Here is a 71,049-nt window from a genome sequence, read left to right as displayed (position 1 = left end):
AGGCATTGAGGGTCACAGGCCCCGAGGATTTCCCTGCAACGGTGGAGTGTCTGACACAGGGGACAGCTGGGAACAGCTGCTCGGTGCAGGCAGGGACAACAGGCATCCGGCCCGGCAGGCTGGGCCATGCTGCACTCTCAGGGGTGGGAGCCCTGCTGCTCTGTGCCTGCTTCTCTTCTCGCCAGAGTGGCCGTGGCCACGGAGGGCAGATCAGAGGACAGGTTGTGACCGACAGCTGCCGGCCACCGCCCTGTGCTTACCAGGAGTGAAAGGCCTCGACGCTCCGGGCTCGGGCACAGCCAGGCCCAGAACCAGGCTCTAGCTGCTCCTTCTGCCCTCAGGGAGCCCTAAGAATACTGCTCCACCTGGCGAAGCTGCGTCTGCAGGTGTCTCTCCTCATCATGGGTCACATAAAATCTCGTGGCAACAGCACCTCTGGCCGGGGCTGCTCGTGGGCCCTGTGGCACGTGAGGCCTCCCTGCAGCCGTGGCACCTCAGCCACCCTGGCTCCTGAAGGTGGGCGGGGCCTGGACTGTCACCCCCGCAGCAGAACTGCGCATGGAACAGGAAGGTGAGCTTGATACAGGATCTGAGTCAGCACGGCACCGGTTCACCCCACCTCTGCCCAGGTGTGTGACCGCTGGCTGAGTCCGCTGCGATACTTGTCCTCAGCATTCTGATCACGGGCAGTGGGGTCCCGACCACGCCCTGTACCTAAGTCCCAACACAGATGACATCATGCGCTGCGGGGTCCCACGTTGGTTGAATGAATAAGGAACAACTTCTGTTAGGCCTTCAGCTGCTGCTTGATATCAGGCCAGGAAGGGCTTGGCATTTTTATTTCACATGGGCCGGCAGCTATGGAAAGAGGCGTGGGCGCTGCTCTCAGCTTGTGGGATCGGGAGAAACCCGTGGGGATTGTGTGCTGCGCACACCGAGGCGGACTAAACGGAGGGGTTTGGGATCATTTCTGGAAGCCCTGTCCTTGGTGGGCCCCTCCCCATGTGCATGGATGTGAACCTCATTTGGCCCCAGGTCGTGCAGGCCTCTGTCAGGACACAGCCAGGTTTCAGAGGCTCCAGTCGGAGCAGTCTGCAGGGACACAGGCCTGGCTCCTGCGCCTCCTCTCTCACCTTGTCCTTGGTGGTCTGTGGTGTCCATTTCCGGTATCTTGGCTGTCCTTGTTCCTGCGTTCCTGGGAAGTGGATACATGGAAGCGTTTTCAGAGAAGCGGCTGGAATCTTGGGGCTCAGGGCCTCCTGGGGACAGGTCTCGCCCTCAGAGCTCACAGCTGATCCACTCCGGAGAGCTGTCTGCCCCTGGCCCTTCTTCCTGTGGAGAAGGGCCTTCTTGTGCTTGGATTTGCTGGTGTGTAAGGCGATGAACTGCGAATGAGGGGAAAGAGGAAGGAGAAGCAAGTGTTTGTTACTGTCCATCATTTTCCTGTCCGAAGGGTTTCTGGAATCCCAGCTGTTCAGCTCTGGGGCCCCGAGGCCTCTAACCAGTTTGCTTTTTCATTTTTTTCAGACGGGGTCTTGCTCTATAGTCCAGGCTGGCCTTAAACTCACTCTATAGCCCACACTGGCCTTCTAATCATGGTGATCCTCCTGCCTCAGCCTCCTGTGTGGTGGGATTAGAGGTGTGCACCACCACGCCCAGCTCCCCCAACTGTGCTTGCTTGGGAGACTGGTAGAGGCAGTGGGGGGATGGGAGGGAGCTGCCTCACTGGCCTCTTGGAGACCAAGTCCAGTGACCAGGATCGAGGAGTCGGGCAGCAGCTACCCCACCCCAGCTGTTTCTCCTGCTGGGCTGAGCCTGGAAAGGGGCCATTGCCTTGACAACGGGAGCATCCCCAAACCACCCAGTGCCTACCACCGGGAGGGCGGGACCAGGCGTAGCCTGGGACGAAGTCTCCGGCACAGAGTCCAGCACAGAGGCTCTGTACTTCTGCAGGCCTGGGCAGTGCTGCTGTGAGAAGGAAGGCCCGAGCTCCAGGAAGGACGGAGGCCCTGGGCCAGGGCTGTGTGGGTCAGGAGCGGCAGCTACGCGTGTGGCTCTGTGTCCCTTCCTCGTTCTCCAGACTGTCTGCCTCAGAAGCTCTCGTTCTCCAGACTGTCTGCCTCAGAAGCTCTTGGATTGCTTCCTTTGAATAGCAGTTTTTCCTTCAAGCAATGCATGTTCTCAGACTAAAATCTCAAAACCCAAAAGCAAACAGAAACCACAGAGGAGCAGAAATCTCCACCCTTGGGCTTGATCCCCAAACCTGGAGATAAATGTAGCTGCTATCTCCCCTTTTCTTTGTCTATTTTCTTTCTCTTCTTCCTTCTTCCTCCCATCCTTCCTTTCCTTTTCTCACTATTCACATAGCTGAAGACACTTGTGAGCTTTGGAATCAACTTTATGGTTTGCTTTTTGCACTGGAGGGTGTGGCCTCGACACTGAGTCCTGTCATGTCGTATTTTCCATTTGGTCCTGTCTGAGGGCAGCCGTGGTGCACAATATCAACTATGTTTTGCATTGACCCGCCAGTGCCGATGATTGGTCTCATTCCAATTTTCCTTCACATAAACATCGCTTCAGTGAACGTACTCAAAGTGCTGAACATTAGCCTCTATCCACATCTGTGAGCAGAGCCAGGAGGCAAGGGATTGCTGGGCCTGGGTGGGACAGCTTTCACTGTTTGTGTTGTCAGTTTACTTTCTTACTGCTTCAGGGTCAGGTCTGAGTTCTTTCCTAAAGAGCATTTTCATCCTGAATCAAAATATTCCCTTGGTTTTCAGTCTGAAAACTGCCTCCTGGTTTCAGTGACTTATTCAGTGGAATAAGATCACCTACCCATCCTTACTGCACAAAAAACAGAAATGGCAAATGCAAGATAAACAAAAGAAATAAACAAGAGAAACACAAGAAGAAAAGATCAAACCCTGAAGTGCGGAGGTAAAGGTTACAAATGGGGGATTGGGTGACGATGGTGACCTAGCAACTGTCCTCATTTGCCCCCAATTCTCGTGTGTGTGTGTGTGTGTGTGTGTGTGTGTGTGCACGCGTGCGTGCACTGGAGGTTGAGCCCAGGGCCTTTGCACTAAGATACCTCCCTAGCCATTTTTTATTTTGAAACTTGCTAAGTCACTGAGATAGCCAGGCTGGGGTCAAATTTGCAATCCTCCTGCCTCAGCCTCCCAGAGTGCTAGGATTACAGGCATAGGCCACTTCACTGGGCCAAAAATCATGTTTCTCATCTCAAATGTCACCAGTTGGACACTTTTCTGTTGGCGGTGATTATATTTGGGGTATGGTTTAAAGTTAGCTGTGAACTCTTCTTAATTAGGTCAGAAGACCCTGCTGTTTCACCTTTATTTTGTCAAGCACTGGGCAGAAGGCTCCCACATTGAAGGCACTACAATACTTTAGGAATAAAGTAACTTTGTTACCTTGACTCAGACCATTGCTCAAAATGTTACTTCTAAGCTGGGCCTAGTGGCACAAGCCTGTAACATAAAGGGCAGGCTCTTCCCTGCTTCCCCCAAATGCTTTCCTCTGCAGATTGAGTGGTGCTAAGGAGACAGCTCTGGGAAATTGCAATACTTCTCAAATAACACATTACCGGTGGGCTTTTTAAAGAACACCATTGACGATGATTTATTATGAAAAATATGGCAGTGTAGAATGAAGTCGATTTCAGACAACTGAATGCATAAAACATATCCTTAAATCAGGCCTGTTGTGAACACAGCCCTTGTTTAAGGAAATTGTCAGAATTTATTTTAAAAATCGCACAGTGAAATGCTTTCTGTGAGTTTTTAAAGGCACGGTGAAGTTTTGACAAGTTCCTGGCTAGCTCCCATGGTTCTCCATCTGGGTACAAGACTCCACTTAGCATTTATCTCAGATTCCTTCCCTGCGGAGCCCTGGGGCTGAGAGGGCCGAAAAGCACTTTTTCTGTGCTGTCAGAAGCATTGTGAGTGCAAGTTTTCAGTCTTCCTGTGTGTGTAGTTAGGGACTCTGGTGACTGTAAGGTGTATCTCTCCGCAATCTTTACCTATGTTTGCCTGAGTTCTTTCTATGTGCCCTCTTGAGATGGATGGGCAGGTAGACATCAGCGGGCCTGAGGGACAAAGGGAAGGGGTCCACATAATATGGTTTACAACTTATTGTTAAGGAAAGAAACAAAAACCTCAGCACACAGCGCTCTGGTAACCCCGACCCACAGAGTACTGGCATCCTGAGGTCACACACGGTGTGCAGTCCTCCGACACCTGGCCACCTGGCCATCTAACTCCAGAGCAAGGCCCGGCCTTCCTGCAGCCTGAGGCTACCAGGGAAGGAAGTCCTCTTTGAAACCCTCCTGCCTTGGGCTGAGACCCAGTTAAATTAAGAATTCAACTTTATCAAATGTTCTTTGGAAAGTTCCTTCCATGATCAAAACCCCTGAGGAAACACTGCCCATCTAAAGAGGACAGGAAGATGTTTTGCAATTCTAAATCAACTTGGAAGTAAAATGACCATAAATATCACAATTGTCCCAGTTCCCCGGGCCCAGGGAGAACTCTCGGGAGCATGAAAAGGCATCCAGACTCGCACTTGGGGCAGATGCCTTTGTGGCGCTGCCCGCCTTCTCGCCGGAAGGCATCACCCTCTCTGACAATAAATTCGGCCTGTGCCTCTGCATGGACATGTGTCCTGACTAAATTCTGTCATCAAGGACCAAGGAGGCGAGGGGCTGGCTCCCTACTTCCTCGAACCCAACTTTGCAGTAATAGGATCCTGATGTATTTTGATTAAGAGAACATTCTGGTGCATCCAGCAGATTTTTTTTTTTTTGGTACTGGGGATCGAACTTGGGTCCTTGTGCTTGCGCAGAAAGTGGCAAAACCACCGAGCTAAATCCCCAGCCCCCCGGCAGCTTTTATTCAATGCTTAAAGGCTAGAATACATGCATAGCATTCCATTTTTATAACAATTCTTTGAGGTAGGTTGTGTTATGAGTCTTCTTATCAGCAGGGAAAACTGGGGCTCAGGAGCATGGGATTTCAGGTAACTTACCTAAACTTTCCAAGTCTTAGATTATACACTCAAGGTAATGACACCTCCTGAGAAGTTGGGGTGACATTTAGTGAAATATCAGATGAGCAGTGTACAGCAGGCTGGCAGGTGTGATTATTTAGAATGCAGTAATTCCCGATCTGTCCCCCAGAATATCAGTCTGCACACCCCCCATTCTGCTGGCCAGGTCTGGCCTCCTGGGGACGATGGAGGGCATGGCATCCACACCTTGACCTCAGCTCACGTTGCCTCCTAAGACTCCAGCACACCTGAGTTTTAGACTTTAGGGACCTTGTCACTGGAGTGGTGATAGTCCCTGTCATTGGAGTGGTGATGCAACCAAACTGGAAACACTGCCAAGTTTAATAACAACTTGTTCAAAGGGAATAATTCTGGGGTGATTTCCTCACAAGCAGAGCACAGTAATATGATTTCAGGTGCAAGTTGTCCTTCGATTAAGGATGATCCCATGTAATGAACAGTTGTCCTGAGGTCTCTTACTAGGTGAGGCGTTGCTTTCTTCCCTCCGAGATGTATCCTTCACACCGTCCACAGTGGCAATTGACCGGCACTTCCTGCTCACACCAGGGTGCCCTCCCCAGGTGTGGATTCTGACTCAACAAAATGCTCCCCCTTTTAACAGGCATGGAGCTTGGGAACATGGCTAGGCCCTGCAGTTCTGGAGCCTGCGCCTCCAAAGGAAGACAGTGGCGAAGCCCAAGAGTGTGGCCAGAGCTCAGAAGACTTTCCTCCTCTGACATGTGCCAGGGTTTGTGAGTCCGGGTCCAGGCCTTGTGGGTCTGAACCACACAGATCTATGAGTACTGAGAACAAAATTGTGCACTGGGTCTGGCCATTGTCATTTCCATGAAATTTCTGGACCTCAGATGCTGGCGGGAGAGGAACTGGAACTTGAATGTCTGTTGGTTGGGGACCTGGTCACAGGCTGAGGTCCTCTCCTCCTTGGCGGCTCTGTGTAAACCTTGGGCAACAGCACCAGACCTTCAGCAGCAGGATTCCAGAACAGCGAGACCAGTGTGGTCCCGGCACCCGGCCCTTGGGGTCAGCCTCAAACATGACACAGCTCAGGGTTACACACAGGGACCTCCCTAATGTCCTTAGGGAAACTCGGGCTGCATGTGTGCCTGACCCATGAAGGTGCCTACCTGTCTGGAAATTGAGTCAGCTTCACATCGACTCTCAGACCAAACATGTTACAGTGATTCACAGGAACACTCCTTTCTCTCCTGGATTTAGAATTCCACCACTGAGTTCCAAAGGCTGACTTTTTTAATTTTTGAGGAACTTCTTTAGTTCTTATTTCAGAATTTTTTAAAAAAAATTAAAAATAAAATCTTTTGTTTCAAATGAGATATGATAACTCCAACATAGGGGGCACGATTGAAAAACACAGTGAACATTTACATTTTAAAAAGTTACAGTAAAAGATGCATTGCCAACAATCCCCCTCCAAATCCTCTTCCTCACTTCAAGCACACTTATCTATCATTCTTGCTGCTTCCCGCAGCAGCTTAGAGTCCTCCTTCCTGAGTGTCTTTAGTTGTACTGTCCTGGCTGCCTCGATGTTGCTGTCATGAATCAATTAAAATGTTTCCCTTTCCTGGTCATTTTGACTTTGGGAAGAGCCAGCAGTCACACAGTGCCAGATCCGCTGAATAAGGTGGACGAGGACACAGCATCAGTTATCACAAGCCTGCCTTTCTATTGGACAGCGCTCAGCAGCAGCAGTCACGGTATTTTTTAAAATCACACCTGGTAAAGACACTCAGGAAAGAGGACTCCAGAGCTGTTGCAGAAATGCCAAGAATGGGAAAAGCCTGTTCCAAGCAAGGGGGAGGATTCTGAGGAAATTCATGGCAATGTGTTTCCCACTATGATACTCTTTTTCTAACTTAAACTTTCCTCTCACTGTGCATCTGAATTTCAGTGGAGAGTTCTGGATGGCTGCATGGCTAGTGACATGAATACATTAACTTTGTACATTAAAATATTTTCAGTGTAAAGGTTCACTTTTCAAATTTTGCTTTCAAAGTAAATATAAACCTCAATTTCTCAGTGCCATGAGCCTCCTGGGGCTCTGGGCCAGCTGGGCACCCTGTGGCCTGGTCCTCGCATGTAGGCAATCACCTGTCACACTGGAAGCCCGGGTGGAAGGGGGGTGACATGAGAGAGCATGGCATTCAGGGGCCAAGCTCACTTACATGTGGATCACTTACAGAGGATGCTGTCTGTGATCTGGGAAGGAGGAAAGAATTAAGTTGTGTCATGGACATGCATTGTATTACTGCAAGAGAGCTAATAAAAATAAATTAGAAGAAAGCACTGAGGGGCTGTGCTCAGGCCCCAGGGGGAAGGTGAGTGAGCCCCCTTCCTGGAGGGACCATATGAGCTGGCGTGGGGGCATCACAGGACGCTGAGCCGTTGGCCCTGTGTGTGCAAGGCACGTGTGGCTGCCGGGAACACACCTCCCCTCTTCTGTCTCACCCCCTGGCTGCAGGCGCAGCGTCGGTGCCTGGGTCCCCCACTGTCAGCAGCTGGAGTGGCCCCTGGAGGGAGAACCGCCCCTCCTGCCACCCACGCATTTATCCTGGTGTCTGTTTATCTGCAGTACCGGGGCTTGAATGCAAGGTGCCGTGTGTGCCAGGCAAGCACACTGCCACCGAGCTGCACCCCGGTGCCCCATTAGGTTTCTAATCAGATCTGCATGGACTCGGGAGACACTTTGTGCTCATCTACTCCCAAGGGGTCCCTTGGGCTGTGGGCTCGGAGGGAAACTGAGGGTCCCCACGGGGAGGGAGCCTTTGCCTGCTTGGCTTCTAGGCCTGTGCCTTTTTGTTTGTTTTGTTTCTTTTTGAGATGGGGTCTTGATATGTGGTTTGGGCTGGCCTTGGACTCAGTGTGATCCTCCTGCCTCTGCCTCCTTAGCGGTTGGATAACAGGGGTGCAGCACCAAGCCTGGCCCTGTCTTTTTTAAAGGAAGCATTTTCTTCATGTCTCCTCCACACAGTGATCCCAGAAGTGCTCCTGAAATCTGGTCTCCCATGCCCCAAGACTTTGTGCTATACTCAAAGAGATGAGAACCCATTTCCCATTAAGGACAAGGAGCTTGAGGAGGAAGCTTTGAGGCTGGCAGCATCACTTTCTTAGAGCCTGGGGGATTATGGGAGGGGCATAAAGCAAAGCTAACTCACTTTGCGGGATTGCTTACCCTGGGGTGCCACTGCGTTCCCGCACCCCCAAACCCCCAAACCCACGCATTAAAGTTCCGGGCTCCAGGACATCAGAATGAGGCCTCCAGAGGGGTGTTGAGCTGTCTCCCCCCGGGTCTTGACTCACAGGGGGCGCTGTGTGATGGCGGAGCAGAGACGGAGAAGTGTCCCTGCTGGTCCAGAAACCCCAGAGCCCGCAGTACCCAAGGGAGCAGGGCGGGGATCTGAGCTGAGGACCTGTCCCTCGGAGGACCCACCCTCAGTGCTCGGCACATTCAGCGGTCGTGCCCACTCCGGCCGTATTCCCCAGGCGAACACAGACACGGAGCATGTTGGCGTGCCCTCTGGGCTTGAGTTTGGACTGAGAGGTGCGGCCTGTAGCTGTGGAGGATGAAGAAGTCAGAGTTTTGATTTAGAAGTGCTCAGCGCGCTCTGCTCTGCCAAACAGTCACACGAGGCTGCCGGACCGGATTGTGCTGGCCACACCTGGGCTCTGATTCCCGTTCTGCCCGAAGCCGGTGGCGGGGCTCACGCAGGCTGCCTTACGGGGAGGGTGGAAAGTCACGGGACGGAGGGGACAGAGCACTGAGACCCCAGGGCCCCGGCCGCTCCCAGTCATCAGACGCGGATCTCAGCTCCTCCGCTCGGATGTCATGGCAGCGATCTGCCCTGGGCTCTAACTTCAGCCCAGCGGACTCCAGTGAACGCTGCTGCCCCCTTTGCACCTTGCGAGCTCCCGGAGGTGGGGTGTGAGTCACACTCCGAAAGACTTCCTGACTTCCTCTCCCCATCTTTATATTTTTAGACTGTTTTGTTAAATTAGACTCGGAACTCGTCCCCTCCTCCCTCTCGTCTAAGGCCTAGGAGAAAGAAAAACAAGTGCGCTTCACTTTTACTGAAAGTACTGCCGGCAGGGCTGCCGAGAAAGCGCTCGGGAGCCCAGGGCACCTCCGTCCTGGTCCGCTGGGCCCCTCTCGCCCACCCCACCTCGCCCAGGAACCGGTTTGCTGATTCTCTGCTTCGCTTTTTTTGAAAGTGAGGGCATGTGTGTTTACGTAGGAATTGCTGTGGAGCGCCTGCATTCGCTCACTGCATCTCGATCATTTTTACTCCCTTCCCCTGGCCTCTCCCGTTTTGCTCTTAGGCCACTCTGCGATTGATTCCCTCTTCCTACAGGAGGAATGGCTGCCAGGACGGTGCGCCGCGGCGTCCACCCGAGGGCGGGTCGCTGCAGGACAACTCTGGGTGGGGGTGAGGGACTTACTGAAGACCAAGCCCCGCCCCGGAAGCGGTGGCACCAACCAGTGGGGCTGCAGCCTGGGTGGAATAAAGAGCGGAAGAAGAAGGAAATCTCACTTCTGCTTCTGCCGAGGAGCTCAGGTCTTCGCCTACACCGCTGGGTTTCTGTCTCCAGCGCTGACTTCCAACACAGACGCGCACGGTCTCTGCAGTGGGCTCCAGGCCTCTGACTTTCAACTGGGTCCTCTGGTTCCCAGTGCACAGACCGCCACTTTGCCTTCTTCCACACGGGACTCTGCGGGTGGCCATGGTAAGCCTGCCTTGTGAATCCGTTATGTGTCATACACATCATATCATATCATCAACACATCACATCTGTTCCTCTAGTGAACCCTCACTGATCTAGCTGGCGAGGCGGCTGAGTAAAAGGCACCTTTCTACATTGTTGGTGGGAACATTAACCAGTACAACCACTATGAAATGAGTATGGAGACCCCTCAAAAAGCCAGAAATTCCACGGACCCAGCTCTATCTCTTCTGGATACCTTCCTGAGAGAGTAACCATCATTACATTATAGCGATGGACCCACACCCATGCTTCTAGCAGCACAACTCACAATAGCTAAATATGTGCCCCTCAGTGGATGAATGGATATAGAAAATTTGTTATTTCACAAATGGAGTACTACTCTGCCATAAAGAAGGATGAATTGGAGTCATTTCTAGGAAAATGCATGGGTCTTAAGAGTTTAATACTAAGTGTAATAGATCAACACAGAAGGTTAAATATCACATGGTCTCACTTCTATGAGAACCCCAAAACATAAACTGCTGGGTTATTTATTTATTTATTTATTTGGTTCCGGGAATCAAACTTGGGTCCTTGCGCTTGCACTGCAGGCGGCAAAACCACTGAGCTAAATCCCTAGGCTGCCAGCTTATTTTTGCAACTTCTAGGCCAGTGTTGCTCCTGGGCTGTTTCCCTGTGTCCCCGAGGATGTCTGCACTGTTCCTGTCCTGTTTGCTGGGATGCCGGCTGAAGGCCTCTCCCATTCTGCCTAGAAGGAAAGCTAAGGAGACAGAAGTTTTAAAGTGAGTGGATTTGGGGAGAGAGATGAGGAGATGGGGGAATCCTGCAGGGTCTCAGACACCCAGAGGGGACTGGGGTGCTGGTGGGGAGCGTGAGCCACACCAGGGAGGGCACAGTGGAAAGAACATGGAATCTAAGAATGTGGATTCTGGGGCTGACCTAGCTGGGTTCAAATCCCACCTCTACTAGGTCCCAGCTCTGTGAGAATTTTAAGCTGCCCAGCCTGTTTCTCAGTCTCTCTGTCAAATAGGAGCTGCAAGTACGTCCACTTAAATCTGAAACGTCCCCCAAAGTCTCATGCGTTCCAAGGTCGGCCTTCGGAAGGTGACTAGATCATGGGGCGCAGTCGCCTTCACTGGATGAGTTCACTGGAGAATTCACGGCCTCATGTGTCAGTAGGAGACAGGGCTCGGCTGGGGTGGGTCCCTAGGAGCTCGACTTGCAAAGCCTTTCTTGTCCCCAGCTCCTCTCTCTCTCTCTGTTTCCTGGCCTCCATCAGGTGAGCAGCTCTCCTCCACCAGGAACTTTCACCTTGGAGCCAGCTGATTTCGGACTAAATCCTCTGAAACCATGAGCTTCTCTTCCTCGAAGTTGAGGGTGCTGACTTTTGTGTCCCAGAGATGGAACCTGACCAATACAGAAAATCGGTACCAGAAATAGGGTTGCTGTTGGGACTTGCCTGATCTTGAGGTACAGAAGCCTTTGAAACTGGTTTGCAAGAGGAATTTGGAAGGCTTTGGAGATACTGGCTAGAGAAACCCTGGCATGCAATAATCAGATCTGGCCAGTGCCGAGGAGACCAGGATGCTTCTAGAATAAAAGGAGTAAGGCTCAGGAGCTTTCAGTTGGGCTCTCCTCTGGGTGAGGCTTCCTGGCACGAGGAGCAAGTAGATCAAGCCACTACGTCGCCCCCCCGCTGGTGCGGCTCTTGTTCTTCTTTTGGATGCTGCAGGTCTGTGAGCCCTGGGGAGATGGATCCCCATTTCCTCCTGCCTATCTGTCACCCTCCGCATTGTGGCGATTGTCCCATTTCTCTCTGAGAAGGTTCTCATTCTCCTGATTAAATCCATCGGGCATTCTGAGGTCTTCCGGTTCTTTCTGTTTCCTCCTGTTGATCATGGTCCTTGTCAGTGATGCTGCTGTCAGCGGAGTTGCCGTCCTGTGTGCCTTTCAGTCACTTGCCAGGAGCGTGCAGGGCTCAGCATGGGGAGGTGGAGCCCATCAGGAGGCAGGGTGCAGGGGCTGGCTGGGCACTGGCCCCCTTATTGTCCTGGATGTCATCGGGGCATATGCACTCTGGGGTCCTTACCCCAGATGTGGGGTGCGGGACCCTTTCTGCCTGGCTCTGGCACCCCTTCCTCGAGGTCCCCGCCATGTCCCAGGGCCCAACATGATGGTGCAAGGCTGGACTCCAGCTTGGCTCGGTGCTTCCTTTCTTTGGACTCTCCCAACATTCTGCGGCTCCCTCCGTGGTCCCCCAGCCCCATCTCTACATCTGGCACTGGCAGCTTGGGTGCTCTGCAGGGCCTCCCTCTGCCTACACCCGTGGGAGGGAGGGGTCCGGGCTCTCTGGCTCCTCGTCCATGGCCAGGTCAGGAGCAAACCCACCTGGGTGGAAGCCTCCCTTGGGTGACACATCCTGAAGCCCTTGACCAGAGACCTCCTGCGTCAGCTCCTCCAGCTGTCCTGCCCAGGACCATGCTGCAGGCCTCCCTTTGTCCTCTCCCAGGCAGGGTGGCCCCAGTCTCTGCTCCCCAAAGGCCACCCCGTGCCAGGACAGGGACCCTGGCCGCGGTCCTCATCACTGCCCTCCTCTGGGGACCTCCCTGCCCCACCACATTTCTTTCTGCACAGCTCGGCTGCTCCTGGGCCGCCTTCCTCACCCGCGTCTGGTGAGAACAGGAGCCGAACCGGATGCCTTCCTTCCCTTCTCGGTCGGTCGTGAGCTGTGTGTCTTCCACCGCGACATTTTAAAATTCAAACATCGCATTTTCAGATCACACCGCACAGAAGAGACATGTTCTCTGTGAGCTGTCGTCTTGCAGTCTCTGGTAGGCAAAGGACCCTTCATTACTTTAGCTTCACACATCGGCTGGGCCCAGAAATGGGCCCCTGCAGGCACCCCTGCCGCCGCCGCCCGTGACAGATGCTCACTGACACTGAGCGCGACGCCAGCCCAGTGAGCGCCTGCTCCCAAGGCCCCTCTGGGAGCAAGGTGCAGGCCCAGACCCCATGCTGGGTTTCCCTTAGGCTGCTGGGTCAGGGCTGTCAGCCTGCTGATTGTATTTGACCGGCAGGTTCTCCTGAGGCCAGCACCCAGGATCAAAGTGTGGCTCTGTGGCCCTGGGCTTCTCTGTTCTGAGCCCAGGGGATGGGGGAGAGTTTCTGCGTGGGCTCCGGAGCTGCTGAGCTGGGAGGCTTGGGGATGGCCCCGTATGGCCTGGGGGCTTCGGAGACTGAGGACCAGGGGGAGGGGGTGGAGTGTCCTTGGTGGTCGGATGACAAAATCGGTGAAGAAGCCACAGTCTGCAATGTGACACCAAGGACAGGGCACGGAGGTGGCCTCCACTCGGAATGGCCCCCAGGTGGCCAGGACCGCTGTGCTGCTCAGTCAGGGAAAGCAGCGCGCCTTCCCCAGGACATACCCTTTGAAGAGTGGCAGGTGCCAGCGGCACACAGTGGAGGAGCCCAGCGATGCCGCCAGATGCCTCACAAAGTGCGGGCGCCCTCCTCAGGCTGAGGGGCACAGGCAGACGTCAGGCGCCCAGAGTCCTCCCTGTTCCCTCCCCCTGACACAGCCGGAAAACATTAATGTTTTATCTTGTAAATGTACTGATTTGCATCTGAAGGAAAAAAGAAAAAACTGCGTTTTGGTTGCGTCCCGGTCCCATCCCAATCACACAAACAGACCCAGGCTTCCAAACTCTGTGTTGCCATCTTGAGACATTGATCTTACAGTCGCAGCAGGGGAAGCTGCTCCGTTCCTTCTAAGTACTCCCTGGAGAAACTCAGATGCGAACTTTAGGGCCAAGAAGCGGCCCAGATTAGCGACACAGTAGCGCTGAGTTACTTCCCATACTGGCGACTGAGTTCCAGTCTCCAGAATGACTGCAAACCCCAGGACTCCGACGGGGTCTCACAGGTAAAGAAATGAAAGGGAAAGCAGGAACTGTACAGGAAGCCCAGCACGGGCGGACGTTTTCTAACTTCCCCTCAGGCACGTGTTTGAAAAATCTACAGTTGTTTCCACTGCTCTTTGGGCCTGGTCCCCCGCGCCCGCCCGACGCCCTGGGGTGCGGGAAGGGTTGCAGCTCTGGAACCAGCGCTGTCATCAGGGCCAGCTTCCCAGGCCTGGGCCCACTCTCCGTTCCTCTGGGCAAGACGCTTCCCTCGCTGGGCCCGTCCTTCCCTTGTCTCCCCTGCCGCCTTCACCTGGCTGCAAACAGATGCTTGAACGCGCTCCGGTTTCAGCCGTGCTTCATCTCTGAGTGGATCAGGCCCATGTGGGGGCACAGCTCTGCAGCTGCTGACTCAGCACAGCGAAGGGGCTGCGGGTGGCACAGCCCGGGGCTGGGACGAGGGGAACTGCAGTGTTGGGTGACCGCGGGTGCTCCCCGGGTTGCTCCGGACCCTTCGCCTGGAGGCCTGCACGTCCCCTGCGCTCTGGAAGGAGACTGGCCAGAGAACAAGCCGTGGGGGCTTTCAGGCGCACCCCGTGAAGTGTAGTAGGAAGATATGGTGATTGTCTAAAGTTTAAAAAGCTTCAGAGACACTGCCACGAATCCCCCTCCAAACCCTCCCGACACTTCAGTCTTACTGCACAGTCCTCTCCATGTCCTGCAGCCGCTCTGGAGCCCTCTCTCCTGAGGGTCTTTAGTTGCGCTGTCCTGGCTGCCTCAATGTCCTGAGTGGATTCAACACAGTTCCCTTTTGTGGTCATTTTGACCTTGGGAAGAGCCGGAAGTCACCCGGTGCCAGATCCGATGACGAAGGTGGACAAGGACACAGTGTCATGTTTTTATGAGCTGCCTTTCTGTTGGGTGGCGCTCGGCAGCATCAGTCACTGTATTTTTGATCACACCTGGTGAAGACACTCAGGGAAGAGGACTCCAGAGCTGCTGCAGGAAGTGGCAGGAACCATGGGATGAGTGTGTTCGAAGCGAGGGTAGGGTTTTGGGGGGACTCATGCAGACGTGTACTTCACTGCAGTAAGGATCTTATGATCTACACACTCACTGTGTTTTGATCACCCTGAGTGCCCCAGCAGCATCGCAGCTCCCAACCCCTGCATGTGTCTGACCTGCCACTGTCTGGGAAGAGGGGCAAAGAGCAACGGGCAGTGTCCTGAGCAGCGCCGGGCCGGTGGGTGCTGTGCACAGTGGCCCCGGTCCTCACTCATGTCTCAGGAGGACGAATTCCTGTTCTCAGCACCACCCCTGCCCCAGTGCCTTCCTAACGCTTCCTCTTGGTTTCCCCTCCCCTGGGGTCCGCACCCCGGGGTTTCGGAGCATCAAGGTGAGGAGAACCCTACCCAGGGTGGGAATCCCACCCCGTCCCCCACTCCCAGTGCCACAGACAGATTCATAGTGGTCCCAGGGTGGCTGAGTCTACACGAGACAGACGGGGACCCAGAGTAACAAGCCAGGGACAGGCCCGTTACTGTGACCACCCGGCACAGTGCTCTGCCTGAAGCGGTCAGTGGGCCAACTATGAAACCGATTTACAGTCAGACGCTTCCCGGGACTTTCCCTAAATCCAGGGGCTGTGTTCGGCTGCGGTCAGTGATCTCTTTCTTTTCAGTGCTGGAGGATGAACCCAGGCCCCTTGCATTGACCTCTACTCCCAGCCCTTTATTGCTTTTATTTTTTAGACAGGGTCTCACTGAGTCGCTAAGTTGCAGTCCTCCTGCCTCAGCCTCCCAGAGTGCTGGGGTTACAGCTGTGCGCCACCATACCCGGCTGTGACGTCATTTTAATACCATTTTGTGGAAGGTATTATTTGTAGTGAGGGTGATAGGGCTTTAAGGAAAAACAGCTGAAAAAATTAAAAAGAACTCCAGCAGTGCTTGAGGCCTTGTGCGGTGAGAGCAGCTTTATGCCACGCAGAGCGCTTGATTCTCGGAGGAAACCTTGGCTGGGAGGGAGCTCTGTGCCTCAGCTGCGAGGCAGCGTCTCGGAAGGGAAAGATGCTACCGACGAGGGACAGACAGCTGGACTGTCAGCACATCGCTGGTCCACTTTGCAAGGCCGCAGGAGATGTCGCCCTCTGCCCAGGCTCCTTTGCCTGCATTTGCCGTGTTCTGACTTGGGATGAATCACTGACTGCGGACCCAGCCTGTCCTACTGTCCTGCCTGGAGGGCAGGAGGAGGAGGGCTTGCTCCCAGCCTTTCCCTCAGCCTGGGACCTGGCCGCTGGGGGCTGGGCTGGCGCTACTGTTCTGTCTGGATGCGATGAGGGCCCCATGTGGCTTCCCTCGCCAGGAGTTTAGCCTCTGCTGTTGGTTTCAGGCCCCAGAGATTTGAAAGAAACCTCAGCACTCATGAAAACCTCCAGGTAAAGGCTATTTTACCTGCAAATCTGTTTCCTTAGAGCCGGGAGAGAAGCCAGCTTCATTTCCGAGGCTACTTTAAGGCCTGTCTCGATCGCCTTTCCTCCTCTTCAGCCCGTAACGAGATCTGCACAGCAGTCTGGGGATTCTCCCGGGTTCTGAGCCCATGGCCTCACACACCAGAGCTGCACTGGAAGGACGGAGTGCCTGCTTTCTGTGCAGCCGCTAGAGTGCATTGTGATGTCCAAGGAGCAGAGCGCTCTGTCCACTTAGAGCCAGTGCTGGAAGGACGGCTCAGGCCGGAAGCACTGCCTGTGTCCTGCTCCGGGAGGCTCAGCGGCTGGGCTTCAGTGCGGCTTTCTCCTCTGACGCCCTTTGTACTCTTTCAGGCCCCCGTGATTCCTTCACTATTGCTTAACCCTCTGGTCATCCAGGGCATGAGCAGAGGCATCGCTGCTTTAAGTGCCTGGAGCTGCGGGAGGCACGGGATTTGGGAATCGCATCCTGGAGTTGAGTGTGAGAGCCTGTTTCCCCAGTGGCAGTGGTCTCCAACCTCTTTGGAGTCAGGGACCGATTCTGCAAAAGACAGTTTTTCCATGGATTTGGGTGGGGATGGTTTTGGGGATGATTCATGCATATTTCGTTTATTGTGCACTTTATTTCTATTACTATCACATTATAATAGATAATGAAATAATTATGTAACTCACCACCATGTAAAGTCAGTGGGAGCCCTGAGCTTGTTTTCTTACAACTAGACAGTCCCATCTGGGGGAGGTGGGAGACAGTGACACCTGGAATATGTTGCTTATGTCTAGTCCCTGCCAAAAACTCTGCTTCACAAAGAGAGGATTTTTGCGGGGGGTGGGGTGGCTGTACTGGGCCTTGAACGCAGGGCCTCATGCTTACAAGGCAAGCGCTGTGCTGCTGAGCCACATCCTGGCCCACAAAGAGAGTATCTGAAAATGGAAATTTTCAGTGCTTTTTAGCAATGTTGTGACAATCTCAGGATATTGTCTTGACTTTAATCCAGAATGTACGGAAATGTGAAGTCGTCTCAAACGCACTTTTAAAGCCAACACCATCTGAGAACTCAAGCTTTTGACCCTCTTTTGGCATAGGTAAAGTTGATTTACCCACTTATTCACAAATGGGTTACAGAGCGATTCCTTCCCAGTTCAGAGGGGTCTTCCGTGGTAGGAAGTTATGTTCAGACTCTTTTGAAGGCTGAGGTAATTGATCATGCACCGGCTGAGAGAAAGGAAGCCCTGACTCAGTTGCTTCCAAAATCTCAGCTAATGTTTGAAACATTAAAAACCCCAACAATGTTCACGCATTGCCACCAGAATTTTAGTTTGGCTTTGAATGCAGCCACTTTATCCACCGATTTGAACACAGCTGTGATTCTTCCTGAAGTGATAGACTGAGTTCATTGAGCAGGTAGAATATATCACATAAGTGAGCAAGTTTTGTGACCCATTCTGTATGGCTGAAATGTGGTGCCAGTGGTGACTGCTTTTCTAAAAGAAATCTACGGAGCTGCTCTTATTACTCAAAACTTGGCCAGTGCTCTACCTTTAGAAAGCCATCTTGCTCCTGTGTATAAGAGAAAACATGTGTACTCTGTGTCTATCTCCTCACAGAGCTTCATGAGCAGACATGAGTTAAAGGCATGTACTTCAATGTGGTCAGTAATTTTAATCAGATCCTGCAAAATGTTGTTAAGTTTAGATGACATTTTTTGACCAGCCTGCATTTCTCTACGTATGACACAGCTCACAGAGTCACATTCAGAAGCGTCCTCTTTCACCCAAGTAGTAAAACCAGAAAGCCGTCCAGTCAGGGCAGCTGCTCCAGCTGTGCATATATTGACACAAAATGACCCATTCAGTTTTCCTGATATGTAATCATTTAAAGACTTGACTAGGTCTGCAGCTGTGGTGTTGGCTGGCAACAAGTATGTACATAAAGTATCCTGCTGAAAAATGTCACCAGAAACCGACATTCTTCCCTTGTCACCAGCATTCAGACTCATCAGCCTGGATCGCCCTCCATGGTAACTCACCGTTCCTAACAGTTGTGCCTCAGTATCCCTGCTATTTCATTAATCCATCTTGTATGGCACCAACTGAAAGAGGATCAGGTGCCACTTTTGAATGGGAACCTCTCCTAGGGGCTCCCAGCAGACATCCTCAGCAGCAGACAGGATCAGCTCTTCACCAACACTAAAGGGCTTCTTAGCTTTGGCAATGTGCTCAGCCACTAAGAATGGTGCTCTTGATGCTAACACATTTGATGAAGTGGTGGCCTTCAACAGTTGGTTGCTTTTCCTGTTTATATTTTTTTTCCTTTTAAAAAACATCAAAAGCTTGTCTTTTAGTGCAGGTTGCTTGGTCTGCATGTGGCAAAGCATTTCTGAAGGCTTCATGGGTTCCTTGGGTTGCAACAACTTATACAAAGCAGGCTTGGAGAATGATGAACCCATAACTCAAGGAGGACTCTTACATGCGGTTTTCTTTCTGTTGGCAGTCCTAGAGTCTTCTGGCGTCTCATCATTGGTATTCCCTTCTTTTCAAAGTAGCTCTCCTGTGATGTTTGTTTTATACTTAGTTTGGCCAGGCTTAGCCGTGGGCTTGTGGGAGACAAGTGCACAATGTCTGAGACAAGTGCACAATTCAAGAAAAAGTCACCGACAGAAGTGGTAAATAAAATAATGGGCAGCCATGCATGGACTAAAATCAGTGTCAGAGTCCAATTTAAAGCTGCCATCAGATGCAGCTGTACAAGTCAAGTACATCAGCTACTTGCCACTACAAAGCCTGCCACCAGATGTGGCTTCATTGCCATGTACTGCTCACTGAGAGGGTTTCAATATGAGAATGCAGGTAACTGATTTGTTAATGGTCTCTGTGCAGTCAGACCTCTCTGCCAGGGTTCATCTGTGTTTGGAGCTGCTCCCCAGTGATAGCATCATTGCCTCAGCTCCACCTTGGATCACCAGGCTTTACATTCCTACAAGGAACCACAATCCAGATTCCTCTTGTGCAGTCAACAGTAGAGCATGAGCTCCTGTGAAAATCAAATGCCACTGCTAGTCTGACAGGAGGAGAAGCTCAGGTGGGACGCAAGGGGTTGGCAGTGATGATAAATGCAGATGAAGCCTTGCTGGGCTTTAGCACTTGCTGCATAGCCTGGATCCCAACAGGCCACCAACCAGTACCTCAAGGTTGGGGTCCCTGCTCTGTGAATGTGGATGAGAGAGACTGTTTGCAGCATCAGGGGATCTTGTGTTTTCAGTCTTCAGAGCAGATGACCAAGGAGATTGAGTGAGATTCCTTGACACAGACCCTGGAGACTGAGTGCGAGACACGTCCCTGGCCATGTCCTCTCCAGTGTATGATGGGGACAGTATCACAGGGAAGCCTCTGGGGAGCAGACCCTGCAGAGAAAGAAGACCATCGGTGTGCAGGATGTGCAGCAGGAGCCAGGCCATGAGCAGCAGAGGAGGAGATCGTGAGTCCTCACCGGGCCCAGGGGTGCTGGCAGCAGGAGGGAAGTGGCCCTGGGAGGGGAGGGCTGTGTCATCTCTGCCAGGACACCCTGGATACTCTGGGCACATGGCCCTTGTCCTGGATCTCACATGTCCCTGTGTTCGCCGACCCAGCAGTAGATTACAAAAGGGACCCCAGTTGTCCACCTGCCATCTCTGGAGACTTTTCCACCCGGCTCTGTGCTTCTCTCCTGGCTGACTGTGTAACTCATCAGCTGATGGGATGTCAGTGACCATGATGCAAGCAGAGGCCAGACAAGCATTCTCACAGTGGGGCTGCCTGGACCCTGGCTGTGCTGAGCTGGCCTTGCAGAGGTCAGCAGAATCCTGGCTGAGGCCACCCTAACTGAGCCAGCTCCAGGAAACCCAGGTCAGTGGGGCCATATGGACATAGGACCCATGGTGAGCTCAGCCCCAGCCAGCCTGGGCTCATCAGAGCCTTGTGGAACCGTGAGCTAGGTGTGAGCTAGGTGTGCTTCCTAATTTCTTGGATTTGCTTATTATGCAGCACTGAGATGATGGGTAGCTGACCTACTGGCTTAGTTCTCTCAGCTGAGAGCTCATCAAAGGCAGGGCCAAGGGCACCACCAACGTGCAGCTGGTGGAAATGGATGGGTACCTCCCTTGTAGCCCTGGATGTCTGGTCCTAGGCCTGTTGCACAGCCTGAAGCCATCATCTGCAAATAAGTCAATCCCATCAGTCCTGCTATGAGCGATGCACATGGAGGATTGGCTAAAGCAAACTTGAACACTGACTCACCAGACTGCAAGCTGGAAGTGACGAGGTTCAAGGTGAGTCCATCTTTGATTTTGTTTCATGAATTCCAAGCATTGGGTGTCAAGTCTCAATTTGATTAGAGGTGAACTTTTTCACAAAGCCAAGAGAAGAATGTGCAGAAAGGGGGTAAAATTTTTGAAGTATAAGGGCCTCTTTCCCGTTACAAATGCACATGTATTTATGTTCACTGTAAGACTTATTGGGTTTGCCAAGTTTGCTACGTGCCTCTCGATTAAAAAGGTCCACGAAAGGTGGTTTTAATAAAGCCTTTCTAATTTAATAGAACATGCAGTAATAACATCCTGTTTGAAATCTCTGGGAAGAGAGTTTCTTTTGGAAATATTTTTCTCAAGAACTATATGCAACTATTTCAGGCGGAAGAGGAGGAGCAGAGGGAGAGGCCAGTGCTCCATGGGGCCATGCTTGTCCCTGTGGCCATGGGTGACATTTCTGGGAGCTACACTGATGAACTGTCCCAGGAGCCAGCAGCAAAAGCTGGCTTTGACTGGTGACCAGGATGGAGGGCTCCCACCTCCTCACGGGCCACAGTGGCCAGCACATGCAGCTGACATCTACATGCATGAATGACATGGGACTGGTGCACAAGGAGATGGGCGTGGCTGGTCCTCGCATGAGTACAAATGATCCTTTAAGCCAAAACAGTTACATAACTGCAAAGAAATTCAATGCCAATCTCTCTGCTCCCACAAAAGCAGGCCTGGCAGAGGGTCCGCCATGACCTCAGTCACACATCGTAAGGCTGTGCGTCACCCGTGGAGCTCTGTACCTGCATTGTGATGCTTGTTTAGGGTGCTGCGGCAGCTGGATTTTATTTCGTGTTCGTTTTATGGATTCTGCTGCTTGTGTTCACAGCAGGCAGGACCGGTGGAATAGGAACTGCTTTGCAGACCTTGGTGCTAGAACAACACTGTATCCATTGGCTGCTGCCTGCTGCTAGAAAGGAACAGAGTTTGAACAAAACAGGGTGCTTTTGTGCTGGGCGCACGGTATGGAGGGAGAGGACCAGAGGGAGGCTGTGTGTGAGTCAGGACAGAGAACATGGCCCAGGATGTCCTGAACCACTGAGGGGACAGGAGCCACTGGCACGGGCTCAGCTGCTTGCAGAATTGGGACCAAGTAGGGCAGGTCTCCAGGGAGCCCCACCTTGCAGACTGGGCTGTGCCGCCAGCCAGGAGGTGTGAGGCAGAGGACTCCGTCCAGGGCTGGCGCCATCCTGGGCTCTCCCAGAGTCCTCCCCTTCACGCCGGCCTCGCCAACCGTGTGCTCAGAGGGGTGTGACACCACCCCACTTCCTGAGCGGGTACTGAATCTTCACCTCTGGCGTCCTGAGTGACTCAGTGGAGATGAGACAGTCTGGGCTGAGCGAGGTGAATCCCTGCTATGAGAACCAGGCTCCAGGTCGACCTGGGATGGTCCTGCAGCGAGGTCGCCTGTGCAAAGCCAGTTCCCTGTGGCATCCCCTTGGCTGGACTGAGGTGCCCGGGCTGGGGTTGTGAGGTCTTCTCTGTGGGTGCAGTTTGTGCCCACAGTCAGGACACCTTGAATCGAACCGGTGACCTCCGTGAGGGCCAGCTGATGCCCCTCTTGAGGACAGGGACAGGGAACCAGGGGAAGAGGGGATTGGGCTCCAGGACGGACACGTAGGAGCCCTGCCTGAGTCTCCTCCGGTCCCGGATTCCGACCCCTGGCTGCAGCAGGAGCTCCTGTCGGGGCTCAGCCTGTTGGGGCCGGGCCTGGACGTGGCTCTCCCTCTCCTCTCTGCCTCTCGGCGTGTGCTGAGGTGTCGGGATCTCTTCAGTTCTGTGCTGCTGGGAAGCCTCAGGCTGCACATGTCCCGCGGTGAGGACAGTCGCAGCCACTGCCAGAGCACCGGGCCGCAGGAAGAACACAGCCGGCTTTCAGGACGGGCCGGGCCATGCCTCCTCCCTGCTGCGGGCTCTGAGCGGTGAGCAGCCACCCAGGCCTGCCCTGCTCGAGTCCCGCAGTCCCAGCCTGGGGGGCGCCTGCCCCAGGACCCGGGACCTCCGTGAGGCCAGCTCATCTGACCCAGGCTGCGCTGAGTCTCTTCTCAGATCCCCCCAAGAGTAGGGCTTCTGGGGGTGATGTGGGGTCCCCAGGCTCTGTGCTGATTCTCCACGGAAACGGCCTGATGGGAGACAGATGTGGATGCTGAGACGGAGATGTGTAGACAGAGGGGTGCGACATGCTGACAGGAAAGTGGGACAGGCCACAGGCAGACACAGAGGCTTATTTCAAACAGCTGGGCACCCAACCGTGAGGCTGGTGATTCTAAGACTGAGCCCAAAGCCAGGCCGCCATGCAGGTGGGGTTAAAGCTCGCGCCTTATGCAGAGCTCTTGCCCCCTGAGAACTGGTCTCTGCTCTTCGGGTGGCCCGCGGTCCCCCACATTGCGGGGTCCCTTACGCTACCTGAAGTCACGGGATCACAGGTGCTGAGCACCCCATCCAGTCGCTCCAACATCCCTGAGATGGGTGCAGGAGCGTGGCACGTGGCCACACAGGCGGGGGCTGTCAGAGCTGAGTGCGCCCCACAGGGGTGCAGACCTGTGTGGCACCCTAAGTCCCCGTCTCTCTGGGGAGCGCGGGGTGCCTCTCCTGCGCAGGCGGCCCCTTCCCTACTGCTGCCGGCCTGGCTGACTGTCTCCGTCCATGTCCATCTGCACTGGGGGACGTGAGGGGCTCCTGGCTGCGCCGAGCCCGTGGAGGGCAGGGTGTGGGCTGAGGTGCCCATGTCTTCCTCTCGCAGCTCGATCCGTTCTTCCTGGCTCCTTTCCCTGAGATTATCTTCCAGGCTCTTCTATCACAACCTCTGTCTCAGAAGACAGCAGCTGTTTATATCACCTCTGGCACACTTCACAGTAACATTTCCATCCTTGCTGGAGTGGACTCAGGCGTTCTCTACTGTGTTCTGGTTCATTTTTAAAAGGTTGTTTTCATTGCCAGGTTTCTGGCACATAAGGGTCCCAGGTCACATTCACTGGGGAGCTGCTGTGAGTGCAGCACACACCTTAGTTCTTTTTGCCCTCCCTCCCCTTCCCTGGAGCCCTTGGTGCCCTTCTCTTCTGCAGAGATTTAGCTCCCTGCTTCATTTAAAAACAGGTTTTATGGGCCCCGAAAATGTTGTCTTGATCCAGTGATGAATTGTAAACTGCAGTTTGAAAATGATCGCTCTACTCCCTGGCCACAGTAAGCGGCCACCCTGACCATCCGGCCTGACTCTGGAGAACAATTTCACCTTCTTGTCTCTGTTCACCAGCAGAGCACTGCCCCTTGTCCAGGTCCCTGTGTCCCCTGAGCGTGGACCGCTTTGCCAGCTGGCCGTCTGCCTACGGGACTGGTGTGGCATGACCCCAAAACCATGCTGTTGGTTTCCTTAGTGAAGGAGATTTCAGGTGTGAGATGATCACTGTGGGAAGCTCGGACAGTACAGAGAGGACCAGACGTGTGGCCCAGGCCTGGACCTCGGTGGAGAGTGTCCTCCCCCGTCACTGCCTCCCCTGTGACCTGGAAGGGACGAGATGCAGAACCTCAGCGCAGGCACACAGGGTGTTCTGTCTGTCCCATACCCTCTGAAGGGGGCAACACCCAGGGAGGCTGCTGGCCTGGAGTAGGAGGTGCTGAGCAGGGCCCCAGGTCAGTGTCAGGCAGCTAAGCCCTTGGCCCGTGGCCGGTCCCCCGGGACAGAGCGACCTCTGCTCTGAGGAGCCCACTCACAGGCTGAGAGAAGACTGATGCCAGGTGGACTGGTGACGTGGGGCTTTGGCGTGGCTTCTTACATGGCCTCATTGCCCCAGAAGGCAAGGAACACACCAGAAAAGAATGCACACATGTCTTCAGGTCCCAAATCATTCAAAACGTTTCCCTTTCAAGGCCATTTTCACGTTGGGGGAGAGCCAGGAGTCACACAGTGCCAGATCCGGTGACTAAGGTGGACGGGGACACAGTGTCGTGTTTTTATGAGCTGCCTTTCTGTTGGACGGTGCCTGGCAGTAGCAGTCACCATATTTTTTTTTTTAATCACACCTGGTGAAGACACCCAGGAGAGGACTCCAGAGCTGCTGCAGAAAGTGGCAAGAACCATGGGATGAGTGTATGTGAAGTGACGGGAAAGATATTGAGGGGGATTCATGGCAGTGTGTCTTTTATTGTAAGGATTTTAAAAACGGAAACATTCACCATAAATTTTGATCATCCATTGTATATCTGCATTTCAAACAAGCGTTCAGCTGGTTCTAACACAAGTGCTATGTAGGCAGAAGTCTGGGAGGGCTTCCAGGATGGTGCGGTATTCGAGAATTAGGTTTTGGATCCTGGTATCCTCAGGAAGTTTTTTTGAAGTTCTCTTTTCCCTCAACCTAAGTACAGATATTATGGGTTTTTAAATTTTTCGTACGCTGTTTTATGGACATCATCTTAGTTGATAGGGGTTTCCCATTGGTCTCTTCATGGGTGATATTATATTAAAACATCCTCCTGCCTCATAAATCATTTTACTCAATCATGAACTATCGTCATTTAATACAGACTTGGTCTGAAATTGCTAGTGTCTGTTTAGGGTTTTAATTCTGCTCTTTACAGCCTACCATTTTCATCTTTGCTCCATTTCTCTCAGGTTTTGAGATTGGAGCTGGGCTGGCTTTGTGGAGTAACCAGGAAGGTCCCTGCAGTTCCTTTGGGGCTGGCAACACCGATGCCTCAGGCTCACAATCTGCTCCCTGAACACTGGGAGGAACTGAACCCCACAACTGCAGGCGTGGCCCCCCCTTTTAGGGGGCAATAATTTCATTTTTTCGGTGATCATTCTAAATGTTGATGGTATACTCAGTCTTCAGTAGGTTTAGGAAAATTATCATTTCCTACCCCCCAAATCCATTTCTGCAAGATTTTCCAATGGGGAATCATAGAGCTAACCACATTTATTATGAGAGGATTTAGCATATTATTAATTTAATCTCCCATCTAGCTATGTTCTCAGTCCTTATTTTGTGTATATGTAATCTCTCATTTTTCTTGAAGAGCTTGCCAGATGTTTGGCATTTTAATTAGCTTTTTTCCCTGTCTTACATGAGTATATCAAATCTGCTTTTATTCTATTTTTGCCATCAGTTTTCTTTTTTTAAAAAATGCCTTCCTTCCTCCTGATCTGTTTTCTTTATATTAACTTCCTGGAGTGAATGCTGCTTTCATTTGTTTTCGTTTCTTCCTTCTAATAATAAAAGCTTTTATGGATATGAATCTGTCTTTGAACACAGCTTACTTTTATTTCCCTGCGGTCAGAGTCCTTGGCCTGTACGCTTTCTGCCTTTTGAAATTCAGGGAGGTTTTATATGTGGTCTGAGGCAGAATTAATTTTTGTAAATATTCTGTGGGCTGCTATGAAGAATACATGTTTTTCTACAGAGAACAAGATTAGAACTACATTATTTTAATTACCTTCACAATGACATCATTCAGGTGTGCTGAAGATTTCTTTTATTTTTTAATCCCATTAAAGACTAAGGGAGTTTTCTAGCAGCAAAAGTATTTACTTTACCAAAAACGCTACATTTAAGTTCAATGTACAGAAAGGTGTGTCTGTGAAAATTTCCTTCTGTCCTTTCTCCGTCTCCTCAGTCTTCCTACCAAAGCTAAAATAAGCTGAACACATCACCAGAGGTGAGCACCATGTTAGCTTCTACATATCCTTCCAGAATTTACTTATGGAAGTCAAGTAAATACCAATATCCACGCTTATTTCCATGTCTGAGCTTCACATGTGAGATGAAATCCTGTAGATTACGAGCGCCATGGTATTACACTGCGAAGCATTTCAGAGTCCATGGAAGGATCCGCAAGTCCTTGGCCTGAGTCTCCTCGTGGTCCCTCAGCTCACCGGTGCCGGCTCCTCCAGTCTGTGTCCTCCCCCGCTCCCTTAACATCTGCTTATTTTATCTCTAATGTCTCTTGATTTGTGTTTTTTACTTTTTATGCTATTTTTGGAATATTCAGCGAAACAAAAGCAGCGCTATCAACACTGAAGACTGCAGACCTGAGTCAGGCCAGAGCGTGGTCCCTGCAGGGACAGACCAAGGCCAGAGGCAGCCAGGATGCCGCTCGCTCGCATGGCTCCTTGAGGCCGTTTGTCTGTGACTCCTGCTGCTCAGTGTTGCTCCTGACTTGCCCAGAGGGAGAGATCCCTCCAGTCTGACTGCTGCTGTCCTCGCCTGGCTGCTCTGTGGCTCCGTGGGCTGGACTGTGAGCCAGGAGGTGCTTAGAGGTCATGGAATACGGCTTGGCTATCTATAAAGGAGCACAAACTTGGGGCACTTGTAGGAAAGTGGATGCACCTGGAAAATATAACACTGAGTGAAATAAATCAGACACACAAGCTTACATACTGTATGGTGTCTCTCATTTGAGTGGGGCAAAGGACAAACACAGTAAAGGATAAAGGATGAATAGAAAGGGACTAGGGAATAGGAAGTGGTCCAGGGAGTGAGGAGGAAGGGAGGGGAAATGTGAGGAATAGAGATGTGCCATGTGCAGCGTTCTAGTAACTCCGCTCAGTGTGGACACTAAATGCCATAACACAAGCTAAGACACATGACAACCAGTGTGGAGAAGGGGATGGGGAACCAGAGGAGGGGATTGAAAAAAAGCTGCAATGTGTGCATGCAGCCATTCCCCGAGATGACTGCATACTGCATGAATTGCAAACATGTGCTAATAAAATAAAAATTTAAAAAAACAGTGGTATAAAAAACTTTCAAGGAACACATCAAATAATTCACTGTTTAATAGACAAAAAAGAAAAAAGATCCAGGCCGGGAGCTCCTTGTCACTGGATGCCAGCGCTTCCAGGCGCTCCCAGAAAGAGTGCTAGGAAACGCGTGATGTTTTGTTAAAAGATGAGTTGAGATTGCCGTTTGCTGAATAATGCTTACACTTAAGCAATTTCCCACTTTATGAACTTCTCCCTTTTTCCTAACACTGAAATTTTTCACCCTTCACATCATTCACGATTGCAACTTTGATTTATTGTGACAATATGAAATTTTCTTTCCAAAATAACAGTACTATCACTAACTGTAAGTGCTACTAACTGGAGATAATATTTCCTCCTAGTTCCTTTTGACCTCTGATTTTCCCGACAGCGGGGTCCACGTGTTCAGAAGAAATCTGTTCCCTGTATTAATGTTTGATTGGGTCCATTAATTTCAGTTTGTTAACAATTTTAGGAATCGATTTTTTTAAAGTTAAAGTTTATCTTTAAACTGTTGCTAGATTTTCAGGACTCACAAGTGGTAACCAAGCAACAGTCCTGCTCCTATTCTTGCTTTGTAAAAGCAACCGCATTCGCTTGGTCCTTGTTTATTCCTCTCTTTCTGCAGGTTGACCTCCTTATCTGAGGTGCCCGTGTCCTTGGACATCATGGCAGACAATGGTGACCCAAAGCTGTGCCTTGGCTTCCAAGCAGATGAGGGCTGGTCCCTGCGAGCTTCTGTTCCCTCATCTATTCACCAGCTTGTTTTATGTGTGAATCCATCTAACGACACTGTACCCGATACAAACTATTGATTCCCTCACATTGAGTTCACAGCCTGAGTACCCAGCCTGAACAGCACTTGGGCATGCCATGTTCTTCCTAAACTTGGGAGCACTAGACACACTTCAGCCCTATGCTTTTGTGTTGACCACTTGCTTGGTAAACACAAAGTGGAAAAATGCCCTCCAGAAGGACACTTATTCACAGCATGACCAGCAAGACAGGAAGGCATGGCGTGGCCCCGTTCTGCCTCAGGTGGGAATAAAATCCTTTTGTTCTCTAGCCATGCCTGTGACTATTGCCAGTATTGATTTCTGGATCATTGGTAAATTTTAGCAAATAGAAAAATTTCCAAATACGAAATCCACTAATGATACAGATCAGCCATGTATCTATTTCTATCTATATGTCTTTGGGTATAGACTTTAAGTATTTTAGGATATGTTAATTATGTGTTTTAGTGTTTAAAATATACCTACGTGATCTGTGCAGATTTGTATAATCCCCAATTTTCTTACACGTAAAAGTGGAGTAGATGAATTTTGCATTACTGTTTGGAGACAACTCCAGCTCGAACCTGCAGTTCTCTTGATTCTCTTTCCAGTCTAAGGAGGGGTCCCCTAGGCATGGTCCCCAGGTTCCAATGTTGGGTGGCTCTGCTGCCCTCAAACAGCAACAATAAGCTTGTGCCTGTGTGATTTGATGTTGGGGCTGCAGGAAGGGGACTTTCTAGACCAACAGCAGCACGCACTGTAATCGTGCTGGCTACTGACAAAGTTCCTCCTGCAGAAGTTGCTCCTTGCTTTGGGCTCAGCAGGAACAGGCGAGCACTTATTTCCCCACAGCCTCACCAGCAGAAGTGGTCACAGGTCTGCTTTGTCTCCTTTGGGTCATCAGTTTTATTGACCTTGTCAGACAACCAATTTCTGTTTTCAATGCTTTTCTCTATTATTCTCAGGTTTCTGATTGCAATTATTTCTGCACTTTGCCTTATTATTACTTTCTTCTTCTTCTGTCTTTGGGTTTAAGTTGGTCTCTTCTTTCTTATTTCCTAATGTAAAAGCATAAATAGTTGGCTTGGGACTTTAATTTTTCCAATGTGAGCATTTCACAGTTTACATTTGTTTCTCAGCTCCGGTTTAGCTGTATCTCACAAATGTTGGTAGCTTGTATTTTCATTTTGATTCTTTTCACTATATTTTCTAGTTTCTCTTGTGACTTCTTTCATAATTTAAGGGCTTTAGAATGTAATGCTAAATTTCCAGATATCTGGGCATTTGCAAAGTGGCTGTCTGCTATAGATCTATAGTTTCATTAATATGGGCAGAAAACTTCCTTTGTATGAATTAAATTCTTCTATTACTGTTAGGCCTAGAAAAGGGTCTATTTTGATGAGTGTTTTATGTGCACTTGCAAGGAACATATCTTCTGTTGGTGGAATGGAATCTACAAAATGCCAGTGAGATGAAGTTGTTCAGTGGTAATGTACAGGCCCCTGATTTTCTGTCTACTTGTATTTCAACCACAAGAGAAGCGTTAGCATCTCAAAGTAGAATTATGGATTTCCCCATTTTTCACTGTTTAGTCTTTTGCTCCAAGTATTCAGAAGCTTTGTTGTTAGAAGCATGCACATTTAGTATTATTTATTTTTGATTACTTTCCCTTTTGTGATTATAGAGTGTGTTTCTCTAACCTTAGTAAGTTTCCTTGCTCTGAAGTTTGCCTTCTTGGTATTAATGTGGATCTCTTGGTTTTAGGGTTTAGGGTTTGCTTGGTAATCATTCTGCAATCTTTTCACTTGCAGTTTATCTATAGCCTCACATTTGAAGTAGGTTTCTTGTTCATAGTATATAACCAGCCATTTTAAATCTAATCTGACAGTCATCTCTTTTAATATGCACTTTAAGCCATTTGTATTTAATATACAATTATTAAAATATTTGGATTTAGGTCTCTAGCCTTATTTAAAAAATTGGTCCAGAATTGACATTTCAGAACTTTCAAATTGTGTTCTTTGACCCATTTCCCTCATTTTGGGGGCCGTGTTCTACTCCTCGCACCCTCAGCTGCTCCAGTCTCACCCCACATTGTCCTTGTCCTGATCCTGGAGCAGCTACTTCTCTAAAGAGCTCTGGTTGACCCTGGAAACCATGACACATGTCTATGTGTCCTCATGCCGCCTTAGGGTCTTCTTTGTTTTCTGGACAGAGCAAAAAGATCTTTAATGTAAAACAGTGCACACATGCACACCCATATCCATTTCCTCACCTATCTGTGCTTCTATGCACCCGTTTGTAAGTGTGTGTGATGTAAGGGACCCAGGCCTCCACCCCAGTTCAACATGACGCTGCTCAGTTCTGTACGCCCTACCTCTTCCTGTGTAACTCCTTTCTCTGCTGCATCCTGGCTGTCACAACTTTCATGAACTCTCTTATTTTTGTCTGGGACACATGCAAACGAGGTTCACTATGAAAAACGGACTCGCCAGAGCAAAAGCCCCGGCAGCGTTGACCCACACTTATGCACAGCTTTCGGCTGAGGCACCTCCCTGCCCCCACAGTGCTGAGGCTGCTGCCCTGCTGCTGCAGTCGGAGAATGGTGTCTGGATGACTGGAAGTGGTGTTGGGATGACAGGAAGTGGACCCTGGCTAGACGGGAGGAGCCAAGGTGGCACAGGCTCCAGCAGGCTTCACTCCGCTGCCCTGCAGACCCAGCCCCACACCTGCCCGCCTCATGCTCCCCCTGGAAATGGGCTTCCAGGAGCTGGTGCTGCCTACAAGGGAGAAATGGAGCAGGGTAGGTATAGGGGAGGACGGGGCCAGGCTGTGCCCACACCTTAGAAAGGAGCTTGGTGGCGGACTGTTCTTCCCGCGAGAGATGCAGGGGTCAATGAGGAATTTCCTTCCTTTCTTTCTGTATGACCACGTTCTTGTGGCTCAGTCCTTGTTTAACTCTTTCTTTCTGCTTCCTTCTTTCTTCCACTTTTTGTTTTTGAGACGGGGCTTTGCTGTGTAGCCCAGCTGACTTGCACCGCAGTCCCCTCACTGCAGCCTCCCGGGTTGTCACCATGCCTGGCCTCATTTAGCTCTTGATGCCTAGAAATCCCATCTCTGGGCAGCAGAACGTGGCAGATCTGCACCCCATTCTTTCTGAAATGTTTTATTTGTTTCTTTCTCAGCTTGCATTGAAAACAATCCAAGGAAGTTTCTTACACAAACATTCAGGAGTCCTTGTTCTTAGAAGCCATCATCTGACTCTGGAGCTAAAAACTTCCCACCCAGTTTCTGATCTGGGTGGTTCTTAAGAGTCCAGAATATGCACAACCTTATATTTTTCACCTCTGTTGAAAGGAGAAAGTTATTTTGCTACAGAAATGATCTGTGTTTGGTGAGGTTTAGAGCTATGTCATTTTGCATGACTGTAAGACCAGCCCGCATTGTTGAAGTCACCTCTTGGTCCTGTCACATGTAAGGTACTAGTAGGATATCCAAGAATGGGGGATTTGACTTGCTGCTGACTTACAGATATTATCAACATTCTCTTGACATTGAATACTTTGTGTTGCTGTCTTATAGGTGCTTCCCATGGAATTAGAATACCTTTCTACCTACTGCACAGATAATGGGCCATTTCTAATCTAAATATCTGTGTATCATCCACACCCACACCCATATTTAACTGAGAGAAACATTAGCGTATTTTTACCTTAATGTGACTTGGGTCCTTACGCTTGTGCAGCAGTCCAGCAGTCGACAAAACCACTGAGCTAAATCCCCGGCCCTTAATGTGCTATTTTAAGACAAAAAGTAAACTGAGTGCACACAGTATTTTAAGTTATAGCTTTATGAAATAGGATTTAAATTAGCAAACACTAGTGCAGATTGGTAAACTTTAGTAATTATTTTTAATGAGCATTAATTATGACTTGTTCTAACCTGAAATCTATTTCTAAGCTTGAGAAAAATACATCCTTCTAACTTGTTATTTTAACACATTCTTGGAACATTTTATTATGAATGCTTTAAATATTCAGGCAAGTTGACTTGATTTTACAGTGACCACCTGTTACCTGGTACCTAAAGTGTACCATTCACATTTTAGGGCATCTGTGTATCCATGAATACCTTTTCATTTTAATTAATGTCTTAACACAGAATCAGTCTCTACTTTTTGAATGATCCCTCGAGTTTAATTAAATTTCATAGCAATATCCCTCGAAGAACGTTTGTCCTTAGACTCTGCTATGGTTCGTACCTAGATGTCCCCCAAAGCATCATGTGCTCATAGGAGAGACTTTGGAAAGGTGACTGGATCATGGGTGTGTGATGCTCATCAGTGGATTAGTCCACTCATGAGTTTAAAGCTGAAGGAGATGTTGGGAGGTGGAGCCTGGTGGAGGAGGTGATCACTGGAATGTGGCCTGGAGGGTCTATCTCCCTTCTCCTCCCTTGATCTCTCACTGCTTCCTGCTGGCCTGCCGTGGACTGTTTCTTTTCTGCCATGTTGCCCTGCTTTGGAGCCCATCAACTATGGACTGAAACCTCTACAGGCTGAGAGCCAAAATAAACTTCCCCTTTTGAGCATTGTGGGCCTCAGGTATTTTGTCTGTGATGAGAAAGTAATTAAGACAGGCTCCAACAGGGTTAGCCTGCCTCCATGTGCCTTGTTTGAGCTGTCAGAACGAACTGAAAACCAGTCCCACTATTTACGTCCCAGGCTTCTGTCTCTTCCAGCAGAACAGCCTCCTTGGCCTCTGGCTCATAGGGCTCCCTGCCCTTCTGTCTTGTGCTTGGTTTCTTCTTTCTTTGCAGCGCACAGCATCATGCCACACTGTTATACCTTTGCACCCCCATTCCAGAAACAGGCAAGTGACAGTTTTTAGTTTTCATTTTGAAGTTTGCTTGGCACAGACCGAGGACCTGATTTTTAAGCCTGTGCTCTGAACAACATGTCTATAAACTTCCACAAGGCCTTACTGTCTCTGTCAGGGTTATTTACACTGTCAACATCCATGACAAAAAAGTCTATAATACTAATCCTTTCAGAAAGTGATTTATATACTTTTATTATGACAAAGTGGCCTTAGGCTTTGTTTTCAAAATCTCCTAGGACAACAGCATTTTGGCCTCAGGACCACAGAGAAACCTCTGCTCACAGTATGCCAGCATGGTGGCTTCGTGCTGGGACTCTTCCTTGCACGTCAGAGAGTGTCTCACTGCAGCTAAATCTTCAGAAAATGTTCTCTCCTTGAGCAGTGTCCTTGTTTGCACAAGGTGGACGACTGTATCTCAAAACCTTGTTTTCCTGTGAGTTGCAGGAAATGATTAATACAAGGGATAAACTGCTTCAGGGACTTGGCTCCAGCATTAGAAAGACCATGGTCCTTTGTGCAAGGGCACATGGAACTCTTGGGCACGTTCTTCCTCTGGCCAGGATGACAACTCTTCACTAAACCTGGTTCCTCCTCCAGGAGCTGGGATTCACTTTCCTGGCAGCCTCTGGGGTGGGGAGAGGCAGTTGAAGAACAGTGGGTCCCAAACCCAGCAGGGGACCTGAGACTCAACTGGGTGCATCTCAAGAGGAGAAAATGAAAGTCAACTTCTCAGGGAAGCGCTGAAAAGAAAATAGAAGCTAGGTATGCCTGTAATCCCAGCACTTTGAGAGGCTGAGGCAGGTCAATTGCTTGTTTGAGTCCAGCCTGGGCAACTTTAACAACAAAATTGAAAATAAAAAGGCTGAGGATATAGCTCAGTGGGAAGGCCCTGGGTTTAATTCCCCATATGGAAAAAAAAAAAAAAAAAGAAGAAAAAGAAGGAGGAGGAGGGGAAGAAGAGAAGGAGAAAAAGAAAATAGTCATTCCCAGGCTCTGGCCCCAAAGCTGTGGGTCAGAAGTCATTCTCGGCTGAGATGTGATGCATCATTTGGAAAAATCCCAAGATTAGTGCTTGAGGAATTCAGCTCCTCACTTTCTACTATGTAATATTCCAAACCAGTGGCCTTAACACTCTTACTAACTGTTGTAGTCAGGGTTTGCAAGGGAATGGATTTAATACAAGACACATAATTTGCAAGATCATTTTATAATATTCATCCAAAACGTCTAAAGCAGAGGAGTGCAAGAGATCTGTCCCTACAGTAGACACCTGAAGAATCCAGGGCCTGGATCCCATGGCAATGTCCTGCACTAGTCCAGATAAGGGTCTGGAGCTCACTGCACTGTTCTCCCTGAGTCCAGCCAGAGGCCTGGAGCCCACGGCAATATCTCCTGCAAGTCTGTATGGAGCATCTGCACCTGGAAGGCCCAGAGGCCAGTGGAGGAAGCTGGGAAATCTTCGACTGAGGGGTGAAGGCTCTGTGCACCAGGCTGAGGGATCTGCACTGAAGCCAGGAAGTGACTCTCAAGGGGAAGACCAGGGCTCCCTTGAGAACAGCGGCCGTCCCCAGTAATGGCGAGGACCCGAGGTCCTCCAACAAACAGCCGAGTTTGTATCAGGAAAACCAGCCACAGCAAGCTTCTCCAGAAAAATCAACAGCCCACGATCTTCCCCTCCAGTTCTCCTTTTGTGCCATTGGCAACAATCCTCAGGTGGGTCTTCCACACCCAGCCACCCTGACTCATTCAACTGGTGCTCCACATTGACCCTTAGTTAATACACCACACTAACCATAATATAAGTTTGAAAATCTATATGACCTATTTGTTTTAAGATAAAAGCTACATCTTTTATTCAAAAATCTTGTTACTTGAAATGTTGTAATTTCTGATGTATTCTGAATATTAAAATAAAGATGTTTCATTTGGAAAAATAAACTAGCAGAATCTAAATATCTCAGGAATTTGATATCTATTATCACCCATGTAAAAGACATATGAATGAGTTGATTAACAATAGAATATACATTTCATCGTTCTCTGTCCTTTCTTTCAATTATAGTTTCCCAATGAACTTGATTTTCATGTATTGTACTGATCACCCCACATACTTTTCAATGACTGCATAAAATTTTTTAAAAATTCTGCACTCCCTGGCACATTTCCAACTAGCCTAGTGCCTTACATATTTCCAATCTGAGATCACTGCAGTGATTAACTTTAGAAGCCAATCTGAGCACTGTACTTATATTGTAAAATGTTATACATCATGAGCAAACATGAAAGATAAAAATTTACTGGAAATACTTTTCTTAATGAGATGGGTAGATTTTTTTGTCCATTAGCTTATGCAATCATAGAAAAATTTATATTAGCATCAATTCAGTTGCTAATTCTCCTTTTCATAGTTTCGAGGATGGAGATTTCTTGTTCAGAAAGCTGGTGCTCGGGATCAGCAGATGTGCTGTTATGGAGACATCCCAGTGCGTGTGCTTCTCTGAAGCTGATACAATAGAACTCACCCGGCAGTCTCTGAAGAAGCACTTCCGGCATCTGCCAGCTGCAGTGCCTGGGAGCGGGCAGGTGGCAGAGGCTGGGTCGCAGGGCCTGCGGCCTGCACCTGGCTCACCTGGTCATGAATACCGTACACCAGGCAAGCTGTAAATGCCGTTCTGAAAATGCTTCACTAGAATTAGCAAATGACTATTGTACCTTGCTTGGAAGAACCTGTTTGTTTGTTTGTTTGTTTTTAACTAAAAATACCAGAAAATTTTAGGAAAAGAAAACATCATTAATTTTAATATACCTTCACCAATGCAGTTTTTAAAAAATAAAATGTGATTATGTTTAATGTCTTATGTGTTCAATTATTGTCATCAAAGCCTTGAAGTGGGTGTCCCTACCCTAGGAAGGGGCGCCCCTGCCTTGGGACATGTCCCATGGACACAGATGCCGCTGCCTCCACCCCTTCTCTCTGCTGTTTTCCCGAGGGTCCCGCAGGCTGGACCTCCAGCCTCCAGAGTGGTGGGAGGTCAACGGGTTGATTCCCAGCATCCTGCGTGACGGTGCTTGGTGACAGCAGCCCAAATGGACTGAGACAGAAATTTTTACCTCATTAAACTGAACTTGTCTGTACTTCCCCCTGCTCTGCCCTGACCACCATCACAGCTGGCTCAGTCCTAGTGTGCTGGGTCCAGTGGAGAGACCTTGTCTTGAGGGCTTCAGCTCATGAATACACTAATCATGAGCACTGATCACCTGGAACATGAGTCTGCGGATTTACAGCCACATACAAATGAGAGTGATGGCGTCACCAGTGGGAAGGCTGCCAGAGCGGGGATACGTGGCCCCCACAGGCTGGGACACAGCGCTGAGGAGCCTCTGCTCTCTCTGGAGCTGCAGAGCTGGAGGGAGGGTAGCTCAGGCACAGGGCGCCACACCAGGCTGCCGGGAGCCCCATGCCAACTTTGGCTCCCCGTCACCCCTGTCCATTCTGCTGAACCCCACTTGGAGGCAGCCCCGTCTGTGCTGCTTTGTTTCCTCAGAACAAGCAACCCACAGACACAAGTCCACAGAGGCACTGGCAAATAAAAGCTCGCAGTAGGATCCAGGTTGAATTAGAAAGCTAACTCCTCCACTTTCACACCACACATTGGAATGACTTCGAGTTTATAGAAGAAGTGCCCTGTAGTTTCTTTGCAGGGCATAAGTTCTTTGAAGGCAGATTCTGAGCCAGGCTGGTGGCACACGCCTGTAATCCTAGCACTCGGGAGGCTGAGGCAAGAGGATTGCTGTGAGTTCAAGGCCAGCCTGGGCTACATAGTGAGTTCAAGGCCAGCCTGAGCTACATAGCAAGATCTTGTCACAAAAATTAATTAATTAATTAATTAATTAAAGACAGATTCTGTGTCTTACTCATGTGGTGTCACAGAATAGCTGAGTTCTGCCTGGAATGTGGAAGAAGCATAATGGACTGGATGGAAAGTAGCTTCCACCTGGGTTCTCACACCTGCATAACAAGGGGATGTGCTCCAGGTCGTGTTGAATCAATGAGCTGCTGGAGAGAATTTACACTAAGGTGCACAGGACTAATCCTGGCTTCTGAAGCTGCATTTCGTTTGGTTGAAGAGTTGGCCAGAGGCTGGGGACTCGGCGTCCCTTCCTCCCACCTCCTCTGAGATGTTCCTGAACACCTGGCTGCCGTGGTCCAGACAGTACCTGGTGTTGCTTGCTGTCTCCACCACCTCGCTCGCTGGCTTTTATCACCACATAACATTCATAACTACCTTTGTCACTGCACCTCAGGGCTGTGCTCTAGACAGAAGAGCTGGTTAGAAAACAGATGACAACTTTAAGGAAAGATTTTCAACTCTAAGTTGAAAATCACCAAGCATATATATGTTAATGACATACAAATCACATGCAAATACCCCTCTCATCTCTCCAGCTCTCTGTGAGCTTTGATGTGGCCCTGGGGAGTGTCCTGCTGCAGACTATTAATCTGAAGAGTTGGTTTAACAGCTTCTTCGTGCTTTAACCTTTTGTTTCCTAATTGCCTTCATTAGCTGGGAATAATGCATAAATGCCTTTCTTAGGATTCCATAAATAAGAGCCCATAATTTTCACAGAGGGAGTTTTTACTTGGTTGGCAAATGGTTGGTCTTATCATACTGATCTGCATGCATGCACACATAATATCTGTGCAGAGCTGTTCTCTGGAAGGTGCTTTAGGAATCGGAATGCAAATGGAAAAGGCAACTGGGCAGGAGGCAGAGACATTGGCTTAAGGAGACATAATTGCAGTTACATGGAGAACAGAGTTCGAAATCCTATCATAGAGCACAGCAACTACAGCTAATGCTGCTCCATTGCATCCTTGAAGACAGGAGGGGGGAAAGGGAAGTTCTCACCACTGAAGTGAGAGCTGTGTGAGCTGAGTTGCTTGCTATTGGCTGTATGTAGCAGTTCCATGTGGAGATCTACTTCAAAACACCCCTTTGTGCCCTGTAAATGCATGCAATTTTATGTCGATTTAAAACAAGGATGTAAATAGAAGATACGTTCGTAAGAGTTGCCACATTGTCAAACAGAATACAGAGTATCATCAAGAAGATCATCCACCCTGACCAAGTAGGATTTATCCCAAGGATGCAAGGATGGTTCAACATCCATAAATCAATAAATGTAATACACTATATTAACAGAGTCAAGGACAAAACCCACATGATCATCTCAATAGATGCAGAAAAAGCATTTGACAAAATCCAACACCCATTCATGATAAAAACGCTACAGAAAACTGGAATAGAAGGTCTTTATCTCAACCTGATTAAGGCTATCTATGAAAAAACCAACAGCCAACATCATACTAAATGGTCAAAAACTGAAAACTTTCATACTAAAATCAGGAACAAGACAAGGATGTCCACTATCACCACTCCTGTCCAATATAGTTCTGGAAACATTAGCCATAGCAATTAGACAAGAGAAAGAAATAAAAGGAATAAAGATAGGAAAGGAAGAAGTGAAACTGTCATTATTTGCTGATGATATGATACTTTACATAGAAGGTCCAAAAAACTCAGTCAGAAGTCTTTAGATCTAATTGACAGATTCAGTAGAGTAGCTGGATACAAGGTCAACACTCAAAAAACAATAGCTTTCTGGGCTGGGGATTTAGCTCAGTGGTTTCACCACCTGCTTCGCAAGTGCAAGGACCCGAGTTCGATCTCTGGTACCAAAAAAGCAAAAAAACCAAAAAAACCAAAAAACCAATAGCCTTCTTATATGCAAATAGCAGACTCATTGAGAGAGAAATTCGGGAAATAATTCCTTTTACAATAGCATCTAAAAAAGTGAAATATCTAGGAATCAACCTAACAAAGGAAGCAAAAGACCTCTACACTGAAAACTACAACATTCTGAAGAAGGAGATTGAAGGGTATATAAGAAAATGGAAAGATATCCCTTGTTCCTGGGTAGGAAGAATCAATATAGTGAAAAACAGCATGGTACTGGCAAAGAAACAGACCCAAGGATCAGTGGAATAGATTAGAAGATGCAGAAACAACTCCAGACATACTCAGCCACCTCATCTTTGACAAAGGAGTCAACCACCCTCACTGGAGGAAAGATAGCCAATTTAATAAATAGTGTTGGAAAAACTGGATTTCAACCTGCCAAAGATTAAAACTAGACCCATACCTATCACTGAGCACTAAACTAAGATTGAAGTGGAGTAAAGATCTAAATATTAAGACAGAAACACTAAACTTGCTGGAAGATAAGTTAGGTAGAACTCTTGATGACATTGGCATAGGAAAAGACTTTATGAACAAATCTTCAGTAGCATGAGAGCTAGCACAAAGAATCAACAACTGGGATGTCATTGTATTAAAAAGTTTCTGCACTGCAAGAGAAACCACCAACAGAGCTAAGAGACAACCTACAATGTGGGAAGAAATTTTTAGCAGCTGTACCTTAGACAAAGGTCTACTATCGAGAATATATAAAGAACTGAAAAAAATTGGACCCCCTAAATTCAAAGACCCAATTAAAACATGGGCATCTGAAATGAACAGACATTTCTCAGACAAAGAAGTGAAAACAGCAAATAAATGTATGAAAAAATGTTCAACATCACTGGTCATTCGAGAGATGCAGTTGAAAACAACACTGAGATTCCACCTCACTCCAGAAAGAATGGCTGCTAGCAAGAAATCAACCAACTACAAATGCTGGCTGGGGTGTGGAGAGAAAGGAACCCTTCTCCACTGTTGATGGGAGTGCAGACTGGTGCAACCACTGTGGAAGTCAGTATGGAGACACCTCACAGAACTAGGCTTAGAGGTGCCATTTGACCCAGCTGGAGGTGGATGGGAACTGTTACAATTCCCACTTTCCAATGAGAAGTCAGAGTATAAAAAAACTGAAGTATTTTGCCTAGGTTGACACAACGCAGATTCAAATTCGAGAAGATCTAGCTCCAGAATCCATGTCTGTCATCACTGTGCTTGGTGCCTCTTGCTGTAGCCACGATTTCCTGAAAGCCTCTGTCATTTCCAGTCAGATGCAAAAATGGCTCCAAGGATCAGGTCCTGGATGTGATCCAGCAACCTTCAGTACTGGGACCACTTCCGTCCACGGTGCATCAACAGACGGGAAAAGGAGAGGCTGCTGTGCTCTCAAAGCAGGAAGTGATCTGGCTATGGTCAGCAGCTACTGGCAGTTTAGCTCTGTTCTCTTCTGGGCCTATGTTGGAGAAATCCAGGGCTGACTGTCTTGGGGACCCGATCAAAAGCTCCAGCCTGAGCACAGCAGAAAATGCCCGAGGTTTTGAAAGCTGTGGCCAGTGAGCAAGATAAGGTAGAGGGAGCCAGAGGAAAATCAGAGAGCTGCAAAGCACCCGCTGCCGTAATTCCCAGGGAGCTGCACGTGGAATTGCATTATTTCCCAGCAAATGAAAACTTTCTTTTTTGAAGTAGGAATCAGTGTTTTTATTTTTTAATTTTTAAAAAATTTTATTTTATTGGTACATTTTAGATGTACAGTATAATGACATTCATCATTGGAAATTTGCACCTTTACATAATCTCTCTTGGTTCTTATTTTTCCCCCTTCCCCTGCCCTCCCTTCAACCCCTCCATCCCTCCCTATTTACAGAGACTTTGTTTCCATTTTTAAATTTTCTCATATTAATTCCATTCTCTTCTTTCCTTTCCCCTACCCCTCCCACTTCCCCTTCCCCTTTGCCCCTTTTCTTCCTATTTCACATTATCTGCTATACCTTTTAGTCCTTATTTACACTTTCAGTTTTTCACATTAGAGAAATTATTCGGTATTTACACGTGTGTCCTATTTATTTCACTTAAGAGTATTGCCTCAATGTGCATCCATTTAGCTATAAATGTCTCTAATTTTTCATTTTTTATGGCTGAGTAGTACTCCATTTTATTTAAAAAAAACACATTTTCTTGATCCAGTCTCCAGTTGATGGGCATTTGGGCTGCTTCCAAGCTTTAGCTATTACAAACTGTGCTGGTGTGAACATGGGTGCACATATATCACTATAGTATGATTCTTTTAATTCTTTGGGCAAGATACCCAGCAGGGGAATAGCTGGGTCAAATGGGACTTCCAGTCCTAGTTCTTTGAGGTATCTCCATACTGATTTCCACAGTGGCTGCACCAGTCTACACTCCCACCAGCAGTGGAGCAGTGTTCCTCTTTCCCCATAGACCTGCCAGCATTTGCTGTTGGTTGATTTCTTGATAGGAGCCATTCTTTCTGGAGTGAGGTGGAATCTCAGCATTGTTTGCATTTGCATCTCTTGAATGACCAGTGATGTCGAACATTTTTTCTTATGTTTATTTGCCATGTCTACTTCTTTGTGTGAGAAATGTCTGTTCATTTCAGATGCCCATTTTTGGATTGGGTCTTTAAATTTGGGAGGTCTGATCTTTTTAAGTTCTTTATAGATTCGAGATAGTAGACCTTTGTCTAAGGGACTGCTGCTGAAAATTTTCTCCCACATTGTGGGTTGTCTATTCACACTGTTGGTGATTTCTTTTGCTAGTATGAAGAGATCCCACTTGTTGATTGTTTTTGCTAGTTCACGGGCAACTGAGGTTTTGTTCATAAAGTCTTTTCCTACACCAATGTCTTCAAGAGTTCTACCTGACCTCTGTTCCAGCTGGTTCAGCATTTCTGTTTTTATATTTAGATCTTTAATCCATTTTGATTTTAGTTTAGTGCATGGTGAGAGATATAGGTCTAGTTTTAGTCTTTGGGAAGTTGAAACCCAATTTCTCCAGCACCATTTATTAAAGAGGCTATCTTTCCTCCAGTGAGGGTGTTTGGCTCCTTTGTCAAAGATGAGGTGGCTGAGTGTGTCTGGAGTTGTTTCTGCATCTTCTAATCTGTTCCACTGGTCCTCAGGTCTGTTTCTTTGCCAGGACCATGCTGTTTTTATCACAGTAGCTTTGTAGTATAGTTTGAAGTTGGGGGTTGTATTACCCCCTGCCATGTCTCTGTTACCTAGAATTGCTTTTGCTATTCTGGGCCTCTTCTTGTTCCAAATGAATTTTTGAATTGTTTTCTCAGGGTCCATGAAGTATGCTGCTGAGATTTCAATTGGGATTGCATTGAATCTATATAGCAGTTTTGGAAGTATGGCCATTTTCACTATGTTGATCCTTCCTACCCAGGAACAAGGGATGTCTTTCCTTTTTCTGATATGGTCTTCAATCTCTCTTTTTAGAGTGCTGTAGTTTTCAGAGAAGAGGTCTTTGATTTCTTTTGTTAGGTTTATTCCTAGGTATTTCAGTGTTTTGGATCCTATTGTGAAAGGAATTGTTTGCCCTATTTCTCTTTCAGTGAGTCTGTTGTATGTGTAGAGGAAAGCTATTGATTTTTGTGTATTGACCTTGTATCCAGCTACTTTACTGAATTTGGTTATTAAGTCTAGAAGACTTTTGGTGGAGTTCTTGGGGTCTTCGATATAGAGTATCATGTCATCTGCAAATAATGACAATTTGACTTCTTCATTTTCTATCTTTATTTCTTTTATTTCTTTCTCTTCTCTAATTGCCGTGGCTAATGTTTCTGGAACTATATTGAACAGGAGTGGTGATAGTGGACATCCTTGTCTTGTTCCTGATTTTAGTGTGAAAGATTTCAATTTTTGACCATTTAGTATGATATTGGCTGTGGTTTTTCATAGATGGCATTCATCAGATTGAGGTAGAGACTATCTATTCCAATTTTTTGTAGTGTTTTTTTTTTTTTGGTACCAGGGATTGAACTCAGGTCCTTGCACTTGTGCAGCAGGTGACAAAACCACTGAGCTGAATCCCGGGCCCTTTGTAGGGTTTTTGTCATAAATTCTTGTTGGATTTTGTCAAATGCTTTTTCTGCATCTATTGAGATGATCATATGGTTTTTGTCCTTGGCTCTATTGTTATAGTGTATTACATTGATTTGCATATGTTGAATCATCTCTGCATCCCTGGGATGAATCCCACTTGGTCAGGGTGTATGATCTTCTTGATGATCTTCTGCATTCTATTTGCCAGTATCTTATTAAGGATTTTTGCATCTATGTTCATTAGTGAGATTGGCCTATAGTTCTCTCTTTCAGTTTGGTCTTTCTCTGCTTTGGGGATCAAGGTAATGTTTGCTTCCAGGAATGAATTTGGGAGTATTGCTTCCCTTTCAATTTCACTGAAGAGTTTAAACAGTAGTGGCAGTAGTTCCTCTCTAAACGTCTTGTAGAATTCAGCAGCGAAGCCATCAAGACCCAGGCTTTTCTTAGTTGGTAAGTTTTTAATTATGTTTTCAATTTCATTGATTGCTATTGGGTTGTTTAGAATTTTTAGCTCTTCTTCGTTCAACTTTGGTAATTCATATGTATCTAAGAATCTGTACACTTCTGTGTTTTCCATCTTATTGGTGTATAGTTTCTCAAAGTAGGTATTGATGATCCTCTGGATTTCTGCTGGGTCTGTTGTAATTTCACCCTTTCATTCCTAATTGCATGGATTTGGGCCTTTTCTTTCCTTTTTCTGATAAGGTTGGCTAAGGGTTTGTCAATTTTGTCTACTCTTTCAAAGAACAAACTCTTGGCTTTATTGATTTTTTGTATTGTTCTCTTAGTCTCCATTGCATTGATTTCTGCTCTGACCTTTATAATTTCCTCCCTTGTATGAGCTTTGGGTTTGTCCTGCTCTTCTTTTTCTAGAAGCTTGAGGTTCAGCATCAGGTTGCTTAATTGGGCTTGCTCTGTTTTCCTAATATGTGTATTCACTGCTATGAATTTCCCTCATAAGACTGCTTTCACTGTGTCCCATAGATTCTGATATGTTGTATTGTCATTTAATTGAAGGAACTGTCTGATTTCTTCTTTAATTTCCTCTGTGACCCATTGGTTAGTCCATGTGTTTATGAAATTTTTATGGTTTCTTTTGCTATTGATCTTCAATTTCATTGCACTATGGTCTGATAATATACAAGGGATAACTTCAGTTCCTTTTCACTTATCTAAATATGTTTTATGAGCAAGTATGTGGTCTATTTTGGAGAAAAACCCATGTGCAGCTGAAAAGAATGTGTATTCTGATTTTGTGGGGTGTAACACTCTGTAAACATCTGTTAAGTGCATTTGTTCAAGAGTTTGATCGAGTTCTAGTATTTTGTTGCTTTTTTTTTGTCTAGTTGATCTATCTATTTGTGACAGTGGGGTATTGAAGTCCCCCACTACTATTGTATTAGTGCTTATATGATTTTTCATGTCCGTTTATATTTGTTTTACATGGTTGGGTGCACTAATGTTTGGTGCATAGATATTTATGATTGTCATCTCTTCCTCTTGGATTATTCCCTTTACAAGGATGTAGAGGCCTTCTTTGTCCCTCTTAATCAGTGCTGGTTTGAAATCCACTTGATCTGCAAAGAGGATAGCTACTCCTGCTTTTTTTCAGTTTCTTGTTGCATGGTGTATTGTTTTCCACCCTTTAACTTTCAGTCTATGAGTTTCTTTTTGAATTAAGTGTGTTTCTTGTATGCAGCATATTGTTGGATCTTGCTTCTTGACCCATTCTGCCAGTCTATTTCTTTTGATTGGTGAGTTCAAGCCATTAACATTGATGGTTATAACTGATATGTATTGACTTATCATTGTCATGACATTTTCTTTTTGTTGGATTCTCCCCCTTTGCTTTTAATTTCCTGTCATGTCTGGTGGATTCATTCTGCTGGGCTTCCTGGGGTTGTGATCCTCATTTTCTTTTCCTTGGATTTTGTCTAAAATGTTTTGGAGTGCTGGTTTAGTATTCATGAAGTTCCTAAGGTGCTCTTTGTCATGAAAGTATCTTATTTCACCATCCATTTTGAAAGATAGTTTTGTAGGGTACATCAATCTGGGTTGGAGGCTGTTTTCCTTTAGGCCTTGCAATACATCACTCCAAGCTCTTCTTGCCTTGAGGATTTGCCTTGAGAAGTCTGCTGTGATTCTGATGGGCTTTCCTTTGTATGTGATTTGTTTCTTTTCTCTAACTGCTTGTAGAACTTTGTTCTTCTGTTGGGTTTCTGGAATCTTACCAATTATATGCCTATGTGTAGATTTTTTTTTGATCAAGGCTAGTTGGAGTCCTATATGCCTCACTTCTCTGTATGTCAAGTTCTTTTCCCCTGCTTGGGAAGTTTTCTGCCATCATTTCTGTGAACAGTTTTTGTATGTTGTCTGCACTGTCTCCTGTTTCTTCATTGACTCCAGTCAGTCTTATGTTATTCTTCTTTGCATTATCTAGCAGCTGCTGGATTGATTTCTCATGGTCCCTTACAATTATAAAGCAATTTTTCTTTTTCCTGTTCACTAATTGCATTGTTATCTTCTGTATCTGAAATTCTGTCCTCACAATGGCTCATTCTGCTGTATGGACTTTCAATGGAGTTTTTAATCTCCCAGAAATCTGTCTGCATCTGTTTTGTGGATTCCATTTGTTTCTTATGTTGTGATTATATCATGATCCTCAGCTCCTCTATTTTTTTTTTTACCCGTGTCCTCTCTAGATTTATTAATCATGTCTTGCACTAAAGGCACAATCACTGCCGTTATGTGAGAAATTATTTCTGATTTCATTTTTTCCAGATCCTCTTTTGTTGCCAGTTCAGGGAGTCCAGGTGGTTGAGTATCAGAGGGTTCCATCTCATTTCCCTTTGGGGTTGCTGTAGGTGATCTGGAAGTCTGGTTCTGAGACTTGTTCATGTGTCTTCTCATTTCAACAGTGTGTGTGTGTGTGTGTGTGTGTGTGTGTGTGTGTGTGTGTGCTGCTGGCACCTGCTTGTCTTACCTCCTCTGTGCTAGGAGCGGTGGTAGGTTGGCCTGGAAGCCTCTTCTGTGCTGGGAGACAGGAATCAGTGTTTTTCAATGGGCTCCATTTTAACCAGCTGTGAGTCCAAGCCAGCAAGACTTGTTCCTCTCAGAGGCAGTGTGCAAGCTTACTTTCTCACACAGTTCCCTGGAAGAGGAGTTGAAAGTGGATGAGAGCCAAGAAGAAATTCACGAGCACACTAGGATCCTGTGGGGCTGAGCTGTGTGCCGCAGCTCTCTGTTACTATGATGAGACACCTGAGACAGCTGTGTTATGAGAAAGAAGGGTTCATCTCATTGTGGTGCCAGTCTGGAGGTCCTGCTGCTTTGCAGCTGTGCCTGTGAGCAGCACCATGTCCAGCTTAACTCTTTAGAGACAGATCCCTCTCCATGGATCGTGTCTCTCAAATTAAAGGTGGGTCACAGGATCCTAACTTTGATCTGAGATCAGGCGTGATTCTGAAGCCTGGGGTCCTGGCTGTGGGGCACCACAGCCTGGGACCTGGCTGCTGTGTCTCTGCTGTGGGTGTCCAGGCCAGAGAGAGCCCTGCGCTCTGGCCACGCCGAGCACCAGACTGGAAACCCAGCTGGGGTCCTTGTCTCCTGGGCTTGGTCATTCAGGACGTGGACATAGTTGGGCCACGGGGCTGGGAAGCCACGCATGTGAGCCTCTCCTTTCCCATTTCCTGGGCCCTCCCATGCAGTGCCTCAGAGTTAAGGTTCTCTCATCCTCAGTGCACCTGTGTGCAGTCTGAATGTGGCTAAGAGAGGCCTGGGCGCCCCTGCAATGGCTGTCACATCCTTGGGTCTCCCCTGATCTGTGACATTCTCAGCTTTTCCTTGATTTCTGTGACTATGGCAACTTGGGGTGTCCTGCCCAGGTGTCTCAGAATTCTCGAGCTTCGTGTTTGCGGGATGTTGCTTCTTATGACTGATCTGGGGTTTCTGGGACTACACTGTCCCTTGGGAGACCAGCCCGTCACTGCCTTCTCAGTCATGGAGTGATCCCTTAGCTCTTTTTTCAATGACATTTATTTTTAACTAATACATAAAACCAGAAAACATTTGCCCATTAATGGGACACCATGTGATGTTTCAATACCTGGTTACACACACCTGGCTCCTCGAGCATTCATGATGTATGGTGAGAGGCAGAATGTGTCACTGTTACCTACTGTGCAGTAGGTCACCAGCGCCACTTACTCCTAACTTTAACTCAGTACCTGCTGATCAACCCTTCCACCCACCCCGTTTTCATAAAGACATCAGGGACCTGGCCTCCTTTTCTATGACCTTGTCTTGACTACTTATATCTGCAGTGGCCTCTTTTCCTGGGCCAGAAGATCCCGTGTCTAGAATCACATTGGTAGGTACTGGGGGCTGGATTTTAAAGATACTAACTTTGAAAGTACAAAATTCAGCCAGCCTGTGGGAGTTCTTATTACCGCAAAGCCTAGTGGCTTCAACCACACAGTTTAGTCTGCTCACAGACCAAGCCTGGCTGTGGTGCTGGTCCCAGGATGCTGGGGCCTGGGCTGGGGGGACTCATGGGGACCTTCTGGCTATAAGTCACCTTGGGCCTTGTCCTTCCTTGGCTCCTTCCTGGCTGGATTCCTCCGGACAGGACTGTGACCGAGCTCCAGTGTGGCCTCCCTGCTGACCCCAGTGACCAGGCGAATGAATGCATCACAGCTGGTGAAGTGACACAGCACCACTTCCACTGGGCTCTGACGGGTGAAGCCTCGTGAGCTCCCAGATCAGGGGAGAGAAGGAGATTCTACCTAATGGGGCGTGTGACACAGTGCTGTGGGAGGGACACGTGGCAGGAGGGGTGGCTGCGGCCATGTTTCCCTTGCACAGTCTGCACACACAGCCCTCGCTGTGAAGCCATCGGTGTAGACACGGCATGAGCATGCCATTGGCTCCCTCCCAGTCCTCCTCCATGGGTGCTGGGTTGGACCATGGGCTCCGTATACTAAGCTGGCATCCTACCACTGCTTGGCTGCATGGTGGAAAGAATTTTAGGTTTGCAGAACCTAAAATTTGCCCCTAAATGTCATAACATTGTGACTAACTGTTCCAGCCCCTCTCCCAACACACCCGTGAGAAACCTTTGGTCTTCGGTTATTTTGTGTGTTCACGAGGATGTCAGAATTAGTCATCCTGTTTATATGAAAGTGTATTCATTGGTTTCTTTGGGCTTGCCTCTGTATCTTCTTGAATTGAATGCTAAGTTTCTTTGTATTTCTTTAAAGCTTCATAATTAAATCGTTTGAGGGAAAGTGCTTTGCCCCAGGAACAGCTTGGCCTACAATCTTTGACTCCTGTCACTTTGTAGTCTCCACATTTTATTTTCAATATAATTTGTTCCTCTAATTTTTACTTTCATTTTGACCTGAGAGTTATTTATAGGAATTTTTATTCTCAAGTTCCATGTTTTCATGAAATGGGAAAATTACAAAAGGGAAACAGAAAGCTTAATAAAGCCTTCTTCCATAGTCCCCGCATTCAGACTGATACATTGCTACTAGGGTTTAATATTTCTTCCTCTAATTCTAATAATTATAAGGTAGAAGATTAGGGCCGGGGCAAACCAGGCAACTACCTGGGTGGAATGTCTGAAAGGCAACAAATACCCAAGGCTACAGGCTGAGTAAGGTGTTCCCTAAAGAGCACAGTGCAGAACACAGGACCAGAGGTGATGTCAGACCTGGTGTCAGACCTAGGGGCCCTGAGCCCTGTGGACCAATCAGTCCCTCATTTGCATCTGGTGCAGTTCGAAGAACCAATCAGAAGATGCTATTCTCCATCCTTCATTTGCATATGGGCACCGCCAATCAAAAGACACTGTTTCTGATCCTTCATTTAGGTCTGGCACAGGCCAGTGGAAGTTTTGGGTAGGACAGTTTTCATCTGACGCCCTCCCAGTGAGTGTTCCACAGGACAAATGTCCCAGTGCCTATGGTATGAGGTAAAGGTCAATCCGGGATTTCAGAATCTAAAGCCCCTTTAGCCCTGTCCTTGGCAGCTGTGAGCCTCTTCTCTGCCCACTCTGGCCCTACCTCTTTCCCACCGCGGTAAATGTGCACCTCACTGCCTTTCTGTGTTTTGTCTAGTTCTTTGTTTGGGACCCTGAGGACCTGGAGAGAAGCCCATGGGACCCCGCCCTGCTCGGCTATCAGTGGCGCATGTGCAGGATGTATGCCTTCTTCATAAAAAAGGAAAAGAAATAAGTATAGACCTAAAAACCTCCTCTGATTGCCCACTAGCCTGGGTTATGTGTACACCAATCCGGTGTGTGCATGGGTTTCTTAATTTCTTCCACTAAATAGTCCATCGCACACTGCATTCCACTCGGTTCCACACCGAGGGCCAGTTCTGTCCTTGATTCCGAGATGTTTCTCTGGGGGGTCCCCAGCGAGCCCCTCTCCCTGCCCAGGTGAGGGGTCCCAGAGGCTCCCTGGGGGGAAGAGTGGCTCTGCTGACAGCAGCATTTCTAATTTTCATAAGTGTCACCCAGGTGCTCTTCAAAGTCCCCGTGGAAATTCACACTCAGAGGTTACTGGCTTGGATGTAACATTTTATTAGCAATATTCAGCTTGGACATGATGAGAGTAGGTGGCTTATATTGCAGAGTTATGTAGAAATAATTCACCTAGTTTTATTATATTCTCCTTGCATTTAACAGATTTTACTGTAAGTTTTGACATTGTATTTTAGCCCATGAAATGCATGTTCTATTTTTAGCTAAGATTCTCCTCTTTATCTACTCTAAATAACGTCAGTCTAATTTGATTTTTTCTAGTTATCTTATTATGTTCCATCATACAATACCACTGGTTTCCTTTTTTCCCTTTGTATTTGCTTGAATGTTTGACCCTTATTATATTTCTCCTGCTCTTGATAGGATATAGTATATTCTATACTCCGTTGTCTTTTTTTTTGGTGCCGGGGATCGAACTCAGTAACTTTGTGGTTGAGAGGCAGGCAGTGGAACCACGGAGCTAAGTCCCTAGCCTACTCTGTTGTCTTTTAATGCCTAACTTGGCAAGAGGGAGAGCTAAGGGCAGTTTGATATTTGTTCCTTTTTAGATAACTTGGTTATGATCTGAATGCTTGTGGCAATTTTCTTTATGATTGTAATAAAAACTCAATGTCCAGATGTTTATTTCCTTAACTATATATGTCAATCTGTGCTCCCAAGACCTGCTCTTTCATTGGATTTTCCTTCCCTGCTCTGAGTATAAGCAGTGTCTTTGTGATCCTCTGCTGCTTGTTTTTGGCGGAGCCCTCCGGCCCACCCACGTGACTCAGCACACATCCTCTACGTGTGGAGTCGGCTCTTTTTTCTCCCCTGGGCGGAGCCTCTTGCTCTTACTTGTGGCAGTTATCAGAAGTCTGTCTTCCTTCCCAGCTCTGCTACCCCTTGCCTATCAGCTGTATGCACTTCTCCTTGGCTCTTAGGAGAACTTCTTGCATCGTTGTAAGGGCCCCCAGGTGTCCGGCTGGATTTGAGAGCCATTCCCTTCCTCTAGTTGGGGCGCTGCCCGGCCCCTTCCCTTGCCTGGCCTCTGGTCTGTGGCGTGCTGGATGTGCTCATCCCAAGATGGCGTTGTGGGACCCCACCCGGGAAGTCAGAGCAGACCTGACAGCGGGAGGGGAAGGGGCAGCTGTGGTTCTGTTCCAGTGTCCCAGGGGTCCCTAGAGGCGGTCTATGGAAGGCATCTTTGCAGTTGGCCATCCCGAACAGCAGAGGATCCGGCTGCTGCAGCCACCGTCTGGCCCGTCTCTTCCTGGATATCTGAGTGCCAGTGCCCGGGATCCCTGTGTCCCCAGGTCTCGTGCCCCTTCCTCTCCACAGCGTGGCTTCGTTTCCTTAGTTTCACACCACCCGGTTATCTTTGAGGATGGCCGACAGTGTTGTTGTATTGGGGTGGCCCAGGACCTGTCGCCTCAGATGCCACCACATCTAGGAGACTTCTGACTGCCCGCTGTCCCCTCTGGGTGGCCCGAGGAGTGGACAGGGTGCAGTGTCCCTGGAGGGCTTTTGCTCATCTTGAGTCTCTGATCAGCACCAGGGCAGAAGTCGTTCCTGCAGAGCTGTGACAAGGGCCCTGACACATCGCTGTTTGTGCTGTCCTGAGAAGCCATCCCAGACCCTGCCAGCGACAATTATGCTCTGCATCGTCAATCCTGGCGGATTTTCTGAAAATCCTATTTCTCTATCGCCTGCGCTTTTCATTAGATAGACACTTAAACATTGCTACATGTCAGAGTTATCAAAGGGCATCAGCTCCTGGAAAATCGTCATGAAATAATTCTGGTGGTGAATGGCTGATGTCAGGGAACTCTAAAGGGCAGCAAGTGCCAGAAAGTGAGTGGGTTTGGGGAATCCCAGAAGGAGAACGGGAGGGAACCTCTGATGTTGAACTCTGTGGACAACAAGGAACATGCTGGGGATGGCGGGGGAGCACTTCCTGTCTGGGGAGCACTTCCTGTCCCGGAAGCACTGTAAGTGAAAGTCCTGATTAAAACAGAAAATGCAACTCTGAAATAAGCCAAGATCTCTGCTTTGTGTGTGTATCTGCCAGCAGTGCAGTTTAGAGCAACAGGCGGAGCGCATATTCCACCTGGGCAGTTTTCTCGGTTCTGCCGATCACACCCGCAGACACGGAGGACACGCTGTGCCACTTCACAAACCTCGCAGCTTGAACTCATGGGAATCTGGAGGAAAGCTACGACAGTGTTTCTGTGTCTGACAAGGATTCCTTGCTGTCACTCTGTGCCGAGGCCTCCGCCCAGCGACCTGTCCACTTCTCACTGGGGGCCTGGCGGCTGGCCCAGCGCGGGTCCCCACTCCCATGCCCATCAGCATCGGCTCCTCACCCAGCAAGCAAAACAGAGCATGCATGCGCCTCCCCAGTGCCCTTCTTCCCCATCTGCCTGCAAGGGAAAGTGGCCGGCAGGGGTGGGGCCCCCTGAGGTCAGTCCTGAGTGGAGGGAGGGAGGGAGGGAGCGCCCCACCACTGCTCTTCCCAGCGGGCCATTGAGAGTTTTCCTGACCTTGACGTCTGCTTATCATTTGCCCTCAGGAAAACCGCTTTCCTGGGAAGACCTTGACTCTGCTCATTAGTGTCAGAGTCTGGTGTCTCCCTGGCTTGTTGTGTTGTTATTTTTGTTGTTATGATACTGGGTATTGTACCCCAGGCCTTTGCACTGAGCCTGTTTTTCATTTTTAATTTTGAGACAGGGTGTCGTTAAATCACGAAGTTGTCCAGGCTGTGCGGGAACTGGCCATCCTTCCGCCTGAGCCTCCCGGAGGGCTGGAATCACAGGCTTGTGCCACCACACCTGGCTTGTGAAAGTTTGGTTTTTATGCATATGGTTCAGTGTGGCTTTGAGCCAGCCACATGCTTGGGCATCACACACACGCAAGCAGTGGCACTAAGGATGGTGTCTGCCTGGGAGAACATCACTTTCCACAAGCAGCATGCTGAAAGGGATAGTTGTTTGTGCCTGCCCAAGAGATAATTGCCTTTAGAAGTGAGATGTGCAGGTCACTGTCAGAAGTCCCCACGAGGAGGGAGGGAAGCCAGCAGCCTTTCCCACCAACCAGAAGATCCTGAGTGAGTCATGGCCCAAGTGACAGGACACAGCGAGCTCACAGCGCCCTAATTAACACCAAGAGACAGTGATTAATTAGCTCAGCGTGGGTGTGCAGCCCCTGGAACACAGTCATTCATTACGCACACTGCCCGGGTGAAATGCTAATCTGGGGATGGGAGACCCGACAGAGCTTACACAAGCCGTGATCTCCAAACAGGAATTTTAATAACATCAGGTGAGGGAGGCCAGTGGGAAAGTGTTTTCAATTATCCAAGGACACACGCGTGTCCCTCGTCCTGGAAATACGAGTCACGCATGGTCACTCCTGGGTCCACGGCTTGTTTACCGCCTGAGGTTGCCGGGCCGCTCTGGGGTCACAGTTTAATGACCAAGGACTTCCCCTGGGAGGAGTGAGCCACGCATGTGTGGGTTAATCCTGCCAGGTGCTAATTCCGTCCTCTGCTCTGTTTTTGGCAGTGATATCAATGGAGTGGCGGGAAGGGGAGTCCTGCCGTCCACCAGCACTGCCTCTGCAGGCTGCGTGGGAGAGCAAAGGACCTCTCCTCTAGTGACACTATGTGGAGACAGAAAACATGAGAAAGGAGCCCAAATATGAGCACCAGGAACGCAGAGAGGTGGGGCAGGGGCAGGGAGGGAACCCTAGGGGATCATTAGGTCAGAAAACTGTACCAGGGAGTTCTGCCAAAGCCAGCTCAGTCAGAGTCTGTCTTCTGTGGGAATGAACAGCCCCTCTGTGTGGAGCCCACGTGGCCCCACACAGTCCTAGGGAGAGCCGGGAAAAGCAGAGGCAAAGGAGCCGTCCCCACTGGGAGTCCAGAGTCCTCTCCTGTTCCCAGGGAGGTCTCATGAACATGGAGCACTGCCCATGCATGTATTCTCTTAGCCTCTCTCTTCCCAGTTTGTCTGCAAGGCAAAATAGCCTGCAAGGCTGCAGAGCCCCCTGGATTGGAGACACCCAGAGCCTACATCTCCCCGAGTCTCCGGGTCCCATCGATGAACCTCCTGCCGTATGCACGCGCAGTGCTGGTCTCTACCCAGTGTGCTGGACCTTGCCAGCATCCTGCATCCAGCCCCATCCACGAGGACTGTGCCCACCTCCCAGGGCTGGGCCTGCCCAGTGCTGCTTCAACCATGGCAGAGCTGGAAGAGAGTTCTTTGTAAAGTCACCGAAAGCTACAGCAGCAGAGCCCCACAGAGAGAGCACCCTGGCCTGCGTGTGCACACACCTTCGAGCACGGGCAGTCAAACCCGTGCACACCAGTACGAGAACCCACTGAGGGATGGCATGTGGCAGGCCCTGGGCTCCATCCCCAGCACAACACAAACAGCTAATAAGAAACCCACTGAGAATACTAATACACGGAATTGGGGAGAGTTTTAAATAAAATCCTCTGTGACTAGGCAGAACAGTCCAGAGATGTAAAGAAGGTGTGAAGCTGACAAAGAATTACATTGTCTCAGTCACTTTTCCGGGGGCTGAGACATAATCTCCAACACCCACAAGGAAAGGTTAATTTGGGCTCATGTTTCTGAAGTTTCAATCCTTTGCATGGTCTGCAGCATGGTGGGAAGGTCTGGCGGGGGAGAGCCACGTGCAGCATGGTGGCCAGGAAGCAGAGAGAGAGGGGTGGAGCCCTGGAGGGAGATAACACTTCTGGGTAGGGCTGGAGATTTAGCTCAGTGGTTCCGGCGCCTGCCTTGCAAGTGCAAGGTCCCGAGTTTGATCCCCGGTACCAAAAAACAAAAACAACAAAAAAACCCACTTTTGAGTTATGACTCCAGAGACTTCCTCTTGATGTAAACCATAACATACACATAATAGATTCAGGGCACGAGGAAGCCATGATTGATACAGAAACACTCCCTAGTGCAGTAGTACTTCATTATATGGCACGGATGCTCTTGAAATCTTCTGAGAAGAAATATGTTTTGTCTATATATATGGTATAAATATATAACACAATGTTTACACCTCAATATTAAGACATCAAACAGCCCAGTAAAAATACTAGATGTACAGAGCCACTTTACAAAATAAAATGTATAGATGACCAACAAGCACTCAGTACCTGGTGCCTCCCGGGTGGGACACTGCATTAGACAAAATATATGATGTTCTCATCTTAGAGGAGGAGAACATTATTTGGGCACACGGCTTTGGGAGTTTGGGTGCTGGCCTGCTGGCTTCAAGGCAGAAACATCATGGCGGAAGCGTATGGCAGAGTAAAGCCGCTTAGTTCACGGTGGCCGGCGAGCAGAGAGCAGGGGGAAACCAGAGAGTGAGGAAGGGACCAGGAAAGCCTCCCGAGGTCACACGCCTGTGCCCCCCTCAGATGTACACAGAAGTGCGCTTTACTAATTTGGGAGTCTCCAGCCAGTGAAGCTGACAACCAAGGTTCAGTCACCGCCGTCGGCACTTTCTTACCTCGGCTCCCTGGGCACCAGGGTCCTTGTCTCTAGCATGTGCCATGGCTCATCTGACCCTTTCTCCAGCAGACCCAGTGTCACCGTGTCATGGTAGCGGTGCAAGGCATCCCTCCCGGGCGGGGGGTCCCTGCTCTGTTTTGTCATGAGCCCACCCACTTCATCCAGCTCCCGGTCTCCTCGACTCAGCCTCCCTTTTTCTACGCATATAAAACTACTCATCAGCTCACTGTTGTCCACCCTCAATGTGTGTGGGCCCCTGCCTGGGGTTCCAGTCACAGGAGTCCCAGGTACCCTGGAAATCTCTGTGCTCAACCCTGGAACACTGAACTCCTCCTCGGCATGGCTCTGTGGGTCTGCACGGCCCCTCAGAGCCTGGCCCTCTGGCCTCGGTGTGGCGACCAGGGTCCCCCTTCTCACAGACGGACCACAGCGGGAGGCGATGGGAGGCTCGGGCTGGGGGAGCCTTGGCCAGATCGTAAACTCTTTTCCCAGGAAAAGACATAGGTCACTGCCGGTCACACTCCCTCTTCGGGGGACCCTGCAGGGTGGTGGCCCGAGGAAGGGAAGCCGAGGCTGGGCAGCTGCAGAGTGTCCACCCCACTGTCTCGAGGATGGGTCCATGCCTGGCACCTGCAGCTGATGGCTGGGGTTGGCTTAGCGTCACGGAAGCTGCCGAGTGGCCGTCTGGCTGCAGGGCTCCATGGTCCTAATAACGTCTCCGGCCTTGGTGGCTTCCTTCCTGGTGCTCTCAATCTACTGGACGGGACAAGCACCTTGTCCTAAAAGGCCTGTTCTCCCGGCACATCCCTCTCCCTACTTCCTGCCAGTTGCACTCCCTCCCGGAATTACGCTGTTTACCGAGCCTGGAGAAACGAGCTGAGTGGGAGGAGACAGTTGCTGCTCCTCGTGCGGCCCTTCGCTGTCCCAGGCCGGGACAGGCCTCGCCGCTGAGTGGGACACCACGGGCCAGCACCGAGAGGACGCGGGAGCCTCTCCTCCCGGCCGAGGCCCACAGCTCCGCTGCGGTGTCCGTTCAACACGCCTTTGATTTTTGCCCCCGCCTGAGCTAGCTCCACAGCGAGGTGGGTGGAGGAGGCCGAGAACACAGAGCCCTGGGATCTCAACCCAAGCCAAATTGTACACTCACACAAAGTGAAGTTTTATTTTTACTAAAGAGTCAGTGCTTTAAAAATTCTTGATGATGAGTCTTAAAACTCTCTGCGCAAATAAGCCCTGTGAAAACCCTATCATTTCATCAGAAAGAATTACTCAATTCCCACGCAACCCAGAGAGCTTCGCAGTCCGGTATGAATTTATAGAGCAAACTCAGAAGCAACCTCTCCCCGTCCTTCTCAGGAAATGACACAGCAATCCCTCATCTTTCAGGGGAATGGAGCGGGTGTGAATTATGTTTTCCCCACAATTTTGTATCCTCTCGGATACCAGAACTGATGTTGTCTTTGCTGTGCAGAATTAAGTTCTTCCTGGCTCTTCTAGTACAAAGCTCTTAGCTCTTTTTTGGAATAATTAAAGGAAGAACTAAAAAGAAGGAAACTGGTGTCTTTTTAAAAGGTCACTAACCCCCTGACAGTATTATCTGGGGAAGCAATACATTTGAGAAAGACACCAGAGACTGGAAGGGTTAAGGCACAAACTCTGGGCCAGTGTAATCTCACTGCATCTTATTGGCTGGGTGGCTGTCATGAGCCAGCTCCTGCCGCAGTTTCCCCATCTGTACAGAGGGCTGCTAAGAGCGATGCCCACCTCAGAGGGGTGTCCGGGGCCGGGGCGCGCCCATGGCCTCCCACTGCCGTGACTGTCACCAGCAGAGGGCTGGGACTCAGTGCATTCTCTGATAAGAGCAGAGCCCACCCTCCTGGCCCACAGGGGGCGCCCCAGTGCTTGCCTGCAACTTCCATGGATCCTCTGGTCAACTAATGGTGGCAGCCAGGGCCACCAGGGCCTGCTCTGTAGTCTCTCGAAGCCCTGGGGGGGCACAGGCTCCTCCCCCTGCAATGTCTCCTTGCTCCTTCCACAGTTCTGTGAGGGTCCTGAGCACTGGGGCCGCTGAAGAGAAAGCCTTCAGGGTGAAACTCATCTCCCTGTCCTCTCCCAACCCCACACCAGCACTCCTGGGGTCCTATCCCTTCCTCTCCAGCCGGTTTGTACCTTGGGGTCACTGTGCTCTGACTGGCCACCTTCCCTGTTCTCAGCCCTCCCCTCCAGTCCCCCTGGGGCTCTGGGATTCCTGGGGCCCCCACCCCTGTGACTCGGAGTTAACTAGTCCAGCCTGTCCTGGGTTTCAGGGTTTTCAAAGATCCCCAGGATCCCTGGTACCAAAAACAAAAAGAAAAAAAAGGAAAAAAGAAAAACAAAGATCCCCAGGGATTCCGACCTATGCGAGTTTGGGAATCACTGGTCTAATAGGTTGCAGTCTTGCTCCTGTTGCTGTTTTTTCTATCTCACTGGATGTAATACATACAGCATAGATCATGAAGTGTTTACTGCAGGTGATACAATTTTATCTTGTCCAGAGGCTGGAAGGGGATTGATACAGATCTTACGTGGGAGGACACATTTATTTACACAATTGTATGTTTATGGTATTCTTTTGAGTCTGGATTAATTCAGCCACTTATTTTATCCTATGGGGTATGGTTGGAGGTAGTATGGACTCCTGTGTGGACAAGGACAAGGAAGAACTTGCGACCGGGGAGCTGCTGGCTCCCTCTCTCTGCTCTCTCCCCCTGGCTGGGGCCAGGGCTGATCTTACAGGAGGCGAGAAGTGGCCGCTGGGGTTGGAGGGAGGACACAGGTCCTTGAAGTGCCCCTTCAACTCTGCTCACCTTCAGGTCTTTGAATGAGATGGCCACATGTCGATCTTAGACCTGCGGTGGACAGACGATTAAAACTATGTAGGGACCCTTGTTCAAATTGTTTGCTAAATGGTCTGTCTCTACTCAACAGGTGTGGGGATGAACCTTAATGTTGACCATACCTGAGCCCCTGATGTAAGTTTCACTTTTACATCTTGTACTATAGTGAATTCCTTTTGTTTCCTATCTCCTGAGTATGGATTTCATGCTCTAAGTCTTTTTTTAAGCAGATCTGCCATATTTTTGTCATTGTGCTGATTTTTAATCACCACTAGGAAAATCCACACTAAGTATTTATTTTGCTTAGAAAAGGTGAAATACTAATGTGTGCAGTTGTAAGACGACACATGTGTGATGTCTGAGCAGGTGTATTTTCCAAACACAAAACGTCATCATGTCTTGAGTCAGTAGAATTACTTAGCTGCAGCTTTCCTATCATCAATGTTTGATACATTAGTCGCACGTTTGTCAGCCCTAATTATGTATATATGCAGGGAAGCTGTCACTATATTGAAATTCTAACCAAAATTGTAAAGTTACAGGGAAACTGAAAAGCATTCAGGAAATCAGCTTTAAAAAAGTCCGTGTTAAAGAGGAGATATATAAAAAGGGAGCTAGATTGTTAACATTAAATCCAAAGCCACACTCTGGGAAGATCGGGAGGAAATGTCACATTTTCATATGTTTTGTGTGAGGCGAAGCAGAGGGGGTGGAGGACAGCTCCGAGAGGCGAGGACTCGGGGGCCCGGAAGTGGGCGTCCCTGCCCCAGAGCCCACCCTGGGGCCGCAGGTCACCTTGTCCCCACTTTGTGACCCCCAGCTTCTCATCTGGACCCACAAGAGCTAGAAATGTGAACATGAGGGTGTGCTCCATAAATAGCCCTTCTATCCTAGCTTCCACCACATCCTTTCTGTGACATTTTAAAGCCACTCAAGAGACACGGCTCTGGCTTTGGCAGCCTCGGGCGAGTCCTTATCGACTGCAGAAGCTGGCGGCCGTGTCTGGGGACGCAAGCTGATGGCGGTGGATGTGACAGGAAGTCCCTGGTCCCACGCTGCTGCGGTCTGAAGCTGCTCTGGGCCGGGCAATGTCTCTTTCTTGTGCAAAGGCAAACAAACCAGAGCCAGGGGCTCCTGCTGGGCTCCGGGAGCCTCTGCTGGCCTCTGTGGTAGCTGAAGTGCTGCTCTCTGTGCACCTTGAGGCCAGGACTGGGTCTCGGGTCTCTTGGTGCTGCCAGCTCTGAACGCAGTGCCCAGTGCATGGGAACTGTGTGCCCCGGGGACACGGAAGGCACATCACAAATCCTCTTACTTCGATTTCCAGCGCAGGGTCCGTGGATGGGGCTTCAGTGTCACCAGGAAACTGGGCAGACACAGAATCTCCAGCCCTGCCCAGAGCTTCCGGAGCAGAGCCAGCTTTTTAACCAGAGCCCCAGGGAGCAACGTGTCCACTCAGATTTGATTACCGTCCTAAAGTGAAGGAAGGCTGAGCAAATGCCGCAAGGTTGACCTATCCTGGTTAGCTTCCATTTCCTGTTAAGCTCCCTTCCTGGCTAACCTGCGTTCCTTTGCTTCCTGAATGGAGTGTGGATCGTGAGGCCTGACCTGATGTGTGCTGGGAGAGGCCCGGAGCAGGACGCATCTGTGCGGGATGCACTGCTGGGCAGAGCCCTCTGTGCCCAGGGAGGACGAGGACACCACGGTCCACACTCGCTGTCCTCGAAGCAGGGCTTTGCTCTGCTCAGCTGATCTCATAAATCCTGCTGGGCTTGGGGGTCAAGAATCTCAGGGTCTCACCGCTCCCCTGGGAACAGAGGGAAACTAACAGGAAGCAGCGCGGGAGGTCGGCAGGAGAGCGTTTTCTGGACGCCTTGGGAGGTCCGGCTCTCCACTGCTGCGAGCCCTGTCAGCACCTCTGTCTCCACTCGGAGGAAACTCGGTGTTTTCTGGAAAGAGAAAAGGCTGGATGCCGGCTGCCTGGAGGATGGAGAACACCCACAGGGCATTCTCTCCAGGTGCCCCCAAGGATGGGGTGACTCAATTAGAGGATTCAGTTAAGATTGGCTGAGCATCTCCAGAAGGGAGCTTGGGTTCCTCCTGCTTTCTCACTGCTCCCTGTCTGGCCTCACCCACTGCGGCATGCACAGAAACATTAGCAGGGCCTGATCAGGAGGACCCAGAGCTCGACCACATCCCCAGGCCTCAGAAAGATGAGTGCCTCCAAACCAGCCACGCACAGGCGGCCTCCACTCCGCCTGCTCCACGCCAGGTCCTGTGGCCCCGCTCCCTGAGTCTGAGACTGCGGTGTGGCTGGTCTGAGCAAGACTGCAGGGGCTCAAGGTTCTAAAGTGGACAGCACACAGGGACAGCAAAACACCTGAGCGCGCTCTCTCTCTCTCCCTCCCTCTTTCCTTCCTTCCATCTGTCTCTCTTTCCTCCCATGTGTTCGTGTATGTGCATGGGTGTGCACGTGCATGGGTGTGCACAGGCGTGTGCGTGTGCATGGGTATGTGCTCGCGTGTGTGTGTACCCATGGGTGTGTGTTTGTGTGGATGAGTGTGAGGGCACAAAGTGGTGGTGTTGTGGGCTGAACTGAATCACCCGCTGCAGCCGTGGCCCAGAGCCTCTGATTACCCGACCGGGTCTAGAAGCAGTTCTTTGCAGTGCAGACAAGGGAGCCCCAGGTCATTAGTGGGGACCCATAAGGAGGAGGCACGGATGAAGAAGAAGCACACAGGGAGGAAGTCACGTGCGCAGAGGGCAGGTTTGGGGGACCAGCAGAACTGAGCTAATGCCCTCCTTCTGAATTCTAGGCTCCACGGCTGTGTGACGATACAGTCCTGCCAATTCAACAATAGCTCACTCTTAGACGTGGCCTATATGTCCTTCAACAGATGAATAGCTGAAGAAAATGTGGACTCTGCACACCATGGATACACACACTACTCTGCCGTGAGGAAGGATGAACTTCAGTCATCTGTAGGAAAATGAGTACATTCTTGAGATTTTAAGTGAAATAAATCAGACACACATGCTTAAATATCACATGCTTTCTTTCATATGAAAACTCCAAATTATAAGTAAATTAAAGAGCAAACTTAAAGATAATAGGAAACAGAAAGATAGGTCTTTTGCAAATAGGAAGGTATAAGGGCCTGGCCAGCGGCAGGGATGAGCCGGATTTGCAGAGGTGAGTGCAGCCACGTGCCCAGACCCTCCCAGAACGCTTGGAAGGGACGAGGGGTCAACTACGGGCCAACATCACACAGTGGGACCAGACTCACGGCCTTATGGAGCGAAGCCTCTGGCCCAACCTCCCCACACCCCAGTCAGCCCTCAGGGTGGTCGTTAAACAGACCACCCACCTTCCCTGTCCTTGCCCCATCCCCACCGAGTCCCGCCCAGACGCCCTCCTTTTCTTTCCTCCCTGCCTCCTGGTTCCATCAATAAAAGGCCACCAAGGCTGCAGTTTGGGGCGCCCTCATCAGGCTCTCTCCCACTGGGGGTCTCGGGTCCTCTCAGCCCCTCTGGGACCAACCCTGAGTAATCTTTCATTCTCCTGCGCTGTGCTGTGCTCGTGACCTGCGACAGAAAGGGGAAGGGACACGAGATGAGAAGGAGACTTGTGAGTGCTGTGTCTGTGTACCGAGTCCCCACGAGAAGTGTGATCGTTATGTGCTACAAACAGGCAGAAATGTACATACAGTGAAACCTTGGTTTGTGGGTGTGATTCATTCGGGAAGCGTGCTTGTACACCAAAGCACTCGTGTATCAAAGCGTATTTCCCCATCAGAAACAATGGAAACGCAGATGATTTGTTTCACAACCCAAAAATATTCCTATAAAAGTGATTACTACTGTGATATAATAGGAATGATAAAGAAAATACAAAATAAGAAGAAAAATAAACAAATCAACCTGCACTTACTTACCTTTGGAAACCTTTGTGGCTGATGTGGAGGAGACAAGAGACTTTCCCATCACTGACAGAATCACTGCTGTCCATTGGCTCTGTGGAATCTTCTTTTCATGCAGCTTTAACAAGAAACCTGTCCAGTGACACTCGCCTTTGCCTCCTTTTGAGGGTTTGGCGGAAGGGGCCACTGCATTGTCCGTAAGCAGATTCATTGCTCTCACTGGGACAGCCTTATTCAGGTGGTGCTTTTCCACAAGACTTTGCACTGTTCCGCACAGTTCACACATCTCCTAATTTCACTTGAAGTGAGGGATCCCTCTGCCCTTTTCTTCTCCTCCTCTGCAGGTGAGAGCTCCTCCATAGCCTCTTGATGTTGGGAGATGATCACCCACAATCCCGCAGTGAGAGAGACAGAGACAGAGGTGGGGAACTATCGGCTCAGTTGTGATCAGCTGACATCTGGTGTCAGTACCACTCGTATTGTAAGATGTTGCTCATTTAACAAGTTAAAATTTATTAGAAATGTTTGCTCATCTTGTGGAACACTCGCAGAAGAAGTTACTTGCAATCCAAGATTGTAGAAAGGGTCCAAGAGACAGAGGGAGGAGGGGAGAGATGAAGTGGATAAAAAAAGATCCTTAATTAATTTGCTTTCATTCATACATATGTATGTATTTCTTTAAGTCTTATTGAAAATCAGTATGCATGCAGAAAATATCCATGTAAAATAAGCATGTGGGCAAGCACGTCCATAGTGTCTGCACCAACTGACACCTTTCCCAGTGAACACGCCTGTAACCACCATCCAATAAGAAACAGCACGCCCGGGTCCCCAGGGCCACGTCTGTGCTCCACCCCCACTGGAGTGTCCCCGCAGTCCCAAGGGCAGGCCTAGTCTTACTGGGACACACAGATGAGTCACTGGTGCTGCAGTCTCCGGAGGCAGAGCTGCTCTGCTTCTGCTCTGCTTCTGCTCCGCAGCTGGCGCTATCTGCTCACTGTGGCATAGGCCTCGGGCACGGCTCTGCCTCATGTGCTGTCCCCGGCAGGGGGCGTGGAATTGCAGGGCCCACCCCATTCACCGTGGGTTCAATTTACCACAGAAGGGGAGGGGACTAGGGTGACCAGCGTGGCTGTTTGTGTTCCCTGTGAGTCTGGCGCACATTTATATGCATTTTAGGTGAATGTGTGCCAAGAGTGAGCTGCTGAATTGAGGCCGTGCCGCGGTTGGGTTTTAGAAAACGCCATCCCCTTGGGATGAGAGTTCCGGGTGTCCTGCGCGTCCTCCAAGATGCAGTGGCCCCCCGGCCCCTCCCATCCTTCCCTCTTCTTTTCCTTTCTTCCCTTCCCTCTTTCTCTTCCTATTATAATTTTAGCCCTTCTGGTAAATATCTACTGCTACTCTGTTTGATTTTATTTGCATTTCGTGCTAACGTTCTTGTATGCTTCCTGGCTACTTGGATAGACTCTTCTGTGAAGTACGTTTTCAAGTTTTGGCTTTTTCAAAATTCTTTTCAAGTTTTCTTAAAGGTATGTAGAAATTTCTCTCTTCTGAGCCCAGGTCCCTTGTTAGACACATGAAATGCAGGCAGATGTCTCACAAAATTCTACTCAACTTGTGGTTTGCATTTTCACTTCTTAACTTGTGAATTTCATGAACAGAAACTCTTAATTCTAATGAAGAAATATTTATTTTGTCCTTTCTGGTACCACAGTTTGCATTCTGTTTGAGACATTTTTGCCTACCCCAAAGTCATTAAGATTCTTTACATTTCTTGGCTAATCTTTAACCTGTCTGGAATTTTTTTGTGTGTATGGTATGTGGTAAGGATCAAAATGCGTTTGTAAAACTGACATGCCATTATTTCTGTGTCATTCATTTAAATACACACACACACACACACATTGTCTATAGATAATCCAGCTGGAGTACGGGTTTTTCAGTTTTCCTACTCCTTTTTAAGATCATCTTGGATATTCTTTTTTCTTTATAATTTCATATTTTCAAAATAGCTGGCAGTATTTTAGTTAAGATTGTGTTAAACCCATTGGTGAACTTACGGGTGATAGTCAGCCCCTCAATCCAAGAACACAGAGCACCCCTTTATTTATCCAGGAATTCTGCTTTTCTTTAAAATTCCCAACTGGATTACTTTCTTAGGTTAATACCTACCTAATATCTCTTTAATGCTGTTGTATTTTATACCATCTTAAACATCAGATCCCATCCAGTTGTTACCGGGCTAAGGGAAGCAAGAACATATTTACATGTTGACTTTTTACCAGTTGACCTACTAACTTGGCAATCATGTTAGTTTGTCAGAGGCCCCCTTTGAATTGTCTGTGAATAAATACAGGTTCATTCCTTCCTGTCTAATCCTCACGTATTTTCTTTCCTTAAAATGTTGGTGAGGAACTCAAAGAGAATTGTTGAGACTTACCTTCTCATTACTGAGTGCAGGGAGAATTGCTGGAATATTTCACAATGAAAAATAATAATAATTTCTGTAGGCTTCACTATGGATCAGCTTTATCAGATTGAGGAAGCTTCTTTTTATTCCTAGTGATTTTAAACAATGCCTTTATACTGTATTGTATTAACATATTTTACTTGTGTATAGTAAGAAGAGTATTTTACATAGTGAATTACAATTTTTTTTTAAATGCTAAACCAAACTTGCATTCCAAGAGTAAATCCCACCTTAGCTTGATGGATTATAGATTTCATACATCAATTGATTTGATTTTCTAATATTTTGTTTAGAAATTTTACATCTATATAAAAGTGATCATCTATAATTTTCCTTTTTTGTAATCTTCCAATCAGATTTTGGTATTATACTTTTGCTGATCTCATAAAATATTGTGAAGTACTCTCAGTATTTCTACAGTCTGAACTAGTTTTTTGTAAGATGAGTACTTTTTTCTTCCTTAAACATTTAGAAAATTTTCTCAGTGAACCAATATGCCTGATGTGTGTGTGTGTGTGTGTGTATGTAAAAGGATTTTAATTTAGTAACAGTTATTTGTAAGACATAGGGCTCCCCACATTTTGGTAAACTGTGTTTTTCTAAGAATTCATCCTTTTATGTAACATTTTAAATTTACTGATGATATAAGAATTATATATACAATCTCTTGAAATCTTTTCAATGTTTACAGGGTCTCTAATGATCCTTTTTTGATTCTCAATTTTGATAATATTTCCCTTTTCTTTATGTCTGTTAGTCTTCCTTTTTTTTTTTTTTGGTACCGGGGATCGAACTTGGGACCTTGTGCTTGCGAGGCAGGCAAGGGAACCACTGAGCTAAATCGCCGGCCCTTTTATGTCTGTTAGTCTTTTATTCTTCTCAGTGACTTAATTTTATTAATTCTGTGAGAAAACTAGTTTTTAAAAGTATTTACTGCCTATTGTTTATTTGTTTTTATATTTCATTGATTTTTTGATTTTATTTCTTTTATTTCTTGTCTTCAATTTGGTTAGATTTAAGAGATTTGGGTTTTCAAACTCCTTGAGATATTTACAGAGATTATTTTGTATTTGGCCATTGTGAATAAGTGTAATATATACATGAAGGGTGTAAATGTCCTCTTAAATCCTCTTTTCTCTTCATCTCAGAAGTTTTATTATGTTGTATTTTCATTATCATTTAGTGGAAAATATTTTCTAATTCCCCTTGAGATTGCTTCCTTGACTCATCAGTTTTAACTACATTACTTAATTTCCAATATTTGTAAGTTCTTGATTGTATTTTTCATTGATCTAATTTATTTCCACCCTAGAGACACAAGACAATCTTTGTGATTTTAATGTGTGGACATTTGTTGAGATGGCTTTACGATACTGCACAGCTGCAGTTTGGGTTTATTTAAAGATGTATATTTTCCAGTTGTTGCTTGGTGAAAGCCTGTTTATTCTGGGTGTAATTAAAGAACATCTGTGCCCCTGGCTGACCAGGCTGGCTTCCTAAAGAAAAGAGCCCGAAATTCCCGAAGGCACGGTGGTCACCATGGCCCAGTGCTGGGCAGGCAGAGGTGCTGGCGGCTTCTCCATGGGGCCACGTGACACAGACAACACTTGCTCCTCCGTGCAGGGCTGTGGCGCAGCTGAGGGCGTGTGAAGTGTGCTTGCTTCCTCCCCCACCTCTCCTCTCCTTTCCTGGGCTTTGGTCTGGGTGGCCCTCTGGTCCGTCACAGGAAGGACGGCCCGGCTGGGGCCCAGGGACTCTGGAGCCGGTGGGAGTGCTCACCTGTACAGCCCAGACTGCTGAAATCCGGGAGGGTCACACCCTCCATCCTTAACCACCTTCAACCAGCTTCCCTGGACTGCATCCCTGCTCTGTGCCCCATGGTCACCAGGTGGGGTCTGGCCCAGGGTCTTTGTGTCCTGAACAAGGAAGTGCACAGGATGCCTGAGGGGAGAAGCAGGCCAAGGGCTGACTGGAAAGGGAGAAGACCGGACCCACCCTGCAGTGTTCAGGGAGGTGCTCACCCGCGCCACCCCCCCACCCCCCCCCAGGACTCAGTGTTGGGGCTGCCTGCCCTGGGGCTTGGGAAGGGCCTCAGTTTGGTCTGAGGTTGGCTCCTGGACTCAGCCCCTCCCTCAAGGTGGGCTTTGACCTTCAGGCCTTGGAGGAACCCTCACGGGGTCCCAAGGCCACCAGGGGTCAAATCTGCTTGGGGTGGGGTCACCCAGGGCTGCAGAGACCACAGGGCGCAGGCCTGGGGACCTGTAGTGTGGATGCTAGGTGACCTGGACACTCACTTCCGCTGTGCAGACCCGGGCAGCCTGGTCCTGGGCCGAGGTCTGACTCGGGAGGTGGATCTAGGCCCAGAAGCAGCTCCGGGTGCCCTCCTGTCCCTCTCAGCTGTTTCCTTGGTTACCTGACACTGAAGATTCACCCCAGAACCAGCTCCAGCAGTGGACCTCCCTTCCTCTTCTGGCCTCCCCTGAGCCACCTGCTGCCTCAGTCAGGCCAGGCCACACCTGGCCACCAATGCTCACACAGTGCTGCCACTCAGGACAGGGCCCTTCGCTGGTGTGAACACTTGCATTTCCCCCAAAGCCTGCTCTTCTTTGCCCTTCTTTGAGACCCTGTCCCGTGTGGCTCCTACCACCCCAGTTTCTCTGTACCACACGTGGGGCACTTGGTGACAGTCCCTCCCTGCCTTCCTGCAGTGACAACTTCTGCCATTTCCCATCACCACCAGCATTGCACATTGATCTGCACAGCTCACCTTGAACCCAGGAGTGCTACGCTTGTGACTTGTCAAGTGTGTGCGCTTCTTGGAATGAGTCCTTCAAGCAGAGTGAGTCTAATGGCAGTCAGGGCTCACAGCATGACATTCTGTGAGTGAAGTGAAAAGAAGACACATTAAGAAAGTAGTTAGCTCAAGGAGGAGATAACAAGAGTAAGTCAGCTCCAACTTGGAGGATCAGAATTCCCACTTCCCTTGCAGTAGTTTCTGTAAATCTTCCACCTGAAGTCCAGTGTCATCATGAGGGGCCTGGGCCAGAGAACAGCCCTCCTGTCCACCTTCAGGTACATCAGCCGCACCAGATGATGGAAGGAGATGTCCGCTGTGCCTGTGCCTGGTGACTCACTGGGCCCCTCCCCACTCCACGCCCAGGCTAGAGACCGAAGCTCCGCTCTGCATGGCCCTTCTCTGCCAAATACTGCTGTTATTTCTTCCTATGAAAGTGACCTCAAGTTAGATATTTCCTCTCCACCCAGTCACCTCCAGCTGCCCCCACTTGCATTGTTTCCTGCCCTTTTGTGACCGCTGCTGTCCCTCCCCTTGAAGCACCCTAGACCGGCAACAGCTGGCTTCCTCAAAGGAGGCTGAGCCAGGCTGCTCTACTCTGAAGAACACATCAGGGCTCATATCGAGGGGAGACCATTGCCACTTCCTCTGCCTAATTTCCAGGTCCAGCCTTAACTTGGGTCCACCTTGTTCACCCAGTTCTCTCTCCTTCTTTCCAAATGTAAACTGTAGTTCAGAGCCAGCATGGCATGGTGCTTACAAGTGTGGATGTGGCCATCACCTACAGGCTGCGACTTGGAGACGGCCTTGGTGCCTCAGTGTCCCAGTAGGAACGGGAGTTCTAATCACATTTGCCTACATGGCCAGTGTGGGGCTGGTCTGAGACGCACGAGGTGCTCAAGTCCCAGAAAGCCTTGCCAGGTCACTCAGCTGAGGCGCCTCCCTGCGTACCCACACCTCTCCACAGCAGCCTCCGTAGTGCAGCGTTGCAGACGTTCTTGCACTGAACATCAGCTCCTCGCCGAGGGCACCCAGCAAACCCTCTCAAGCAGCATCTGTTGATCCTCTCAGCTAAACTTTAATCTTGGTTCATTCATTCTTTAACTGATCCACTCAACAAATGTTTATTGAGACAGTGTGCCTGGCTTTATACAACGTACCTCCCTCAATATATGCATCTTGGGCTGATCTGCAGTCTGTACCTTTGTAATGCGATAATGAACATTTAAAAGGGACTGTTGTCCTTTGTTTTAGTAGCCATTTATTAAGTTCCTGCACTGTGACAGGCATTAGAGGTACACAGACAAGAAAGAGGCCCTGCCCTAGGGGACTCGCTGTCCAGCAGCAGGACACGCTCTAAGCTTTAGTATGAGATCATTGGAGGTCACAGTTACGTTCTGCAAGAGATTTTTTGTGTTTCGTTTTTGGTGCTTAGAATGAACTCAGGACCTCACTCATGACAGGAAAGTGCTCTAGCTCTGAGCTACATTCCTAGCCCAGGTTTCTTGTTTTTACTACACAAATACATACAACAGATAGATGAGCAGATGGACAGTCTGCATTGGAAGGCTGTTGCTGGGACAGAAAACCCAACTCCTGCATTTTAAAGGAGAGGTTTACTTGGCTCACAGTTTCCAGTGGGTTCAGTCCATGGTCACTTGGGTTCAAGACAAAAACAGCATGGAAGAGGGGCCTGGTGGAGGAAAGCTGCTCCCACCACAGCGGCTGGAGGGGGACAGAGACAGAGAGAGACAGAGAGAGGGGCCAGGGACAAAAACACTCCCTCCTAGGTCACGCCCCACCCAGGCCCGCCTCCCACAGCAGTCAGCCGTGAGTGCTCAGGGAATTGACCCTCTGGTGGGTACAGAGCCCCCATGACTCAGTCACCTCCCCGAAGCCCCAGCTCTGAACACGACAGCCTTTGGGGGACATTTTTGATCTGAACCATAGCATAATCTAAAACAAAAGGCCAAACCCTCCTTGGGACTTTCCTGTGAGTGTATGGTTTCCCAGCATTTGCCAAGGGAAGCCCCGCCTAATCTCACCTGAGGGGAAATGCAGGCTGCAGCTTCACTGGGCAAGAAGGGGTCCTGTTCCCCGAGGTCGGGGAACACTGCCCACGAGAGTCCCGCTTTGAGATCCACCAGGAGCGTCAGGATATTGAGGCCTCTAGCAAACCCACAGTAAAGGAAATTATAGCTTTGTCTCATCCAATGCTTTCCGCACTTGCATCACCCTGGACACCTTTTCCTGTGATCTGCAACACTGAAGCAATTACGACTAAAACTCTACCCAGCGAGGGTTACTGTGTGGTTCTGTGTACTCACAGCAGGTCTGGAAAGATGGCATCTTCGTTAATAACCAAGCTGCCTTGGTAAATCTATTTGTATAAAAATGTGCATACATATGTGAAAGTTAAATTATCTAAAAAGCTTATTATCTGAGTTCCTAATATTCTGTTTCCTTATTACCTAGCTGATGGACGCCAAAAGCCATAGTGGGAAACTAAGATGCAGTCCCATGATGCTTAAGTCTAATTTAAAAAAACATTTTCTATCTTTTCGTGACAATGCAAGGACCTCTCTCCTTTAGCCGTAATTAAGTTTGCTGGTTAAGAATCCGACTGCAAGTCGCCCACTGTTTCCTGCTCTGGGTGCTCCCTGTGTCCCTCGCGGCACTGAAGAGCTGACTCGACTCGGGCGCGGTCAGAGCTGGCAGAGCCTTGCCAGGGGAGCGCAGGGGCGGCCCTAGGCCGCTGTCAGGCCAGCGCCCTTCTCAGCAGCTGCACAGAAATCCCAGTTCCGGGGATCTCACCACCAGCGGCTGCCCTGACCCCTCCATGGCTGTGTTCTGAAGGCCAAAGAGGCTGCTCCAGGTCGGTCCACGTCCACCCCGCCCCGGGCTTGGCCCGCATGTGCTCAGGGCTTCGATGCAGCTCCGCCCTTGTTCCGAGGAGAGGAGTGGTCCTGTCCCCCCCTGCCCTCCCCTCCCCTCCCCTCCCCTCCCGTCCACCCCTCGGTCCTGGTCCCGCCCCTCTGGGTCACTGCTGCTCGGCCTGAGCCTGTGAGGAGGGACCCTCGCCCCGACCCCTGCATCCGAGCCCACAGGTGTGGGGTCGCGTGTTTCTGCACGGCCAAGGCTGCCAGCCGACCGGTCCGGTCCAGTCCTGTCCCGTCCTCCACACCCGGCCGTTCCTGCCGTCCCAGGCTCCTCCCTAGCCAGCGCCCCAGACACCGCTTCCCGGAGTCTTTGCCTCCTCGGCAGCACCTTCCTGGGGTCCCTGCTCTAGAAAGCCAGCAGCCTCCTCCACCACCCCGATGGCCCCCAAACCGCCCCCGGCTCTGGGAGAGCACCCCAGACTCCAGCCTGGGGCTTGGCGAAGACGCACCTGTCTGGCTCGGCCTCCGCTGTGGACGGTGGCAGGCGCGCAGGACCAAGCCTCTCCCGAGTGCCTCTCTCTCCCGTCCTCTTCGGGAGGAGACATCGCCCCCTATGCACCGCGGGTGCAGCCCTGACCCCACTGCACCCAGGGCCTGCCACGCCGGCTGCACGCACCCACCTCACAGCCCCAGAGCCCCAGGGCCCGCCGCTGCCCATGCTGCCCGCCGCCCTCCTCCGACTAAGGGCCGTTCTGAGAGCCCTGGCCCCGGGAAGGCTCAACCCCCAGTCAGGGAGTTGCCGCTGTTTCCTTGGCCTGCACCTCCAAGTCCTGGTCGCAGATCAGCGATTCTGTCAGGGATCCGGTTGTCACTTGGGTCATCCGTGGAGACGGAGGAAACCAAGTGGCCATGCTCAGCCTGAGAGCTGAGGGAGAGAGAGGGAGAGAGAGAGAGGGAGAGACAGAGAGGGAGAGAGAGAGAGGGAGAGACAGAGAGGGAGAGACAGAGAGGGAGAGAGAGAGAGGTCCCTTTGCAGAGCCAGCCTCTCTTATAATATCCATAATGGATTTCTCTTCCATTCCAATTTAGCAAAGATGAAAGCAAATGTAAGAAGAACAGTAAAACACGGTCTTCCAGGAATTAAGATGTGCCAGGGGATGCATTAACTTAATTGGTCTGTGTTAATAGAACCGGGAGAGGCGCGCAGTGGTCTTCAGGATGCCGTATGAAAGCACATTTGTTGCCTAGCCGGGTGTGCAGAGGGTGGGGCCCTG

General features: G+C 49.1%; 2 long non-coding RNA genes across 8 annotated transcripts; one reads left to right on the top strand and one right to left on the bottom strand.

Annotated features, from left to right (window-relative positions):
- Nucleotides 1-9,495: 9,495 nt before the first annotated feature.
- Nucleotides 9,496-11,680, top strand: LOC110344689 (uncharacterized). Its single transcript, XR_002387418.2, has 3 exons — nt 9,496-9,822; nt 10,470-10,604; nt 10,853-11,680. It is a non-coding gene; the product is annotated as an uncharacterized LOC110344689 (long non-coding RNA).
- A 44,395-nt stretch (nt 11,681-56,075) lies between these two features.
- On the bottom strand, nt 56,076-70,831 carry LOC110344698 (uncharacterized). Of its 7 annotated transcripts, none has more exons than XR_015443838.1 (6): nt 70,285-70,831; nt 66,870-69,065; nt 65,882-66,043; nt 63,805-63,874; nt 61,648-62,192; nt 56,076-60,692 (listed from the first exon to the last, which is right to left on the bottom strand). It is a non-coding gene; the product is annotated as an uncharacterized LOC110344698 (long non-coding RNA). The 7 variants fall into 7 exon arrangements; XR_015443842.1 differs by lacking the exon at nt 70,285-70,831 and having other exon boundaries at nt 66,870-66,979; nt 67,113-69,858; XR_002387431.2 differs by lacking the exon at nt 70,285-70,831 and having other exon boundaries at nt 66,870-67,324; nt 68,517-69,858.
- Nucleotides 70,832-71,049: the final 218 nt, after the last annotated feature.

The sequence above is a fragment of the Heterocephalus glaber genome, unplaced genomic scaffold, assembly GCF_053883595.1.
Source record: "Heterocephalus glaber isolate CG9 unplaced genomic scaffold, H.glaber_assembly_v1.0 deba00001579, whole genome shotgun sequence".
Classification (NCBI taxonomy): domain Eukaryota; kingdom Metazoa; phylum Chordata; class Mammalia; order Rodentia; family Bathyergidae; genus Heterocephalus; species Heterocephalus glaber.
This window is presented reverse-complemented; position numbering and strand designations above follow the sequence as displayed.